Raw genomic sequence first — 72,089 nt, forward strand, 5'->3', positions numbered from 1 at the left:
GCTAATCATCCAGCCTCCTTGGGCTAATGGACTGAAACACTCTGCACTCCTTTTCCCTTTGCCCTGGCTGGGCGCATCGGCAGCCTGACTCCTGCGAGCGGCTGGAAGAGTTCCAGTACCCTGTTAACTAATGAGAGGCAGGTGGGTCACAAAACTGCCGACTTTGGAAACTGCTGTGTGGCCGGGCACCATAGGACACCCTCTATATGATGTTTAGGATGGAAATTTACAAGTTATGCACTTTCGGTAAACATTTTAAAGTTCCCCTGGCAAACCAGGCAGTTTTTTGTTTCCAGTCCGTGCATTGGTAGGGTGCCCATTACCATAGATGAGCAAGCTCAAAGACTGCAGGCTTTCAGAAACACATGGGATGTGTCAAGCTGACCCACTTCTTGAAAGCCAGGCTAGGCCTTTGTGAAATGTCCTGTACTTGTTAGATGTTAGGATGTCAAGAATGTTTAAGTCTCCACTGACGGGATAATTATTGTTATGGTGTTTATAGAGGTGGGAGGGCCCTAAGGGAAGGGAGGCCCAAAAGGAGAATCAGGAAGTGGGATGAGTAAGGCTCCAGGAATTGCACGCAGATGGAGTTCCGTCGTGCTTTTTTCTTTAGCTCACTTGGCTCTTCAGTAAAATAGATGTTTACATATGAGAAACTATTTTTTTCCTCTCTGCATCTCTCACACCTACAAATTCAAATGTTCCACATGCTAATCTTGGTGGCAGAAGCAGATTTTGAGTAGAGTTCAGGAACGTGAAACTGTCAGGTGAAAACACTGAGTTTTAATAATTTTTAGTTATTGTAGCTGATCCCAGTCCTACTGCCAATCTGTAGTTTCCCTTTTTCAAATCTGTTCTGGGGAAACCAGTTAGCATGAAATCCTATATATCTGCTGAGATCTGAAATCCTGAAGATCTGCTGCTCTTGTTAGATAGTAGTATTTTACTGTACAGGACTGATCATTATGTTATGATTTATGGAATATATTAAATATACCAGAAGGCTGTAGGATGTACAGACTGTTGCCTCCTTTTATTTTAAGAGTACAAAAACATGCATCTACGAAGCACATCATCTGACAAAATGTAAAGTATTTTTCTAACTTTGTTCAGTCATAGTAACCTTGGAGAATACTTGCATGACAGAGCAATTAAAATATTTCAAACGAGGTCATGATTTTGCAGGTGATTGTTTTTAAGATTAACTTGCCATTATATATGCTGTCATGATTGCAATGTATATGCTCAGAAGCTTGGAGGAAGAGTAGCTTCCTGTTCCGGTACATACATACTATTATTATGATGATCAGCAGTTATTGTTTGCCAAGCCATGCCTATGCTAACCTCTGTCATCAACAATATTGTTTAATCAGCTTAAAAATGACTGAATCTTATCTACTTGGCAACTTCTTTTAACTTACCTTATGAACTTACCTGTGTGAGGATGCTATAGAGTATGATACGAAAATCTTTACTATATAAAAGCCGCAGTATTGTCACCGATTTGTTACAGCTGCATGGTACTGCCCCCCATGGAAGTGTCTTAATAATAAAGTCAGTTTTCCTTTCTAGGAATCAAAATGCTGAGAAAGACTGAGAGGTTATCTGACCTCCTTTACCCTCCATGGCTGGACTAGCTATCCCATGAGCATTCCTGACAGGCACTTGCTTAAACTCTTCTTAAAACCTCCTGCAACTGACATGCTAACAGGTTTCTTTTGTGTTTTGACTAGTAACAATGTAAGGGAATGCTTGAGTGGTTTGAAAATACATATTTAATTTGGATAGTCTGAAAACTAAATGGAATACAAGCATTTCTGTTGCTTTAAAAAAAATTTCAACAGTCCTTTTTGAAACATAAAATTTAAGTTTTGATCCAGATTTGCATTGCCACAGAAAATGTTCAAAACTCATGAGTCAATGCCCACCCACAAATGAAGCTGGCTTAAAAGCCCATTTTCTTAAAAATAAGACATTTAGAAAGGATGGGTAGGTGGTTGGTTATTTGCCATCTGTTTCTGAGCTTTGAGGAGGCCTTCCTTTCATATTTACAAGCTTTTGCCATACAGAAGAATTAAAAACTTGCTTAAAAAATATAAAAGCTGGGATTCTTACTGCAGTCCCTTGACTTTGACAGCTAAAAAAAGTATTGAAGGATTTGCAATGAAATAGTGAAAATCAGCAACACCTAATTTGACCTCCATGTTACAGCTTCATAGAGGAACAAACAGTAATCTGTATATACAGATCCCCTCATATTTAATATACTTGGTATATTTTGAGAAAGGCTGAGGAGCAGTGTGGAGTGCTGTTGTGGGTTGATCCTGGCTGGACACCAGGTGCCCACCAAAGCCGCTCTATAACTCCCCCCTCAGCTGGACAGGGGAGAGAAAATATAACAAAGGGCTAGTGGGTCGAGATAAGGACAGGGAGAGATCACTCAACCAATTACCATCATGGGCAAAACAGTCTTGACTTGGGGAAAATTAATTTATTACCAATCCAATAACAATATAGTAATGAGAAAGAAATAAAACCAAATCTTAAAACACCTTCCCCCCACCCCTCCCTTCTTCCCGGGCACAACTTCACTCCCAAATTCTCTACCTTCTCCCCCCTCAGTGGCACAGGGTGACAGGGAGTGGGGGTTGGGGCCAGTTCGTCACACCTTGTCTCTGCTGCTCCTTCCTCCTCAGGGGCAGGACTCCTCACACTCTTCCCCTGCTCCAGCGTGGGGTCCCTTCATGAACTTCTCCAACGTGGGTCCTTCCCACCGGCTGCAGTTCTTCACAAACTGCTCCAGCGTGGGTCCCTTCCCCGGGGTGCAGTCCTTCAGGCACAGACTGCTCCAGCGTGGGTCCCCCGCGGGGTCACAAGTCCTGCCAGAAAACCTGCTCCAGCGTGGGCTCCTCTCTCTGTGGGTCCACAGGTCCTGCCAGGAGCCTGCTCCCGCGCGGGCTTCCCTCGGGGTCACAGCCTCCTTCGGGCACCCACCTGCTCCGGCGTGGGGTCCTCCATGGGCTGCAGGTGGAGATCTGCTCCACCGTGGACCTCCCTGGGCTGCAGGGGGACAGCCTGCCTCACCAGGGTCTTCCCCACAGGCTGCAGGGGAATCTCTGCTCCGGCGCCTGGAGCATCTCCTCCCTTCCTTCTTCACTGACCTGGGGGTCTGCAGGGCTTTTTCTCCTACATGTTCTCACTTCTCTCTCCAGCTGCAGTTTCTGTGCCCCAGCAACTTTTTCCCCTTCTTAAATACATCATCCCAGAGGCACTACCACTGTTGCCGATGGGCTCGGCCTTGACCAGCGGTGGGTCCTTCTTGGAGCCGGCTGGCACTGGCTCTATCTGACATAGGGGAAGCTTCTAGCAGCTTCTCACAGAAGCCACCCCTGTAACCCTCCCACTACCAAAACCTTGCAGATCCAACACAAGTGCAAATCTCCATCTCAAAAAGCTCTCCATTGTTCATTGCTAACTTCAGTTCACTTTTCTGTTTCATAAGGTAATGAATATATAATAATGCTTGTTAATAGGCAAATGCTGTCTCTACTCCCAGGCCCTAGTAGGTTAAGTCTCCTGGTAGAGAGGAATTTATTTTTAAACATAAAGATTGCAGGAAACTAACAATTCAGTGTTGTCATGGATTTGTCACACTTGGCTAGTTCTTGGTAATTAAAGGAAGGTTTTGATAAACAAGTAGTTTGCTTAATTTTAATGGTCTGGGGTTAGGAGTTCTAAGATAAACTTGCTTGTTAGAGACTCCTTATTTCTTCTAGTGAATATGTTGTCATTGTGCTAGAGACTCCTTATTTCTTCTAGTGAATATGTTATGTTGTTGACGTGCCAAGCAACTTTGACTAAACTATGTGAATGCAAACACCTCCTTTTATATAGTGTCTTGCAGTTGGCTGCCAGACTTGAGAGCACAGTTCTAGCAACTTGCAAGTTTACAGAAGTGCCATATTAAATTCATACGGCAGGTAGCATTTATCCCCAGCTCCGAACTAACCCTTGCAAATGTGCAGTCTATAGGAGGCCATATGTTGTAGAGAAGGTCATTCTCTCTGACAATAACCAATAGCATGAAGTTGTATTGGAGAATCAGCTCATTAGTGACAGCAATACAAATCACATATGAAAATCCTATCCTTAGCTTAATTAAGTTAGATTTTTCTTGTTTGCTGCACCGATCAGCCTGGATTTTTAGATGAGGGTCCATGCTAAAAAACGTTCACTTGAGACTCTGAAGAACCTGAAAATGCAATTCTAAAAGTTGTTGCCAGACTGTAGAAAGGTACAAACTAGTGCATAGAGATATGTTTTAGTTCTGATTGACATAAGGTTACTGGGCCACATAGGCCTCTTAGCCAGCAAGTGATGCCCTGTGGAAGCATACCAGAAGCCATCAAGCACTACAATTTCTCTCTGCGGAAGGCTTGCACTGGTCATGGAACAGCTGGTAGTGATCTTTACTGGGAACAAGTCTAGTATGCCCAGTAAGAGCATTCTGTGTCAGTACTAGAAGTGGGAATCACTTCACTGACCAATGCATTAGGTATCTCACCTAAGTTCTCACCTTGGTTCAGTCAGCAGTTAATGGAGAAAGAGAGGTACCTAGAGGACATCCCTCCCATTCTAGCACATTTGACAAAAACAGATGAACCGGTTCCTGCTTAATCAAGCATTCTGCGTTCTGGAAGAAGTTACATGTGATCATACAAATCAAGACTATCAGGATGCAAGTGCACTCAGAGGGAAAGAACTGAAGCTGCAAAGCTTAATCCAAATTAATGTGTTTCTTCTTATTATGGGTGCTTGACTTTGAAACCTTTATAATGTCTTACAATATTTTTACAAGCATGAGATATTTACTTTAAACTCACTGTACGGGAAATTTAAATCTATGCCATTTTAGATTATAGTATAATTTGTGGGGGTTTTGTTTGCTTTTAGTGATTTCTTTTAGTACATATTTGGCTTCTAGAGACAGCACATTGTTCAAAGCATGCTTTTCCTCTCCAAAGCCTCTACCTGCAGCATGAATTCCTTTATTTGATGCAATTCAGCACAAGGGTCTTTACCTGGCCCTTGTGGGTCCCGTATGCCCTGTTAGGTGCCACCAAGCAGCCTCCTGACATGCCTGGTCAGCATAAAGCTAAGCTGTGTGTGCAGCCCAACCTTGGCACAGAGGTGGCCCAGCAGGAAGAGCAGCAGCGGGTATGGGCTGGCTCGCTGTCCCACTTCCCTGCCTGAGCTTTGTGTCTGAGCAAGGAGAACGGGAGGTAGCGCTGGCAAAATACTGAAGAGGTGGGACCAGAAGCTGCTGAAGGTGCAGTGCAGCTGATGCGAGACGTGACTCAGTGACACGTCATCGCTGGCTCATAGGAAGAGGTGAGATAGATCTTGGGCGAGATGAAATAAATACACTTGCAAAATTAAACAGTTCATAGGAAAAATAGCCTCTTCACCTCAGTTACTGACATCTCAATTTTCACCAATAATCCAGGAATTGCTGTACATCGTATGAGATGTTAATGCTGGCCCTAATTCTGTTGACTGCCCCTCATCTCTAGGATAAGATTTGACCTTTTGCAGACTTGCTGCTTCTTTGCAGCATTTTCTCTCTACCCTCCAAACCTCGGTCTGTTTTCTGCATTGAACTTTCCTGCTCTGTATCCTTTCATCTCTTTTTATCCAGAAGTAAAAGTTCCTTATGGGCAGAGATTCTTATTTGTCTGTTATAATTTATCCACTGTATGGGAATCATGTAGTTATATAAAGCAGTAATACTATTAATAGCAGAGAAGGCAGCAACTTCTCTATCAAACTTCTAACACAAATTCTCTATCAATTTAAATGGAAGCACGATCCATATTTAAAGTGCCACAGTCTTATGTACAGAAGGAATATTGAATCACAGTGAAAAATGCAGGAAAAGGAAGTCTTATAACCATGTCTACCCATAGAGAATATAAATGCAGCCACACAAACCTTTCAAATGTTCCTTGGTCAGGTGTGCGGTTTACAGCTTGGTATTGGCTCAGGCAGGACTGATATGAACTAGAAGATAAAACCAGCAAACAGCGCTGGGGCAACAGTGCAGGAAAAGTTTAGGACACCCCCCCCCCCCCCCCCGCTGTAACAAGGAACTAATCATTCCTTGTTAATGAACTGCTAGTAACAAATGTGCATGAAAGCAGTAGTTAAATATTGGCCAGCAAGAAGTGCCAAGTGATGGTTATCTGAGCTTATGTTTTCTGGCTCTGGCAACCAAGGGTTCTCTACGTTTCTGAAGAAATGAATGGTAACGATGACATATCCAGCAAGATCTTTTCAAGCGGGGTACTGAAGATGGACATCAACACTGCCTGAAAGACAACTCTTCTTCCTTTTAATATGGGTCCTAAAAGCAAGGGAAGGCAGGAAGAGGAGGAAGGGCTGTATACAACTAGAATTAGCCCTGTATTTTACCAAAACCCTGTATAGTTTCTAAGCCTGTTCAAGAATGACCTTTTACTTTAATTTTTAACTGAGAAGAAAGGACATACTGTACAGGTGTAATATGTAGCCTCCAATGCTTAGTGCAGAACTTAAAAAGCATGGTAGGAAGGGGCCAGGTATCTCCTACCATACTGAATTTAAAGACATTGTCAAATTAACAAGGCCTGAATTGTTATTCTATTTACTTATCATTAACTGATATAACATTCTTTTCCACATCCTGAAGGTCATTACCACAGTATATTTATTTTGGCTCCTCAGTGATGTCGAACATCCAGTACTGTGCCTTTTACAAACACATACATGAAAAAATTCACTAATTCATGCTCCTTCAGTGCTGCCAAGAACACAGCAAAGTGTAACCAAGCTGCATATGGTCTGACTGTGGTAAAATGTCTGCACCCTGCCTACACTACAGGTGTAGCTCTACTGGAAGAAATATCCCAGCTAGGTTTCAAGAGTTGGATAAAATCCTCTTAGGGGAACGTGAGTGCCTGGTAGAAGAGCTGTCCTCAGCTGGCTCCAGTTTGATTCCTCTATCTCATATCCTGTGCCTTAAATGAGAGTTACGTTCATTGTTGTGGTGCACAATTCCGATCTGCTTACATGTTTTCCTCCCACAATTACGAAGGAAAACAGTTTGACCAACAGTGCTTTAGTTACAAAAATCAAGACACATGAGCCAAATTCTTGAATTTGGCATTGCACAATGGTACTCTTAAAATAAACATCAAAATATTAGGCACCGCACAGTTTTGCCTTTGTTTACTAGGGCTCAGATGCTGGACAAAGCATTGACTCTAACACTGCAAAAATCTCTGACTAGCAGCTCCAGAACAGAAGTCCTAGTCCTGGTCCTCCAAGCTCACTTGTGCTAGCAGGATTTTGAACTCCCTTGGATTCTCACTGGTAAATCGAGCTTCATATTGGTGCATAGCATAGCAGGTATCAAAGGCAGGGCCCTGTATCTGGACAGGAATGGAGATGTTCACTACTAAGGGACACGCAATGTTTGAACTATGCAGTGCATGACTGAAAAATAAACATGAGGTAATAAAGAAAAGGCAAGCCAGTAGCAATCTGACTTTCAGGGATTTTTTTGATATATAATTGAACTCCAAATGTGAACTTCAGAGATAAGATACACTGATTACTGTACAAGATTACTACAGTATCATGATTATATATGTTATGGAGTTGAAAGAACCTTTCCCATAGTTGATACTATTTAAGACAATGTATTTAGTACTAATTTAAATTCACTTTTTTAAGAGAAGATCATGCATAAGGGTGAAACAGGAAACATCTTCTAAAACGAATTCATGCATCTCTAGCACAATTACTTGGCTGTTGCGCCTGCATCTCTTCAGCAACTCCTCTATCCGATGACACAAAAGTCACTACAAAACAGATTTAATCTGGCTGTTTCGTGTTTTTTGAAGAGGCAGAGACTACGGAAAACTTTCCTAACTTGACAGACCTTCTGTGTGGAGTTCAGTGAACTCTCAGGCAGGACCGAAAAGCAAGTGTCACAGCGAGGCTTTCCTCTCAAATTCAGGCAGTTCTTCCCTACCACGTCCTGGGGCTGCTACAGTTCAAGCAGCACCCCTGCCTGGCTGGGCCGAGGGTGCACATGGTCACAGGTATAAGAAATGTTGCATTTGTTCCCTCAGAGGCCACCTTAAGAAAACAAAAATCAGAACCAATGGGCAAAGTCTGCACTGATTGTACGTGTTCCAAATAGGTCACAAACATCTAGTTTAAAAGGCTGAGGAAAAGAAACATTCAGTGATTGTCTGTTTTCCCCAGTTCTGTTCTAGGTTAATAAGCACTTTGGCAGGTGCTGCTCTTCAGGTTTTCATCTGTTAAAAAAAAAAAAAAGGAAAACTTCAGTACGTAAGTCTACTACATCAGTGAAATTGTTGCTGTAAACAGGGACTATAAACTCTATAGCACTTCATCTGCAGATCTCCATGTGCTTTCAAAAAGGGTTATTACCCCACTCTTAATGCTGGGAAAACAGTGATGAAGAAGTGCAGTGACTTGTCCAGAAGTCACCCAGCTGGCCACTGTCAAAACCGTGGATAAATCCCAGGACTAATTCTTCATCCCAGAAGCTGCCTCAAAATAAATAATACAGAGAATTGTGCAATGGAGTGTACTCTCAGGAACAGTGGCAGAACATGAGAGGAAAATAGATATAACAAACTGAAATACTGGAACGTAATTAGATTTAAGACAAGAAAATAACCATGGAAGTATGTGTGAGATTAAACATCATGTAGTAAAGAAACTTAGCTTTGGCTAGGCAAAATTTTTGTTCTTAAAACGTGCTACATTTTCTAGATTATGACTCTATGTCTTTTTTTATTTTTTTTTTAATGATCAAGGGTAGCGACAATGACTACAGCCCTGAAAAGATAATTTCCCGAAACACAGCTGCTTCTGGAAGTAGAATATACATTTGCAGACTCTGAACATAACTGATGGTTTTGACTTGTGTGTGCTAGCTAATGAGTTCTGAATCTTGTTTTGTCAAGCTATTCCATGCTCTCACCAATAGAGTGGTCGGGTGGAAGTTAAAGACGGCGGCAAGCATTATGGCGTACAGCCTTCTTGATCTACAGGTGTCTGGGGCATCTGCAATCCAGCTGGACATCCCTAGGCCCTTGTGTTTGGGCACTACAGTGTGTGCATGCTCTTCAGCTCTTTGCTCTGCCTAAGTTGCATAGCTGACCACCCAGTCCCAGTACTAATGGTTGATAGACAGATTTCCCGCAAGCTTATTTTACAGCTCTGGTATTCTGAGTACTCTGAACTTCATTCATCCCTTCAGAAAATCAGTGGAAGCAGTCAATCCTGAAGGAGGCAGCTCCTTCAGCCCTAGGCAGTAGAAGAAATGCACGGATGGAGGTGAAGTAATTGACATCTACTTTCATTTGTCTATGTAATTTTTTTCTTGCTACTCGTCACCATTCTTTTCCATAAGATTCTCTTGCAAACTCCCCTGAGTTTAGGCTACTACACACAACTGCAAATCACAAATAGTCTCTGATATTTATCCTGTTTCTTCTGGTTTTGTTTCAAACAGCCTGCAAGACTTTCTACTTGTCTCTTCAGGCCAGTGATACCTTTAAAATAACCTGATCAGGTGACTGAAATCCCTCAACATGGAATATGTTGCTTAGCTACCTCCAAGCTGAAGGTCAGGCTTAAAAACTACTTTGCCCTGGGTTGCAGCCACCTACCTTTTGGGTTCTGTGTGAACAGATGATTAAGGTTTAATAACACCCGGCCAGCCCTTCACCTTGGAAACACAGCCCAGCAGGAGGTTGTACGCCAAGAGCAGAGTCACTCAAAGCAGAGTTTACGTCACACGCGCACAGGTATGAAGATGCGAATATTGAACGGGCTGGGCTGGATTCCTCAAATCACTGCACGTGTTATCCCAGGGTATGGGGCCAACTCCCTCGCTGACCCTTCCCCGCAGCAGCATCGTCACGAAGCGCAAGTCGTTAAGTCTCCCAGGGCTACGTTCCCCTGCCCTGTGCTGCAGCGGGGAGACCAGTCCTTCTCAGAGGCAGTGGGATGGCTCCGCGGCGAGCCTGAGGGCTGCGAGGTTACCTGGGTGGAAGAGGGCTGGTTGCTGCCCACGTCTTGCCGGGGCAGCAGGCCTCTCCCTTGCAGGAGTGCCAGGGATCCCACTCCAGTGCGCACGTTCCCCGGGACGCCAGATGAATTATGGATGAGTCAGCCAGAATTTTTCCACGAGCTTCCGCTGCTGCACAGCGCTCAGCGCCAACCGAGCTGTGGTTTTTAACCGCTGTCTGGACCTAATGCTTCTAACGTTAAAAAAAAGAATTGCTCTCGGTTTCCTGGCAGAGTGCTCTGTGGCAGGGCACGGGGAATCCCAAAGCTTGCGCGGGGTCAGGCCCCCGCGTCCATAACGTTTTGGTGAATAGCCTAGCATGTGTTAGAAATCATTTGGTCCTTTCTGCCTGCTTTGCTCCTCTGTCCCTCCCACTAGCTGAGTGTATCGACAGAGTCAATTAGAAGAGACAGCAGCAATGCTGAAACTGATTTGAATTTCAACCAGGATCTGCTAGCAACTAGAGCTATGTACAGAGAGCTGAGGGCAGGCAGTTACCCAAGGACCTAATGACTGCCCGGGTATGCTAAAAGTCTTTTTTTCGTTTCAGTCCTTAGCTAGATTCAGATTAATTTCTGTTTAGCAAACGTTGATTTCTTTTGCTCGTCTTTGAGCACATGAAATGTGTGTGGTCTTAATTTGTGATGATCATGCAAAAGAAACAGTCCATTTCTGGAAATATTTGCTATGAGACAAAGCACAAAATCCTTCTACAACAGCATTTGATGAGTCCTCTCAGAAAGACTGTAGCTTTTGTAAACGCTTGCAGTGATAAAGCAGCACTGATGTCAAACTATACAGCATGGGAGACTAGGCATTAATTCAAGCCTTATTATAAATTTCTATTATCTGCATTCAAGTTGCATCTAGATCTCCCAATCAAGACAGGCTTCAGCTGTGCTAAACACTACATCCATAGAAATGACAGTTTGCGCTTTAAAGCACTTAGCATCTAAATAGACAACGTGAAATAAACTGGTGTGAAGTCAAAGAAATGAAAGAAAGATCCCTACCGGCTCTTTACCTAGACACAATCAGTAGGCTACTTGGCCGCATTCAGAGAAGACTGAACTCTATGTTTATCTTCACACAGCCTGAAAATGCATTGATTTTAATGGGAGAGAAGCACAGGAGTGTTTTTTCCCTGAATACATGTGTGACCCCTGAATCCAGCCCTGGGGAGGAATTTGAAGATGAATGACATATTGTTTTTACAGGCTAACATGGCAGAGATGGCACAGGAAGGAATACAGGACAATCACACTTCTAGGAAGGCCATAACCAGCGTCTCCTGGAATTGCCCATAGCAGCAAAAGAGTCCTTGATTTGCACAATCCTCCCTTAAGAGCTATTCAAATGCAGATGTCCCAGTCAGCCCTTTTGAGTTCTCTGAGCGCCCGTAGTTGCATTTGGCCCTATTTACATAGCATATCATCTCAATTATTCACGCACACATTTCATGACACCTTTGCCATAGTAATTAAAAGGGCTCCTGTGGCTGTCAAGCCAAAATATGATGCAAGTACAATACTGTGATGAAGTTAATTGGTCTTTACCTTGAACTACCCTATCCACCTTATTTCTAGCTTTCACCTCCTGCAGAGGGATGTGGTTATGTCTTTGTCCGTAGGATGACAGAGCCCCTTGCAGTTAAGAACCTGCACAGCCTACTGTTCATCATCGGGTTCCTTCTTAGTCTTCTTTTCAATAAAATAAAGAGACTGATCGTAAGTCTCTTACCATAAATCAGCTTTGCTTAGATATCATGTAACTCTTATTACTCCTTTGTGAAACCTAAATTGTCAACAACACTTTTCTCAGGCGTGGGCACCAGAACAAGACACGCTATTCCCTTAATGTTACTGTAATAGCACCTCTTTACTCCTACGGAAGGTATTCTACATCCAGGGATCACATCAGCCTCCTTAGTCACCGCATTGTTCTGGCAGCTCCTGTGCTGCGGGTTGCCCACGTGACCAGGTTTGTCGCTAAATCTTGGAATCCTGTGATTCATTCAAAGCTGTCTGCGCTGCTGCAGCGAGCACGGGCCCTCCTGCAAGCCAGAGAGTAGAAGTCACTTTAAGTCACCTTTCATTTTTTGCTTCTTGACCACATCAGCATAGCACCCACTGAGGCGGCCACAGGCAGTGAGGTGTGAGCAATTTGTCTGCAGACCGCTATTTAAGTATTCCTGTCCTCCTATAAAAAGAAAAAAAAAAACAAACCACGTTTAGTCACGTACAATTAGTCACTGATCAAATTTCTGTATTGGCCTGAAACACGTCCACCTTGCCATGCTGCAAAGGCCCCGTAGCCCAAGGTTTCCTGTGGGACACAAGTGATGGGATAACTTCCTTGAAGAGGAGGAGGCTCCTTTCTTTAGAGATAGGAGTATCTCTCTAAGTAAGCAAACAGAGCTAAAAGGTGGTAATTAAAGAAGAGTTGTCTATTTTCCTTTTAAAATGAACATACAGTGCTGTGTTTAGAAACCCGTGTAACAATGCAAGGTTTCTATATGCACATTTGTTTATCCAGAAGATTTTATTGTACTATTTAAAGTTTAGACAAAAACAAATCAAAGGATTACAGAAGTAGCTGTGTTGTGTGTTACAGGTCTTATAGCACTATGATGTAAGTCAACACAATCGAATGCCTTTAGTTTGACAAATTAGGTTTTAATTACCAGATTTGAAGACAAAATATTTGTTCTCATTTCTCAAATATTCTATCAGGTTTTCTATCTTAGATATATGTTGGATCTAAGTAAAATGACTACGTTCATGCAGGATATAAATACATTGTGAAAGACTAGACCGTGCAATGCTGCCCTGCTTTTAACTTTTCTTGTCTGAGATTACAGAGCCAGGATCCACACAATTAAAAAATAACAGTTAAAAGACAGTAGATTGGCTGTTTAGCCCTGGGAACAGGTTGCTGAAATTCGGATTTAGCTCTGTGCCAACAGATAAAGCATGAAGGAAAAAAGAAAAGGAAGACACACAGAAAAAATGTATCAATGTAAGGTCACTGCAAGGAGTAGAGAGTGCCAAAAGTTTTCTGAGGGAACTTTTGTTCAAAGGATAAAAAAAAAATCTCACTTCATTTACACCATTAAATCAGAACACAAAACATGGATGGCGTAGCTTACATATTTGCATTTTAATAATAGTGCTGGAAACTGAAACATGTCAGTGTCAATACAAAATAGGCATAAATTCATCTCAATTCAGTACATGCTTATCCCTGTCCGGTGGTTCTGGAACCAGAGTCAATATAATCAAGAAAAAAGTAACACATGCTCCGGGTCAATGTGTAGGTGCCCAACTGTGACAATTTGGGGACTGTGTCTGTGTAATTTTTGTTTTCTGATTTAAGGTAAGAAATTGCTGAGTTACCAAATGTCTCGGTGGATGTGGAGCTGAACTGCCAGGCCCGTGTCACACATCTTCCAGAGACGAGAAAGCAGAGAGTTACTAAAACTCAATTGCTCCTATTCAAAAAGGGAGCGCCTTTGGAAAGTCAGATAGCTGGAGGCTGAATCAGGCCTGCTGAGTTTGCATGACGTCCAGGAGCGAGGAACGGAAGAATTTTCTCAGATGTGGGGCACGGACCAGCATTGGGCACGGATTCTTCAATGCGGTGGGGTATGGCGCGATGATGCAGCCAAGCCTGTCCAACAGCTCTCGGACACCAAACGGGGCAGTCCTGCCTCCCCCAGGCTGTGCTCGTGTGATCCTGTGGTGGGATGGCTCACCTAGCTAATCCAGCAAAAATACTCCTCGCCTCCTTCGGCAGAGTTAGTTTTCTGCTGGTTTTGGTCCCTTGAAATCCTCGCTGTGAGACAAGATGAGCTCCGCTGCCATAGGAAGGGAAGCTGCTGGGGTGCACGGCTAGGGAGGGGGTGGAGTGGGATCGCCCCTTTTAGGGGCAAATAATTGTTGAATCAGGCGAGATGAGCTGCTTAATCCCACTGTGGGCCTGACAGGCTGGGGGTGCGCTCGGAGGCACAAAAAGCTAGAGCAGGGGAACAGAAAAGACAATCCTCCTTTCATAGCACGTCAGTTTAGCTGTGCGATCTAACTCACAACAAAAGAAGTTTCCTATGACTTGGAGGAGAGAAGAAGGCTTCACAGACTCTGACCCCAGCCCAAAGAAAGCTCAGAAGACTCAGGCAAGGAAAAACACGTAGACACTGATTATTTTGCGCAGATCTGCATATTCCTTGAGCTGCTGTATATTCCTTGGTCATGCCTAGGGCATGATCAGCGCTAGCACTCCTCAAACGCATGTGCCCAATTGCTTCCACAACCATACATCCACAAAGAGATGCTCTGTACTCAGTAACTCAGTGTTACTTTATGGGAAGGGAGGGACAAAACCCGTGCTTGAGCTAATGGGGAGCGTGGGGTAAAGTGAAGAGCAATTATGTTTTGGGAGATTATAGGAGCCAAGCTGTAAAAGATCTCATTTCCACAGAGGGGTAACAGAGGGGTTTTGTGCAAGAAACCAGGGAGAAAGCCAGGTCTGTGAGCTGCTGAGATTAAACACAGTGGGAGAACACATGGACCCAATACAGCAGGAGCTAAACATCACCACCTACAAGCAGGACTGTGTGATAACTGCAGGGCCTAGCTCCACCTCTTTTTCACCATAATTTTTCCTTGGTGAAATATTCAGAGCCCTTTTGGTCCAGCCTACATCTGTATTTCCTGACTGAAATGAAATATGACCCCCAAAGTCCCCCCACCAACAGTGCCTCATTTACTTTAGGGGGAAAAAAATGATTTGTAGTCACTGACCCTATTTTTCCTGTTACAAAATCATTTATCAGTATGCTAGACTTTGCCTGCTGAGCTAACCCACATTAATAAAGCAAAATGCAAATAATGTGCTTGACTCTGCTGACCCCGACTTTGAAAACTGGTTTTTCTTTCCCTGCTTCTTATCTTTGACAAAAGAGACACAGGCATAAGCTTAGAAGTCAGCAGGTACATCTGCCTGTCTGTCAAGTGACCTGAATCCCACTTTTCATTACACAGACTTTCAGTACAGTGGATACTGAGAATAGGTGATGCTGTAGGAAATGACAGATGAAGCCAATTAGGCTAATTAGATAGTTCCATATTCCTCTACCAAAATCTTTCCCTCCTTTCCCTTCACTCTCTCTCATTATGGTTAATTCTCCCATTCCATCTTGCTGGTTTGTCTGAAAACCAGCTTTGATGCTAAAGGATGCGTGTACATCCATCAGGTTTCAGACAGTGGAAAGAAAAGTCTGTGAAAACATCTTCCCTACCCATGCTGGCAAGCTTTCTCCTAGGACTTCTCCTTTTTACAGTGCAAGACTGCATAGACCCATTCCTAAAGATATTAAGGCTCACACCACTTCTCTTTCACATGCTCTTAACACTCCTCTCTCGTTCCATCTGTCCTTCAGAGTCTCCACTAACTTTCCTATAGCGTGCACTGTTATTCTCAATATTCACAACATTTCCTCATTTCCTCGGCTCATGTCTCACCAAGACTAATACCACAACTCACGTACGGCAAGTACTTCCAAGCCTCTTTTCTACTCTGCCTTGCATTCCTGACTTTCTGCTATCTACTCACATTGCACCACTGAAATTGCTCTCGTGACTTCTGCTTCCTTAAATGATGTTGTCTTTATTTATACCTCCACTGATCCCCGTCTCTTACTTTTGTCATCTCTCTGCCAACTCTATCTTTCCTCTCAACACTTTCTCTCTTTGGCTTTCACAACTCCATCCTCACTTCTCTCTCTTGACAGCTGAGGCTTCCTTTTCCATTCCCATTCACCATGGAAATCTCAGCAGGCTTTCTCTCTTCTGCCTTTCCCTGTGGATCAGTACCCAGTCACGTTGGCAGCATTCTGCGTCAGTGACATGTGCTTTTATCTTGGTCTCTTCATCCATCCAGTTCTACATTTTAGCCACTATGTCTTCCTGGGGGAGTGTCTTTGCCAGTTCGACTTTCACATGGCTGTTGCTGAACTTCTGAGGAGCCCCTTGAAGTGCTACTCCAATCCCCCTACTCTGTTTGTAAGCGTCATCCTTCCTTTTGTCCTACCCTGTTGCTTGGACTTAATCAAAGCCAGTCCTACCCCAAGGCAGCCAGACCATGTTCAAGTTTTGCAACCTTTTCTCTCAAATTCACAGCACTCTTGCATGTTCCCTCCCTTTTCATCTCCCCTATATCCATAAGGGAGATATCCGTAATTGCCCCTTTCCTCCTATTACAAACCAAAAGTCAATACAATTATTCTCGCCCATTTTCTCACCTGTTTAAATCCCTCCCCTGACTCCCTCTTTTACCACCATTCAACTTTCAATTTTCTTGCTCCTTCACAGTCACACCCTCTTCTGATTACTTTTGCTTCTTATCATGCCATGCGTTTCTTCTTCTGCTTTATCAGTGATGCAAACATTAATCCTTGTGAAATTTGTTGACACTCCTTGTTTCATACTTCTTTTCATTCTGCCTGAATAGCTGTAATACAAATCATAAAACTTGGGCAAGTTATCTTCCCCCTCTACCCTGCCCCTTTCAGGTAAACTTGAAGAAACTAGCTAGGAAACTGGAGTCAACTCCTAATTCAGCAGCCTAAAAGAAAGAAAAAATTCCCAACAGTGATTAAAGAACAATTTGAGAAAACTGAAAAAACTTTTTAGGGATTGGGGTTTTTTTTCCCCACTGAGGGATTAAAAAGTACAATGAACAAATCAACAGAAGTTGATGAAAGTCAAGCAATCATGAACATAGAAAAGAATCTATTAACTGCATGGAATGCACTGAAGCAAATATTAAAATATTTTTAAGGACAACATGTGGGACAGAAATTGTGGTTGCACTGCACTGAGAAAGGAAGAAAATGAATGAGACAGACTTACCAGGCTAACAAATTTTTTGTCCAGTCCAGCAATTCCATAGTCTGTTTGAATTTCTGCCTAGCGCTTTCTAATTTAGGGCTTCATCCTCTGAACAGTGCTGTTGTATGTAGCTCTTAATGCCAATCTAAACAAAGTAATTTTGCAAGTTCGGAGCCCTAGAGCCTGACACTCTGTAGATGTAGCTCTGCCAGCTTTACTATAAGCCATAAGAATGCTCATATTTGTGGGGGATAACCAGTCCCATAAAAACTCTAGTAACACTTATGCCTAATACTCAACGCACTGAGTAAGGCTGAATACAAATTTGGATGCACTTGAAGATGAGTTTTCTCTCCTTCAAATTTTTAAATCAATATCCCCTCTGAATTCTGAGCAGAGCAAGTGAGCTGTAAAATGTATCAATACAGAACATATCTGCTGCCAAACACCACCTTGGGCACTGTGCTTTGTGCTAGCGGAGCATGTAGTCTGAATGATGGACATGACAGACAGGAAAGAATAAAACTAACCTACGTAAGGAAAGGGGCACAGCAGAGAAGGCTTGAGTTACAGAAATATAATTATGTAGTTACTCAGTTTAGTCATGCATGGAGCTAGATTGGTTGCTTTATGAGTAAACATGCTTACTTGTCAAATGACTAATCAGCCCATTGTAAACGAGAGCTTCTCTCATGTACGGAGAATAGCAGGACACCTGAAACAAAAGTTATGCATGTGAAGGTTTTTCTAAAACCGGCTAGCAAAATTTCTCTTACCTAGGGGATTTTTCTCATCCTATTTTTACATGGAGAACTATGTATTGCTGCAACTACCTCCATATAATTAAAACACCATGAATTCCCTACTAGGGAGGCTGATAAAAGGCACTTACACCAGCCTATTCCCATTGTATGTTATATCACTGCAACAGGATATGCAATGTACACATTTTCATAGATATGAAATGCTCTACTTGGTGCTCGAAGATAAAACGGGGAAATCAAACACCGCCTCAGTGGGGGCTGACAGCATTGCAATGCCTGCAGGGAGAAGAAAGCCGCGCTCCCTGGAGCGCAGAGATGCCCCTGTACTGGGGGGTCCGGGAGGCCCCAGCTGTGGGGAGGGAACCCCAGCCCAGAGAAAGTGGGGTGGGAGGTGGGGGGGGGTGGACCCTGCTGTCAGCCACTTCCCAGGCTGGACCCCTGCGGGAAAAGCGATCTCTCCAAACATCAGCGGAGAAGCTGAAAAGCCCGGAGGGCGTGCGGGACCTAAGGGAGGTCTCTTGGTTGGAGAACAGGGCTGGTGGCATAGAGGAGGCTAAAAGGAAAAGTTCCCTATAACTCTCCTGGATAGCTGGGGGGGGGCGGGGGGGGGGGGTGGGCGGCAAATCAAGGCACTCCCTAGCAGCTGTACAGCTATTTTGGTCCTTAAAAATAAATCCTAGCCACCCCCTCCCCCTGACATAGGCCAAGACAAAGTGATTCAGTCTCTCTCTACAGGAGTAGATCTCAAAGCAAAACATAATCTCATTAGCACAATAACCTAGGTTACTCATCCACAGTTTCTGCAGGCTCCTTCCAGATCTCCTCCTCTCTCTGGTGTGCCATTTATTTAGTCCCAGAATGCTTTACTCTAAATTAGCACAACTGTCACAGCCATTCAAGAGACTTCATCTCCCCAGAGTTTACATTCCTGGGTTAAAACTGCTGCATGCCAGCCTTTCTCCCCTTGTGAGCAAGGGGAAAGGTTTCAGCTCGTGCCATTCAAAAACCACTTTCTGATTTCTCACTAGGCACACGCCTTGGCGGAAAAACGTAGTTACTTGAACCGCATAGGGAAGGGCTGGGAAGAGTCTGAAACACTGCGCTACATTCGGTCATATGTATTAATTGCTTAATTGAACATATACCAAAAGCAAGTGATTTCAAGCAGTTAAATCTGAACTCAGGACAAGGCCTCTGAAGCCCACTCTATTTTTTACCACCTTGATACTTTCTAATAACAATTCTAGCACAACTGTGAGCATGAGCCAGTTAAAAAAAAAAAAGAGAGAAAGAATTACTTACAAATGATGAGGCAGGAGACAATGTAAACCAGTTTGACTAGGTGCGACTGAGCAAACATTGACAGACTATAGCAAGTTACTGCAAAAATTGTATGAGGCAAATCCCGTCCCCTTTGCCACTGCACTGAGCAAAGTGTTGCTTTTAGTAGGATCCCCTTGACTCAGCCTAGGACTCACGCAGCCACATTATTGGGATGCAGGTCTTGCCAGTGGGTGTACTTTAGCCTTTTAATGACACATTTGAGGTGTTTTTTTTGAAAGTAGATCTGAGCTGCTAGACTGTAAGTGTACCAATGCATTAGGTTTGACCCAGTGTAAAATATCGTAGCAGTTAAGCTGATGACTGGAGTTAATTCATTAGTACATGTGCAACAGAAGCTTTATTTTAGCCTCAGAGCACATAAATGCAAGGTGAACAAAATCAGAAAGTCTTAAAATTAGGCTCCTCTGTTCTTCCACCAGACACACCCAACTAAATTAAACCAACAACGTACCAGGAACAAAAGACTATTTTTCATCTCCTTTTTTGTCCAAGTTACCTTGGAGTACTAATCCATATCATGTACAAAGAGCCTGTAAAAACTTCCTTCTAAAATTATAACAACAGAAGAAATTAGGTCAGCTACTAAGGAGTAGGTTGGATATAATCAAGATAGAGCACCCCTGGGACACAAAAGGTAGTGCTTTTTGCATTTGCATTTCGTCAACTTACACGGCTTATTGCTGTGGGAGGAATTCAAGGCAAATAACACTAAGACAGGATTTGCCAAAACGTTGGAAAACTGTTTGATCATTAATCGCATTTGCTAAGACTGTGATTAGGGTAATTGCTCTGTATTTCTTTTCACAAACCCATTGTCCATGGGGGGATCAGGAAGGACTATCCCCTACCCCCACGAAGTGCAGCACAGCTTAGTTGGCTCTTTGCGCCTTCTTTTTTTTCCCCTGAAGCATCAAATACTTTCCCCTGAAAAGGCACAATACTAGTGGCTGGATACTGAGTAGCCCAGTGGTAGGATCTAATAAAGTAATATCTGTTTCATTGTAATTGTATCTCATTTTCTTTCTAGGTGACTAGTTATTCTTTGGAGTGAATTGTCAAAGTGGTTAGCAGTGGGAAGGTTCAGCTGGCGTTTGGATGGACTTGCATAAAAGCTGAGCTTCTGAAATGCTACCTAGTATTTGAAAACACTTCTTTTCTTCGGCGTGGCTAGCGGCAACAATAGCGCGCAAGGTCTCATTTTGTGTCAGTGGCTGTGTCGTGTATTAATGCTGCCCCCACAGTTTGGCTCTAGCTTCCTTTTTTTTTTATTACACAACTGCATAAAAAGGTTCTTGTCTGAATCTGAAGCAATATTTGAAAACTCTGTTTTAATTACTAGCACATGCATTTCTGTGACACACATCCCTATGGAATCTGGGCATTGCTACTTTAATTTACAGAAAGAAGAGCACAGCTCCTATTCTCTCTCCCTACAGATTAAAAAATCCCTTGGATACTACAGCAATCTTTTGAACAGTGGCTGTAAAAGTTTTCTTGCGGTTTCCCCCCACCCCCCTGCCCCATGCTTATTATTTCAACAAGTACATCTAAAATGTGCTCAGTTTACAAGAAAACAAAAAAATCCTGTTCTTCCTGTCAGTGCTACAGGCTCATCCTATGCTTCAGAAATCCATTGGATTCTTTCCCTCTCAGATCATCGGCTACAAGAGTTCTGTAGGATAAATTTATGCCTCGTTTACATTGCACAACAATACTGTCTTCAGGTTCTGCTCTCAGTGTGTGTGCACAATGTGGAACTGCATCCAGCTTATTTGCTCTCTCTCTGTTATGTTGTTTCTGAAGAGCCAAGAGGATTAAAAAAAGCAGCAAACATTTGATGTTGTTGTTAAGCCCAGTTCATCTGACTTTAAGTAAACAAAGTAATAAATCTATTAAGAAATAAGATGCAACTTTTACAGTTACTGTCCAGGATCGACCCATGCCTTAAGGAAGAAAGAGAAATTGAGGAGTTTTATGCCGGAGGCATTCCTGAGAAAGGTAAGGAGGTATGCAAATAGAAATCTAATCTGGTTCTGACGTATGTGTTCGGGCAGAAAGCTATTGTTAGACAAACATGTTGTTCCTGAGCAGCAGAACTAACGAAGCCTGATTTCCTACGGATTTGCGTCCTTTGTCCCACATCTCTTTCTCCTTCACCACAATAATCCCAGCTCTCCTCATGCCTCCGATGACACTGGCACTACCAAGAGACAACAAACTCTGGGACTAGTCTGGAGCTATAAAAATACTCACTGCTGGCACGTGTGTGCTGACTGGCCAGCTGGCTGGCAAGCAACATACAATGGCTGAGATCCTCTTGCCTTTTCTTCAGTCAAGGCAGTAACCTGACTCTCTGTGCCTTATCCTGCTGCCAGATTTCATGAAATGTTTAAAAAAAATAATTACGTCTAACATTACCACTCTTTCAACTTTAGTCAAAATCTGATTTGCCAGAGGGTTACAAGAATTATTAGGTACAGGACAAACACTGATTGCATAAGCTTTGTTTCCACAGGAAACTAGATTCAGAAGTTCTCTTAAAAAACCAAAAAAACCCAACAGGGCTAATTAGGAAGTTCTCCCACAGTCATTTTCAGCTGCAATAATTTGTGTAAGAAATGGTGACTGACTGGCTATCTCACACTAAAAGTTAATATCTGATTTATTTTTTTAATAAAGAAATGTGTGAAAGCTTCTATTGCTGCTGCTAACACTGAGACGTTTCATATGGCTAAATATTTACAGTCTACTGCACAATCATTATTGCCCTTTTCCAAAGGAAAACATGCTGCCTCCTCTGTGGTCTGCTCTCTGGGCACCTCTCTGTTCCCAGCTTTAGGAGAGCTCCACTGGACTGCATCCGCATGCTGCCTGGACTTCAGACCACATTGAGCAATAAACATCGTCTGCTCAGAGTGCTCCCTCTGGCATATTTGCTTGAATCATGACCTTATGTTTTGGTTTTGTTGTTTATTCCAGTTTCTTCAATACACACTCCCACTGCTGCTTTACCAAGCTGCCAATTAAGAACCTTTTTAAAGGGCCTTATCTACTTCTCCCCAGGAAACCTAAACAAAGAAGTAAATAACTGAGGACGGGCAAGCTGAAAGCTTGCACCTCCCAGATCACTTCATTTCCCCTCCCCACCACACCTTAACATCTCAGTTACGGCAACTCTTCTGTTACCTGAGGGCAGGGTAAGAGCACTTCAGGAACAGAAATGTGTCATTGCACGGAAGGCGAAACACGGCACTGCCAGCAGTGCGGGGCTACAGGATAAAGCGTGAGAAAGGAGAGGCTTGCGGTGCAGCATTGCAACAGCTCAGAACTGGATGATGACCAGCAGTAGGAGTTGGGGAATGGAAAAGGAGCAGAGGTGACCTGTGCCATCAAGATACCAGGAAAGGCTTCCATTTTATCCGTTTCCCCTCAAAATGGCTGCAATTTCCTATCAGTCTCAGTTGGGCGGAGGCCAGCTGTTGAAATACTGCTCCAGATCTCCAGCAAGAGGTGTTGCAGGAGCAGGATGGTGAGGAGCGACAGCCGTACCCTGGGAGGTGCCCAGAGTGGAGGGGAGCAAGGTGCATACGGCTGGGGGGTGACATGAGCCGGCTTTTGCAGTTTGGGGACGAACAGGGAAGGGAAGGTGCAGATCGTCGAGGGAGGCTGAGAAAACTGTAAAGAACCAAATCATGTATGGGCCTAGGACTCTGGCACTCTAAGGAATGGCTTTCATAGCAGTGTGAGAAACTCCTTTGTTCGTACCAGGACTGGGTGTACAGATGTAACTGCGTGCATAAACACTGGGGCTGGGCACAGTGAATGTAAAACTGGGCAGATGTGTCATTCCTTGCCCTCCCTGCACGTGTGCAAACATACATATACACACACACACTTACCCTTTTTCACCTTTGGGCTTCTGGGAGCAGGACGGAAGATGCGTCGAGGTGTAGCAAGGGAGAGAGCAGCCAGGTTAAATACTCTTCCTGGGATTGTTCATCTGCCGAGGACCTAGCAGGAAGGGAGGATAATTGAAGTGCAAATTATCTTTAGCTATAATTAGATGTTCACACATATTAAAAATATCTTTAAAGAAATTTAAAAGATGATTTCAAGATGAAAATAAGGCTTAGTGCACTTCAGAATCTAGATGCTTCCCCTCTCAGACTCATGCTATATTGAGGGGAGTAGCCCATTAGTGCCGTCTTGAGTTTTAAGTAAATTATCTGAGATGCATTGGCAGAAGATTAGAAGACTTAAAAAAACCCAACCCTTTAAAAATCTCATTTTTCATACTCATTGAACACTAGGGCATGACATGTGTTTTTTGATGTACTGAAATTACTGTAAAAAAAACCACTGACATAGTCCTGATGCTTGAACCAATGGATATAATGTTGTAGTTACAACTCTGGTAAAAGTTTCCAGCTAGCCAAAAAAAAAAAAAAAAAAAAAAAAAAAAAAAAAAAAAAAAAAAAAAAAAAAAAAAAAGCATTTCCCTGCAGTGTTTATATAAACCTACAACACAGGTAAGTTCCCTGTGGAGTCCTGTCTTTGCTAACATAAGCACCACACAGTATAATGTGACCACGTTGGTTCATGCTAGTCTTCCAACCAGATTTCTTCTTGCTGCTTCTACTGGACCACTATTCCAAATCCTAAATTCTCTGGTGGTCAGGAACATCTTTATAATTTGCATCCTAAAGGTACTTATAGCAAGTCTGTGTCCCTCACTTTATGCAATTCTTTCCGTTTTCTTGTGTTTGCTACTAACATAGAACCCTTGAGAGCATGCCCAGAGTCAGCTTAGCTTCAGTTTTCATTTGTTAGGCTAAATAAATCATGTTTCTGAACATCCTAGTAGCCCTTCTCCAGAACGCTCACAGTTTGAATTGGTCTTTCTTGAACACTGGCAAACAGAACTCTTTCTGTCTTGCCATGAGGTTACTTCTTAACAGCATTATCTTTGTAGCCTCTTCAAGTTAGATTATGTGGAAGCTGAAGTCAAGACCTATTAGATCTGTTGCATTTCTTTTGCCTACAAAGTCTGTTATACAGTTATTACCAAAGAAAGCTGCCAAATTAGTCTGGCACAGTCTACCCTTGGTAAAACAATATTTTTGTTTCATGCAATTTTCCTTTTACATCTCCAAGTGTTCTTTCCTTTATGTTATTTGAAAAGCCCCTGTACTACTGGAGGTAGCAATCCACAGTAAATTAAATTGAATATACTAGGGAAAGAGCTCAGAGAATCATAATTGTCATACAGATCAAATGTGGCTTCTTAAGTAGGACTAGATGACTAAGATTGATCATGTACCAAAAAGAATGCAATCAAGATTCTGGATACAGCCTATGTCAGTCCACTGCATCAGTGCAAGAAACAAAGTCAGTGCAACACCTAACTGTACTTAGCCATATTTTTCAATCTCTGTTATAAATGCTAGTTACATATTTGATAAGCAGTTTCATCGATCTGTGATGTATGGTAGCAGAGACCACAAATAAAAAAAGGCAACCCGCACACAGGTCTCTCAGGACAAGGTTTAAATAGAGCGAATCTATTATGCTGGCTAGCTAGGGACTCATTACTGAATTCACCATTCTTTGTCTTTGGAAAGGCTAGAATCCATTCTGGGAGAAAAGCCCTTCAGCCCTTGGGATCCCAGCAAAAGATTAGAGTCTCTTTTTATCATTCAACAGTCCTATTTCATCCCCACTGCAGAAAAGATTATGCCAAGGGCCATTGTTTCCTATCCTCAGGCAGGCTGGGATCTCTTCTGAGAGGGCAGAATTTTTAAGCGCTTGCAGCCCTGGTAGGAAGTGCAATGAAAAGTAGGCAAGAACTACCTCTCTGCTCTTAAAGGCTGGATTTCCCTGTATAATTATCCCAGTAGGAGCTGGAATTTGGAGGACTCATCTGAGTGTGGGACAGAGCGAGGCACAAAGGCTGGCGTTCCCCCCCCACCCCAGCCCTGTGCGGAGCAGAAAGCAAGGCAGCTCCTTTCTCCGGCAGCGCCGATATCTTTCTCAGCAACAGAATTGCTGCACTCTCCGTGCGATGATTTGACGCTGACATAATGCTTCCATATAATCTCTGAACATGGGAACTTCGGCACAGACCCCTTAAACCATCCTTGCCTACATCACTGCTGTCCAAAATTGCCTTGTAACTTAGCAACTAACTTGCTACCTGCTATCACTCATAGGCCTTCTTTAACATTACCATTTCTTGAGCTTCTCCCTTTCATTACACGTATGTATTTCAAATATTTTCCCCTTCATTTACAGTGCTTCAAGAAGCAACTCACTTTTCCTGGTTTTGGCCTTTTTTCGCTATCTCTCTACTGTAATTGTGTCTCATGAACATCACTACAGCTCTTATCCTTAGACTTATCACCATATCACCTAGCACACCTGTTACTTCAGTAAGGGTAATTAGCAAGGTACAATTATCCTTTGGCAGTTTGCAAACAGGATGTAAACACAGTACGTTAGAACAACATAGGTGAAAGATCTAAAAACCAACCAGCCCCCACCACACGTTTAAGTTATGATTTTCACACCAAGCCTAATGCAGCTTATATAAGACTTCACATATTTGCAATGAAGTGTTTCATTTCAGGACAACAGAAAGGCACACAAAGTAAACCTCCTTTTTCTGGATTAACACACTGCTACCAACAGTTAAAGGAACAGGCAGCTACACATGCTGCAAAGGCAGTTGTTAAACAGCCGTCTGTCTCTATTGCTGGGTTTTGTCCAAGAGCAAAGGGGAACTGCATGCCTTAACCTTCATTTATGGACCAAAGGAACTGGCTTTGCTTATGTTTTCTTTCACTGTTGCTACAGTCTTATCTATTTGGTATCTTAAATATTTATACAGTACACAGACTTCTAGCACCTCGCAATTTTTCCCCCTGTATTTGTATCTGTTTATACATGATCCTGTGGCTCGTTTTATTCAGAGATATTTGAGTACCTCAGGGTCTTGTGGTTTTGCTGCATGTGGTGATGTACTAACAGTGTACAGAAATATTTAAATTGCTACTTGAAATACAATTTGTACAAAAACTTAAACGAGCATCAATCAGAAGACTGATCACAAAAGCTTCATATAAATAAGCCTTTAACTTCAGTGAACAAGTAAGGGCTTGCAAGAGAGCCTTTGGTCATATTTTAATGCATTAAACACTGTTTCATTAAGAGATACATTAAATCCCTCGTTAACTGGCCCTTCCCTCCTCCAAATCTCTCTACAACCTTAGGGAAGAAAAAAGAAAGCGTGAAAGCAATGTTGAAACTACAAATGGCATATAAAAGAATCCAAAATGTATTTATTAGATGACATATTGAATATTTGAAGTTAGGAACTGCAAAGGAAAATGAGTTAGGAGTGCCCAAGTACAGAACCATGCTTTTTTTTTTTTTTCTGTTAGGTAACAGAAATACCTTTCAAAACACTGGCAGTTATGTAAGTGGAGATGAGGTTTCTATTAAACATTTACCTTTCACAGTGAGCATATTTTTGCTTTGTTAGCCGATGACTACCACTGCTTTCTCTATCAAACAGGATTAGCTTCCTTAGACGTTCCCCCCTGCCCCCCTTAACTGCACTTTATGAATCATCAAATTTATAACTTGTCAGGCTTGGTCTGACACCTTAGGGCAAACCAGGACCCTGCTTCAAACAAGACAAGTTAACAGCTTAGTGGACAATTTGCTGTTAAATTCCCTGAAGTCTTGGATGCATTCTTACCAAATAGCAAAAAGAGAGAGTAGTACCTTAGGACAGCTTTCTTTGAGAGCTGTGGTCATTGGTATCCCCAAATCAGATTACTAAAAATAAAACAATTCACATAGAGGAACATGCTGCAATGCATAGACTGGAAGGTGGCTAGAAGGATAAACCAAAAAATCAACTCACAAGCTTCTAAAAAAAAAAAAAAAAAAAGCTTAGTTTTTAAACAAGGCTCCTTTTTAGAGGAAACAAAAATACTAAGATCTCTGCAAGAATTTTCCTATGGACTTTCGAAAGTATGAGCTTATTTCTCACTTTTTCCTCCTCAACTTCCATAGAATTTCAGCTTCTTCTTAAAAGCCTCCCAGAACCCAGCACTTCTGAATGGTACTGCAATAGAACATGTGAGACAAGGTAAATGACTACATCAAAGAAAAATCCTGAATGAAAACGTAAAACCCATATGCAGCATCCACCCTAGACTTGCTCAGTCTCATCTGTGCATCACCAGTGGTTAATTTTTTAGTATAGGCTCACGCCTGTAGATTTATTTGGTCTTAAAAGCTCAGTGAAGAGTTCAGTAGCTCAGACAAGAAGGCAGTTAGTGCCTTGGTCTCCCTGGTGTCCAAGGAACACAAGGGAACTCTGCATGTAAATCACGAGGCATTAGAATGGACTTCTTTGAAAGCTATGATATAAAAGATTATCAAAATCTCCAGCCGCTATCTGGATCTGGTTGTAGTAAGTAGTCTTTAAAGTGACCTTCTGAAGTGGCCTTTGTTCATTTCTTGCATCACTAGGAGAATGTTGTAAATATATAATGCTTAGTACAGCTGTGCCACAAGAAAATAGATCCTGGGTAATGACAGGAGAACGACCTGGAGTGACACAAATTATTCTGGACAAAATCGTGTTCAAAAGTGACATATTTAATAGCTGCCTATCCAGAGTAACATGCATTGCTGATAGTCCTGCATAAGAGGACTACAGCATTTCTAACAATGGAGAAAGACCAAAGCATGCTGGAGATTAAAGTGTGAACAGCATAAACTCTGAGTTTTCCCTTCATGCTGAGGAACCTGCCCTGCTTCCCTTCCCACCCCCTGCCAAGATAATGATTACTCACCCTATCAGTTCTGAACAAACCCTGGAGCCCTGTATACAAGCTTGATTTGACCAAATTCAATTGCCTGCTATAAGTATGCCATTATTATATTGATGTACCGTACAGTTCTGTTTAAAGTTCTCACAGAGCATGTGCCACTTATCCACAGAGAAAAAAACCAACAACAAAACAAAACAAAGAAACAACACACCACTCTTTTTTTTCCTCACTACATTTTCACTTGTGCAACAAGAAGAGACTATTCATGAGTAGTAGTATTAGTCATGACTCCAATCAAGCTGATACAATTTCAGAATACAATGGGGAACCTAACGAAATTCTGAGAGTTTGATAGGGTGCATATCAGCACAGCAAAGGGAGGTAAGGTATTTGAAATATTACAACACATTGACATGCCTCACTACGGGGATAAACATTGGCCCAAGACTGATGTTTGCTCCAAGACTTTATTACTCATTCCAGTATTTTGTTTTTGATACCAGTTGGGCATCCTCCCAAGAAAACTGGAATCTTCTTTCTTGGAATGGACAGATTTCAAGGGAACACTATGCAAACACTGCTATCTTCCCTCTATGATCTTTGTCTCGTTACAAAGCTGCATATTAAAGATAAGAGGCAATTGCTCTGACGTAGAATTTAAGTGTAAAATAAAGAATCAACACTACTCCTTTAAAGCATTTGGCAATAGGGTAAAAAAAATGTGTTTTAAGCCAAAGGAAGCTTTCCTAACAAAGACACAGCAGGCCCTCTATCTCCAAGAGCGTATGCATTTGTTTCTGATTAAAGCAAACCCCAATATTGCAGGCACATATTTGATTGTAAGTGAACTTTCTATTTAGGGGCTGAAGAAAATTAATTGCTTATAGAGAAAGCTTTACTCTAAAAAAAAAAAATAATCCCCAAAACACAACTAAAAGGCCCCACCCCACAGGAAAAAGCTCTATAAATTCAAGATACATATAACTGAAGGAAAAATAATTAAAACACCATTGTCAAAATAATAAATAATTTCTGAATACAACTTTTCCAAATATATTAAAACAAACGTTTTATTTTACAGTGTACTTATTCCTAGAAAAGAGACTTTACATAGCAGTTTTGTTACATATTGAATTGTCTTGCAGAGTTCTGGTCATTTTAGAAATCATAATAAAGGCAGTTTACTCAATTCCTGAAAATTCAGTGGGAATTGCAAAACTAAGTCTTGCTCACACCTTGCAACCAGTAGTTCAAAGGACTAGTCACAGGAATTTAACTAACTTTGCTGGTGAAAAAAACCCCACAAACCAACCACAAAAACCCTCACCAATTTCCCTGTGCGAGATCTACAGATGGTAGCAAGAGTAAGAAGATAAAAGTCCACTGAAGCAGTATGAGTCAAAATATGTAGAAGGTAAAAGCATGCCTTCTCCAAAGTCAACAGGAATTGTTAATAGCTGCACGGAGCTAGGATTTCACCATTTATGAAGTGGTCAGTTAAGCGAATACTCACAACTAGAATAAGGCTTATTCTAGTAAACCAAAACATTTGTGGTTCCAAAAATTGAAGCAGCTTTCATACCTACTTTAAAAATATGTTTCCATTTGTCAACTCACGGTTTTAAGTACAACTCTGCAACATTCTGGGAACTGCATGATGCAATCAATCAACGCTTCCAATAGAGAAAGGGCTAGCCAGCATGTGATTTAACAGTAATAAAACACTTGAAGCAAACAGTTTTGCTAATACATACCAGCGAAAAGGAGATGGCTCCCTTATGGATTTTTACTGAAAAAAGAGGGAAAGCAAGATAGACAAGCGGTTAAATTCAGTATACTCCCACTAACATATTACAAATAAATACAGCTTTGTAAGAACTCTGGATCTTGATTTGTTCTGCAAAACACAAGAAGCTTTCGGAGGAACTTAGGTTTTCCAGCAAATGGAATGATTCTCAATCTCCTTCCCCAAAAGGAAACAAATCCTTAGAGAACCTCCTGTCTTTGCTGTGTGAACACGGAAGTTCACAAGGAAAACTCCCAACTAGCTTTAGCGTAGGCAGGCTGCTACTCTTACGTGCCCTCAGTAGAGATGGGCTCTTCCTGAAAGCAAATCTGAGCTGGAGCTCAGCTTTAACTGCAGCCTCTACTCTTCCAAACTAACTTAGAGAGAGAGCCTGAGAGATCTAACATTTCTAGATTAATTTTTCTCTTCTATACTTTTTTTTCCTGCCAGGCAGGAAATGAAGATACATTTCTGTATCAAGGCAGAGCTACTGCAGATTTTCACAGCTTAAGTGGTTTTATGGTAAAACAGTCCCATTTATTTTTCACTTGCATTTTTTGAAAGAGCTCTGCATTAAAAATCAAAATACGAAGTCAAAGAACTGAAAAGTATTTCTGTACATTTAGAATTGATACTGATTCAAATAGAGACAATATACAGCACAATACAGAGAGTCTAACAGAAAAAAATTTGGAGACTTGCCAACTTGGGTCCCCCATTTATGAATTTAGCGATCATTTGACATTCAACTGTTGCTTTTCAAGAGATAATTAGTAGCACCTCCTGATGTATTTGCTTCTCCCCTGTACCAAAAGGCTCGTTCTTTGAGTTTAAATCTCTCTTTGAAAGAATTTGTGTTTGGAAATATACAGAGGAATTTTCTACCTTTTTGGAATGGCAATATATACATGTGGCACACATGATGCGGCTGTGTTAGAAAGATGGCTAAACTGATCTTCAAAATCAGAGGGGAAAAAAAAAGAGAAGATTTTGCATCTATGCACACAGGATAGGAGTAACAAGCTTTTACACCACACTTGAAGACTTCATGGGCTAGGAGACAATAATTATGTTCTATTTATAGTGTCCTTTCTCCTGAACAACATATTAACTTTATTCCTTGTTTAGAACACTCACCAAGAAGTGCTGGTTTGCCTGACACTTTGCTAATTCCAGGATAATGCTGCTCTATAATATTTCACTTCCTCCTTCCACCTGCCCTGAAAATAAAATTTATTTACATAGTATCTACTTTTAGCAGGATAGACCCTAAAATTAGTTCTAAATAGTTACTTGAGCAACTATTTATCAGATGCTCAGGCATACAGGCAAAGATATATTGATTACATAAGACATATATAGAATCATCTGTCCTGGGAAGAACCAACACTGAAGTTATTCCAAACATTAAATTATTGCTCATCTAATTTGAGAAAGTGTCAAGTGAAAGTGAAAATCTTGACTATAGATTCATTCAATTTAGAGGGGCTGTTAAGTTAGTCCACAATAATAGTTTTGCTTACATTATTGACTGTTCTTTCCTCTTCACTGTTAGATGGGCTGTTGACATTGCTAATTCTTAGCTTAAAAAAAGTCCTATTAGCAGTGACTTAACTTCAAAGAGATTAAATTCCAATTAAAAAGTTGCATTTATAATGAAAACTCAGCATATTCTATGAAATATTCAAAATTCTTTATTTCCGGCCAATATAGTATTGTTACAGACATTCATCTCTTGCTCCGCACTTGCATATGATTAAAGTTGGCACTCCCAACCACCAAAAAAAGTTAAATGGTTACTACCGTACAGGCACAAAGTAGCCAAACAGCTTTACTTTCCTTAAGCAAAGCTGTGATTGTGCTCTAACAGCATTTATTACCAGTGCATAGATTGTTCTCTCCTCCTAAGACCAAGCAAGAAAGGGAAATTTCCCTTAACTGAAGGAACATAGACGGCAGCTCTGCTACTAAAGCAGTTGTTTCATCAGTGGAAGAATGACAGATATCTGGATGCAATGAACGCCTGCCTTCATTGCTTTCAGTTGCACTTACATGGGCTTGCTCAGAACTGTATTAAACATCCTTGCAGGTCTCCATTACTGCTTTCATTATTATAATCACCATCAAAGTTCCACATTTGAAGAATCAATGGGATTTTTTTTTATTTTTTGAAGTAAAACAACAAAAAACCCAGAAGACTGTCAGTATTGCAGGTCTCTTGCTTCATAACCACCATTTAAAATCTCTTTCCTTGCTAGAAGCATCAATTCCCTTCCATCAGGAAGGCAGCACCAGAGACACTTTGTATCACTTAACTGTAAATTAACACAACTAGTGTATTTTACTGCATTTCAACCTTCCAGTTACAGTGGTAAAGTTAACTATTAGCATATGGAATGAGTATCAGATACTTATATGTACCAAAGACAAGTTAGTCACAGAAACCTCTACAAATATATTACAAAGAAAACTAGCAGCAAACACTGCTGTCATTACACAGTACTCCTTCATGACAGATGACTGATTGGATGGCCATCTGGAAAACAAGCTGATAACTATAATGTTATAAAAATAGAAAAACAAATATTTGATCATAGTAACTGTATGAACAAGTGTTAGAAGGAGGGAAGTAAGCAAGTATGATTCAGTTAACACAAATTCTACTTATACAAGAGTGCCTCCAAGCCACAAAACATGTAGTTTCAGTTTTACATTAATCATCAAAACTTCAGTCTGATACATGCAACTGACTCTGGCAAGCATGTCTGAATAGGCAAGGGAACATAATTCTGTAGATTCTTCTCTATAGCACGCAGCCCCATGCCATTGGTATGAATGCCAGTCTTCACTTACATGATGCATTGTAGCAGCAAGGTGTATTGCAGTTCAGAATGGAGGGAAATGGCAGAAAAGCGCATACCATGCTTTCATCAGAGGTAAGTATCAAAATATGCACTATACGTGTACAGTTTGTTTCTAGGCACATCTTTGGTTACATTCTCAATACAGTCTGCTTTACAAAAAAAATAAATAAACCAGTCAAGACTTGGTTAAAATCCAGGCAAAGATAAAACTTCTTCTTTTTTTTTTTTTTTTTTTTCAGAAAACAAGACAGTAGAAGTCCCTTTAAATTGATGTTTTATTATATCCATAAACGATAAAATCCCAATGCTACAGTAAGGCATGTAAATACTGAACCTGAAAGAAAATAAAAATGGGGAGGAAAACAGAGACATTAAATCATTAGCTCTTGGAACACTTCTTCAGACAGCTGTGTATGCATCTTACTACAATACTAAAAGTGTAACCACCACCCCTTCTCCATGTAAGAAAATAAGTTTTTTGATTTACATAAACAATGTCAAGGTGGAGGGGCACAAAAATGACAAATAAGAAGGAAGGAAAAAGAATGCAGGAAAACCAGGCTGGAAAACTATCAAAAGGCCAAAAGAAATCCTTAGGTGCTTACCACTCCAAAAAAGATCAATATGGCAAGTTACAGTTGTAAAGTGAGGAAATGAATAACAGGATTATTAAATCACAGTCAAGTATTCAAACAAATAAATGAAAGCTATCTTTAACAAGGCTTACCAGTTTGCAATTTTTAAAATTCCTATTTAAATGAAATCAACTTTTGGTTTACTAGATATACACAAAAAAGTTTTTTGCCACTGTTTGCAACAGGAGAACATCAAACACAATGCAAATTATTTTTAATTTTTTTTTTTCCATGCAGAGTTCAACATATTTTTGCAGAGTTCAACACAGGGATGGTGGGGAAAAGAATTTCCTCTCATTTTAATAAAGTGGCTTTCATTTTCCAGTAATGGTTCTCTCTAACAGATATGCCTGAAGTACAGTACTATGAATAGATGTAAGTGATTGTACTTGTGACAAAATCCATTGTAAAAGAATAATCAGAAAATCTGTATCATAAGAATAATTTTCTACTGCAAACCTGCTCATTTAATAGCACTGCACACTCAGTAGCAAAGTGTCAAAATATTAAAGTTACCTAGGGCAATAATGTTGGCGCACACACACATATACAGTATTTTTCTAATGCACGTGCCTGAAAAATGAAAGTTTAAAGAATATGTGGCACTGAGCAGTCAGAAAAGCTGAAATGTTCCATTTTGCATACAGATCTCCATTGGACAGATGAAGAAATCCTATAAGTGCATGCAGCAGGCTGCTTTTGTAAATTAAGTCAGGCACAGAAGAACTTTTTGACCCTTGTTAACAGGCAGTCTTTTAAATTTCTCATACACATTATTATTACAGTATAAAGCAGGGGAAAACCCAAAAAGTCAGAGAGCCACGGCCCATGCAAAATAAAGTTGCAGATCACAGGAAACTTTGTCTGGGTTAAGTATACAAATAAGGCTGCTAATCTTGACTGAGACTATTTCAAGTATTTTTTTTTTAATCGGGGCCTTTATGAACACAGCCAATTGAGAGTTTGCCAAACATTTAACAATGTTTAACAGTTTCACCATGAGAGACAACCATCAGATTGCTTACCTGCTAAGTACTTAATATTATCAAGTTTGTGCGATTCGAGCATTGTTTTCAGGTCTGCAACTTCTGTGTCTATTTTTCGGTCTGTTTGGGTCAAAGCTCGATCTTGTTGTGCATGCTAAAAAGCAAAGCAACAAAATGATGCAATTTGAACAGTTTCTAGTTTATTTAGTAATTTTACCCATCCCTTCAAGCTGTATTTTTGGTTCTTCCTTAAATGTATGTTAATTGGCATACAAAGAGAACAAGCTCCTTCCTAGCTGATTATATCCAAGGAATTGAATAATTTGGTGAACTCGGGAAATTTAAATGATTACATGTTCCTTAACACGTAATCTAGAAAGTGGCAGAACTGGATGCCTCCTTATCTCAATCTAGCAGCCTAAATATCAACATCAATCTGTTGTTTGGCCCACTGATATTAAAGTCACTACTCAATTATAAGAGCTATTGAGAGGTCTAAGAGCCTTTTGTGACAAAAACATACCGGAGCATAAAGATTTATGGATCATTAGAGAAAGTGAGAATTGGTCTTCTGATGTAAAAAAAGAGCACGTCTTCACCTTGTAATGAATTCTACCACAAAACCAGCTACAGACAAATTCAGAATCTGATTATGACAGAAGACACGACTTCTGTAAAAAAATGGGACAGAATTATTACTCAGAAAAGACTGAAAGATCAAACTTGTAAACTGAGAACAGCTGCTGAGTTGCTGATACTGTCAAATCAGCACTACTGAAACATTGTGAATCAGTTAATGATTTACTGCTAGACACCTTCCCAGGAATAATTCCCTATACTACAGAAAGGAAACAAAGGAAGAGGAAGTGCTTGGTAAAAACCTCCTCTAAAATGAAGCCAAATCAGTCTAGCAGTGTGTTTCAGTCTCACTGAACACAGGGGAAAAAAATTAATTTCACGAACTAACATTAAGAGTAGAATTCCATCTAGAGAAAATACTGCATGCATGAAGTTTCAAATCAAAGTGACCACTGGACAGTTTACATATACATGCAGAGGGTCTAATAATATACATGAAAGCCTTCTTATTCTGTAGACACTTCAGTTACTTGTACCAATATGAAAATACACAGGGAAACAATGAAGTACAATGACATTTTGTACATTAAAGTGCCTAAAGACATGAACAACTCTAAAAAGAATACCGGGTCTATAACACAAGTACAAAAAGATTTGCTGTGTAATAATCAGCTACCAAGTTCTTACCAATTCCACTATTTCTGTCCTCATTTCAAGTAGTTTTCTTTCATTAAGGGAGTACTAGAGGGAGGGGAAAAAAAAAAAGATAAACATGATATTGTCATTAAACTTTTCCCCCCACACTTAAAAGCATACTCCTTTGTTTCCAAATTCTGTAGAACACTGAATCTGGACAAGATTATTGTCTGACAACATTTGGAAGACAGTGTTGTAGGTAACTGCTGTCCTGTGCAAAAGCACAATTTAGACAGGTGTTCATCCACACCTCTGAACTGTTAAGTGTAACAAGTCCATCAGACACTCATCTTCTGCAAAAACTGTATATATTAATAAGCAGCTGGAAGAAAGGTTGGCAGATTTGCATTTCTAAACAGTAACTCTGGAACAGTTAACTAATCCATTGAGCATACAAGCACAATTAAGACTGAACCATCTACTTTCTTCAGAAAGGGGAGTACAATTTTTAAACATCATATCAAACTCAGCTACCAAAGAAATGTTTAGCCAGCACTGCATGCACTCACCATTTGTATTGTTCTGACCATCATTTCATGACATATTTGTTAAATATAGGTCCTTTGTATCTCACATTAAGCCATTCATTTGTGGAACATCAGAAGCTGTGGCTTATTTTTAAATTATAGCTATTTGGGTTCAAGGAAAGTTAAATCCAAATTGAAGAGGCATACCTTTAAGGCAGGTCACCCTTATGACTCATGAACAGGCACGATTTACCTTGACATTGATAATGGTTCCTGTCCCACTACTGGGGCAATTAAATTATTCATGGACAGCTGCTAAACTACCAGTCTATAGTGCAGAGTATTAAGGTCATCAGGCACCCATCTCAGAATCCTCAGTTACACAGCAATAACCTCATCTGTTGACATTCCCATGTGGAAAGTCGCTTTATTTTTCCTCCACTCTGGAAGCTTATTCCACTTTAATATTAAACTCAGATTAATCTACATAAATGCCTCAGCATTGAAAAATGCTCCTTACAGATCTAGAGCTCTATTTGGACTTTTGACTGATCTAAAGATGAAGTTAAGAGATAGCAGTCTGCTACAAATGTAGAAAATGACATAAAAGAGACAAGCAACAGCATGTCTGCAATTAATGAAACAGTCACTGGATTCTGCAAAATGAAGAGAAAGATAAACAGAAATTCAGACATTTTATATAAATATATGGTTTTGAAAGTGGTAAGATGGCAGAATATTTATAAAAGAACCTAATTAAAATTAAGTTTGAGGTGAAATTTCACATAAGAATAGGACCTCACATTAATAAACTGATCATCACTACCAAAACCCATGACATTTAAAATATACAATATTATGGGTTGAAATAGCTCGCCTGTTTTACTTTAAATAGATTCTGTTAGCCAAATACACATTTTCTGACCAATTTATATTCTACAGGCTTCTTTCTTGATGTTTGTGTTTGCTGAAGTTTTGCTCTGTGGCTAGAACTTTAGGTCAGACCCAAGAATTTTAAACTTGGGTTTAAGACAGTGAAATATACCCTTTTACTGCAAGGCATCACCACACATCTGTAATAACACCAGTGCATAAAAAAAGTTGGAAAGACAAGGTTAAACTTCCCCCCTGAAATTCAACAGGGAGATTTCCCCTTAAGTCCATGTTTTTCACAGTGCAGAGAAAGTTCAGTTCTCAGATGCACCTTGATATTTTTAACAGCAAGCTTAGAGGCACTGTGATGCATGAACACATGAATATATATGGAATTTTGTACTGTACTTCAAGTTTTTAAATCACATCTGTATCACTGCACATATAAATCACAGCATAAACAGATGTGCATTAAATAATTTAGGACTCTCCAAGAAATGTAAAGTGGAATGAACTAATTAAAAGATAAAGCATTTAGAGTTTGAAATATTAAAGACTGCCCACATTGGTGTTGACAAATTAAGAAATTGTCCTTCAGTTCTTATTCCAAGCAAAACTGAAAGACAAAAACATTTTACTTAGTGCTTCAAGTTAAATCAATTTAAACTTAGGACATTTCTCTTCTGAATAGTAACTTACTAAGAATGGACAGTAACCTTCAATTATCCCGAGTTTTACTCTCAGAAAGCTAGATATTGAGTCCTAAATCACATTACAATTGAAGTAAATATGATAATGATGATCTGCCTACTACAGAAAATACTGGATTACGTCTCTCCCCTAACTCAGCATATATGCTAGAACCTGCTCCCCATTCATCTGCCTTTTTCCTTTTCTGTTCATGCATGGCAGTGCTGGCAATTGAAGGGGGGGCGGGGGGGAAGCAGAAGAGCAGTTTTCACAGAAAGAATGACATTATAGTTGCACAACAGACTACAAAGTTGATGAACTTTCTTAAGAGAAAGTTGACATGCACAGTTTGCTTTTCCTGGGAGGCAGTCAAAATAATGTAGTGTTCTGCACAACAGAGAGTCCAGGTTCCAGGATCCTACATAAATACACAAAAAACCACTAGTGCCTAATTTATCACTGGTGAAGTGGTTTTAAATAGGTTTTGTAAGCCTGAAGCTTTGCAAAGCTTATCATCTACACAGATAATACATTTCATATGATGTTTTTTTAAAAGATTAGCATGAAGTATCAACCTTTAAACAAGAATTCTACCTGCTCAAGTTGTACTTTATTCAAGCATCTACCATGGGATAACAGACTGTTAGTCATTATACTAAATCACTGACACAGCTGTTACCTAAACTAAGCATGTGAAAAACTTCAAGGAGCACACACAGAAGATGTATGATATCTACTTGAACACTACTTCTTATTGCCTAAATTGGAGATAAATACTACATCTTCATTATACACCTGTGAAAAAGGACTGAATAAGGAATAATAGGAAAATGTCATTAAAAGACCTTTCAGTTTAGAAGATGCAATTTCTCTGAGGTCCTAAAAGCTATTAAAAAAATATCTATGGGAACAGAATTCTATTTAGAGTGCTACATATAATGCAAGAACTTGTTAATCTTCTAATTCTTCATCTACGTTATTCTAATTTAAGATCACATCAATTCAGTCCTACCAGATATTTCAAATGTTCAAAACAATCTGAACCAGTATCAGTTACAATTAAAAAAAATAAATTACAAGTATTTTCACAATAGGTGTTTCCTGACAAACTACCTATGCTATAAATTCTCTAGCTATAGGGAAATGAAGCATCTTCAGTGATGATAAATTTAATGAAATGTGTAAACTTAATTAAGTGTGAAAATAGAGAAAGAGATATACTAATAACATAGAAAACCTCTAGGCAGCTAGTCAGCATATTTAGATTAAATATCTAATATATTTAAGTTTAATGTGTTAATCCTGATATTAAAACAATATCAAAGTAGATAAACAGAAAAACCAAATATGAATGATACTATAGATTAGTATGAAAATGCTCTTTGGGTAAGATGCTTTTACCCAAATTTGGAGATTTCTCAGTGTTGAAGTGTTTCTAGAAGAAAGTAACCAAAACTTACCAATTCCTTTACTCTGCTCTTCTCTAGGTTTAGGTTTAATTTGTTATCTGCACGAACTTTGGTAATTTCATCCTAATGGGAAAAAAAATTGATAAAGCAGCAAGCAAGACTTTATTTAATCATAAGCAGAAAGAATTAGACAAATATGTTGTGCCTTTCTTTACATATTTCAGGAATTAAGCTTTTCTCCAATTAATGTACATAATTTTCAAAAGTATAAGTATTCCTATTCTTCCCCTGGGAAATACTCATGTTCTATAGTACGAATTGGATTTCAGAATTAAAAACTGACAATGACTTTTAAAACCAGAACACTGAGAACTGCACTTAATTGAGAGCACATCCTTTTTTAAGTGCCGGGAATGTTTCATAATTCGTAACTCTGATTTCTAGAAATCCATGCCTAGGTACACCTATAAGTTGGACTTCCTCCACGGAGCAACCCTGATGCTCAAAACAACTTTAAAAGCAGTTTCTAACCTTCCAATATAAAAGAAAATATGTTTCTAAAGACTACATCTAGGGCCTTCAGAAAAAGCTAGAGAGTCAGGAAATGTTTATTATATTTTTAAACATCTAACTTTTAAAAACTACCCTAAGTTGTACACTTGCATTTTACTTCATCAAAAGCTGTAAGTGATTCCTGCTTTTCTCAGTGACAGCTGCCATTTTAATGCAACCTCCTGGCAGGAATTCCAGCCAGCTGATAGTTTGTCATGCGGCAAACTGCTGATCAGATGAATGTGTGGGAGAAGCAAAAGATTGCTGATGTTCTGGGATATTCTACTATTAAAACCAAATAAGCATCTCTCAAGTAGGCCAATGTCAACTAGTCAAGAGTTCATTAAATTAGTATGAACAATAATGAGACTCAATTTCTATGTCTGAATTTTTGACCTTTAACTGGTTTATAATTAGATGTCATTATAATGTGATATATTACAGTTTAATCAATCAAAAATTAGAAATAAATTTTTCTTAAACTTTTACAGCATTGTGTCTTTTTGTCTTTTAGAGGAACAAGTATGAGCAAACATAAAATAACTTGCCCTTGTGAGAATTACATTTAAAAGTAAAATTTAAAGACATCTAGCTTTTAAGAAAATATGACTCAGATCCTTGATGCTCTACCAGTGGATTACACTATCTTATTTATATGCAACTAAAACCATAAAATAAGTTACAATTCAAAAATTAAATGATGAATGTATTTTAAAATGGTATTCTGAAAACCCAGATGCATTAAGCACTTCATAACATAGTATGAAACATGCAGGATTAGCCTTGAGAAATTTATGTTCTCCTTTTGGAGATGACAGTGCAAAAAGAAATCAAAGATAATAGGAACGAAACAGCAAGGAGGCACTAGGCTGGATTTGACCACATTGTCAGCTAGCTCAACAAGTCCAATAGTCTGACAGTTCCTAGGGAACAAAAAGTGCTCCATCCTTCCAGCTAAGACGGACATCTCAGCAGGAAACAGCAGTTCTCAAGTCAGATGTCCATACTCACTAAAAACAGTTAACGTTTCCCAGTTTCCAATCTTAATCACTATTGCAAGAATATTTGTTTCTGGGTAAAGGCTGCTTACAACTATACACCTATTGAAATAATAGATTTTAAGACAATCTTTTTTTTTGATAGTAAAAGGGCGTTTGGAGCACTGTTCAAGACAGGCAAACCATAAAGAACAGAAACACAGCACTGATGCTTAAACCTGGTAAGAGTAAGAATCAGTATGATAATTAACAGAGTAAGTCTTCTACAGAGTCTGTTTTCTTGCAATGGTCATTTGCTCCCAAACATAATGGTCCCAAACTTAGCAGCCTAAAGAAGCCATTTAAATGCTATTTAAATTCTTGACAGCTAACAGATAAGTCTTCAGAGAAAAAAACAACACCCCCTCCCCCCGCCCCCCAAACTCAAGCCAATTAGCAAGTGCTGTAATTTTCAAAGTATGTTGCATCTTTACATGCAACAGGCAGGCCTAAATGCAGAACTTCACTCAGCCTTAACCACAACATGGCAGCCACTTTCTGAATCTGAACTAAGGACATGTAAGTAAAAAAAAATAAAAAAATCTGCAGTTAAATTTTTCTTCACCTCTTGTACCATTCACAGTTCTCTGTCATCATAAATGAAGCATGCATGAAATTGTCTGTGCTGCAGCCCACAGTGTACCGTCAATTGCAATCACAACAATGAAGCACAGCTTTTAAAATAAAATCTTGAAAGCAAATTTTTTTTTTTTTTTTAAAGCAAACTAGACAGGTGTTAATTCTTAATTATATTGGTATGGTATCTTACCATGACTTGCTTCTTTATCTGCTGGAGTTCAAGTTTTATTTTCTGGGAGAGTAGAAAAAAATTGTACACTTTATTACTGTATATAAACCCACATAATCTAGAAATACTAATGAATTTGCATGATCAGTAGCAATGACTATAATCCATGTGAAGAGGAAGGCAGGCTGAGCATGGTTTAACTCTATGTCCTCAGCACATGTAGAGACATATGCATGTGTATACGCATGCATGTTTACTCAGTACTGTGCATTTCCAAACAACAGCACAAGACAGAAGCTAGCAGTGTCCCACAGCAGTAAAGGCAGCCAAATGCATAGGATGGTATTAACAAGAGTAAACCCAGCAGGCCAAAGGAAGTGATTATTTCCCCATATTCAGCACTTGTGAGCCTGTACTGGAAGTGCTGTGTCCAGCTTTAGGCTCCCTGGTAAAAGACAGATGTTGACATGCAAGTCCGCTGGAGAGCCATGAAGATGATGGGGGGCTGGAGCACACTGTGTTGCGGGTAGGGGAGAAGAGGAAAGAGAGAGATGGGTTTGTTCAGCTTTAAGAAAAGATGACTAAATGGCAATCATACTGCAGCCTACAACTACCTAATGTTCCCTAGAGGTCCTTTCTAATCCAAATTATTTTATTACTTTATCTCTTTCAAAAGACACATGAAACAGGTACAGCTGTAGCATCTTTTATTAACTCTCTCTGGAGACCATCCAGTCCTATCCCCTGCTCAAAGCAGGGACGACTAGAGCATGTTGCTTAGGGCTGCATCCAGTTGGGTTTTGAATATCTCCAGGATAGGGATTCCACAGCCTCTCTGGGTATCCTGTTCCAGTGTTCTACCACCCTTAGAGTAAAAAGGGTTTTCTTAGATTTAAATAGCATTTCCCACATTTTGATCTGTACCAATTACCTATTGTTCTGTCACCAGACAACACTGGAAAGAACCTGTCCATCTTCTTTACACCCCCCATTCAAATATTTGAACACATTGATGAGATTCCTTCTGAGCCTTCACTTCTCCAGGCTAAACAGTCCCAGCTCTCGCAGTCTTTCCTCATGTGTCAGATGCTCCATGATGATCAGTCAGATGATCCTTACTGATCTTTCTGGCTGTTTGTTGGACTTTGTCCAGCATGTCCATATCTCCCTTGTGCTGGAGAGCCCAGAACTGGACACAGCACTCCAGATGAAGTCTCACCAGTGCCAGGCAGAGGGGAAGGATCACCTCCCTTGACCCAGTGGCAGCCCTCCAAACACAGCCCAGGAGGTTGTTAGTGGTCCTTGCCCCAAGGGCTCATTGCTGGCTCATGGTCAACCTGGTATCCATCATGACCCTCAGGGCCTCTTCTGCAAAGCTGCTTTCCAGCTGGTCAGGCCCAGCCTGTCCTGGTGCCTGGGGCTATTCCTCCCCAAGTGCAGGACTTGGCATTTCCATTTGTTCAACTTCATGAGATTCCTGTCATCCTATTTCCCCAGCCTGTTGACGTCCCTCTGAATGGCAGCACAACTGCCTGGTGTACCAGTCACTGCTCCCAGCTTTGTACCATCTGCAGACTTGCTGAGGGTGTACTCTGCCCCATCAACAAGGTCATTAATGAAGGTGTTAAAGCATACTTGTCCCACAGGCAACCCCTTGGGTTCAAGATGCTTTTTTTACATCCTTAGAAAAAATAAGCTAGTGCTAGAATAGCACTTTCCAAGATAGTGATTCTTACCTCATTTTCTGAACGAAGTGCTGAAAATTCACTTTTTTCCAAAATAATCATGTCCTTTTTCACACCACCAATATGGGACATTACTTGCTGAAGCGCAATTTCCTTTAAAAGAGGGAAGAAAAACCTCAGAACATATCATAACTATAATGCTTTCTCTCATCTGTGCCTACAGATATGATAGTCTATTTTTGTACCCTGAAATTTTTAATTCAGCAATTTCAGACTGATTATCTGACTTTCAGAAAGCAAGATAAATTAAGTGACAGTGACAAAATAAGCAAGTTAAGCTCAAACATTGGTAATGTTTGGCAAAATCAGCAGTGCTAACACAGATCAGAAGAATTCAATTAATAGTTTATTCCAAGTCTTCAAATTCTTAAGCTAGCAAAGGCATTAGGGAGAGAAGAGGTGTCTCTGAGCTAAATGAGGAAAGCTGGCTTTCAGACCCAAATTCCTCAATGCAACCGTACTCTTTTGTAATAACCTCCTTTTTTTACCTCCCCCTGCAGGGGGGCTCACTCTGCTTCACTACTCAGAATCATGCACTGTACTTAGTTTTAATTGCTCTTCTCAGTCTGTTATACTGAGCTGACAGAAGACAAACAAGAATCCTCTGCAACTTTCAAGGATGGAAAAGTCTGTAGACATTGTTCTAGATCCTACACTATCCACACATGCAAAGAGGGACTGCCTTCTCTTCTCTGAAGATCTCCCTCTAATAAGTAGTCCCTTACTTTTGATTCTGGACTAAGAACTCTACAAATCTGACACAGCACTCTTAACTTCACTTTTGTCAGGAAATACTATTCTAACTTGCAGTGTTATATTTCTAAGTGGCATCTGGAGATGCCTCACCAGGTTACCTGACCACAAGTCTAAAAAAATGTGTCCGTGTACTGGACACATTACTAAAAGTCTACAGAAAGAGTACTGCCATGGAAACCTCTCCTCTTACTCCCTGTTGTCTCCAGCTTGCTTTTGTTCTCTTCCCTCTTCAGGAACTCAGAAAACAGTACAGAATCTTCCATACTCTCTCTTCCTCATCTCTATACATACACACTTATTTCTTTTTCCCTAAGGTTTTATCTAACCAGTGTAATACTTTATCTTTTACATATCCAACTATGGCCTAATGGTAATAGCTACGTCCACAATGTTCCAAATCGTCTTCCAATTCTTCATTCTCTTTTTGCATAAGCCCTTGTGCATTCAAAGACTACAAGGAAGTACAGGTTTATCATGTTGCCTGGAGTTCATGGCATACAGGCTTCCTGAGCTGCTTCTATCTTAACATGCTGTACAAACCTGCACATTTGAATCTTAATGGCAGAAAGTCACCTGAGGGTCTCACAAAGCATCTACCATCACTAGCAGCATTTAATTCAGAACAAAACAAAGGAAAATGTGTTTACTTTCATTCAAAAAAGCTGAGCATAGAAGCAGGTTTGGATTGCTTATTGTAGACTGCTTACTGTAAAATACAATCAACCATGGGAGAAACAGTCCCTTTAACATTGCATTCCCTGATTGACTGTGGAACAAACTCAGCACAGGAGGCGGCAGCACTCCCACGCCCGCTTTGCCTGGACTCTAAAAGCTAGGAAGGATGGGCTGAAACCTCCCTAGATGGAAGGTCGTGCAAAATCCAGGTATCCCACTTCTTAATGAGATGCCCTACTGCCCAGACTACTATCCTATAAAGACAGCAGCTGCTGTTTTCTCATGTTTTAAGGCAGCACCCTAGTTACTACAAAATAAGTTAAAGCTTGCATTCAGAAGGTGACCTGGGGCTGTGAACCCCAGCCTCACAGAGCAGCCCCAGAGGTCGTACTTCAGCTATGCTGCTTGTCAGCATTGGTCTGTTTGACCAGCTTACGTGTCAGAATTCCAGCATACCAGATACTGCGAATCCCATTCAAAGATGCTTAAGTTCCACATGTAGTGAATCATGCCTTACTCTGAATTTCAGTTTCATTCTGGAGCCAGATGCCCAAGAGCTCAATGTGGCAATATTCAACACTGTCATGTCCAATTCCTTACATGGATCTACCTTTGTATGACCTGACAAAGGGCCCCCAAAAAATCATGGCCAGTATCAGAAAAAGTCTTGCCTCCAGACCCAATTATTCATTAAAACAATCATTCCCTCACAAGTCAAAGCTAACAATTCAGTTCAGTTGTACACAATTTCCTGATAGCCAGGAAGGATCTCTGTAGATACTCAGCATTATCAGTCTATTTCCAAGCAAGTTTTCACCTCCTGCCACCACGATGTATATGCTGGGTAGGTTTAGAGGATACCATGAACAAGGAGATAGATTTCAATATCAGCATCCAAACTATACATGTACCTATATCTTATCAGTGTATACAACTACACCAATCAAGCCCTAAAAAAGAAAATTCAGCTCAATTCTAATACAATATAAATGTCACTGTGACACAAAGGTAAATAAAAAGGTACCACATAATGGGGTGGGAAATAACTGAGGGAATCTGCACTTCCTTGTTACAAGTGTACAAAAGAATATATGTAGGAGCTGTGACTATTCAAATCCATGCACTGAATACCTCCTATGTCTAAAAGCCTCCTCAGTAATTCTACTTCATGCTACAATAAAGTTGAAACTAAAAAAGCTACCTGTGGTTTGCATACCAACTCACAGTACCTAAATCTCAATGTCCACCACAACACTTTGGTAAATATTTGATAAACTCAAGACAAAATTCACTAGCCAATAGATACAAAGGATGTTTCTTCTTCACCTTCAAACTTTTAAAATGCAGTCTCTAACAGTAATAAATAGCAACACATATTTCATTAGCAGGCATACCAGGTTTTGATTTACTCTAACCCCACCATTGTCTCTGATCTAACCTGCTGTACTTTGGTGACCATGTCCTTGTAAATCATATCCAGGTTGGTGTTCATAATTTTCACTAATGCAGATACAATGACCTCCGACTGCTGAGTAGTGAAACCTAAGCAAAACAAAATGCAACAACATTCAGAGACACCTAAATCTGGATGGTTTACAGAAACGCCACTTGTTAATACTCAGCACCAAGTTAAAACAAACGTCAGTTATGGAAGATAATAAAACATACTCCTCTTGATTCAGCACTAACAAAAGAACACAATCAGTACATCCAAGTTCCCCCACCCCAGAATTATGTCTGTGAGATAGTATAGCTGCTTCTGTAGTACAGCATTATTACAGTATCAGCAGGATAAACAGCGGAAATTTTCTAGAAGTATTATGGAATGTCATTTCTCACGTGGTTATTTCTATGAGCAAAAATTCTGACCCTGAAAAGCAGATGCTTACTTTCAGTATACTATAAATCTTCAGTACCACTGAAGATGTGCAAAACTCAACAACTGAAAACAGTGCTAACTGCTCTGATTTTAGGCCGATCAGGCTCTAAGTCTCTATTAGAAACCTTTTAAACCGAATATATTGGGAACTATTGTAAAACATCATCCCTAGAGACACTCTCAACTCTTCCACTTTCAAAATGTAAAAGTGTCATGAACGAGATTTAATCATTATGAAAAGAAACACTTACAAAAGCATGATTGTTTCAAACTAAGCGTTAGAAAGCACTTACAGGGTCTGAGACCAAGTTGCTTTCAATAGCTGAGCTGATGTAATATTTTGCCATCACCAAAACGAAGAGATATCCCTCTCCCCCCCGCCGCATTTTACATAGTAGGCCATAATCAATCCTATTATAACACTGTTGCACATTCAAGGTGCTATATACTAAATATGTAGGAATCCAATCAATATGTTTTAAACCACTACCTTGAAAACTCTGTTTTTTACTCTCAATTCTTAAAATTTGATTTCTCTTTAGCATTTTGAATTATGAGTAGGAAAATAAACTATTCCAATCAAACCTATAAGCTCAATGTTTCCTTTTGGAAGCAGAAAAAACCTACACGTTCTTACCCAGTATATATAAAAAAAATAAAATCCATGAAACTGAAGCTGTAACATCACATGTCAAGAAGTAACAAACTTTGTAAACTAAAAAACCACCCATGAAATGACATTAAAAATAGCTACCCATTTCTAGCAAATTACCATTTTCTTCCAAGAGGCATACCAGCGCATGAGTGTCAAAAAAAAGCTTCCTATTTCCCAATAAGGAAACATTCCCTTTGCTTTGTAAGGATGATGATGCAGAGATGCTTACATCTGAAAAAAAAAAAAAAAAAAAGATTAAAAAAACACAAGTTATTTTTAAGAAAGAATATTTAATCAACATGTTTGCTTTCCAGGAGTTTCCTTGCTACCCAAATATTTTTCATTTATGACAAACCATTAGACAGTGCGTTGAGATTATCGCAGCTTGCTTGAAACTGAAAAGGTATCTGACTAGCAAGCGCTATGCATAAAAGCTCGAAAGTAAAAGGCAACGCTACTGCTGCATTTGTGAGATGCTCTCCAAGGATATAATGTCCAAGAAAAGTCCCGCCAACTGTCAGGCTCTTAAAATTGGTCCTTTACCATTATCAGCATAATCGGTGGAAGCTGTGAGCACTTCAAAGCTTTGAGGACTACATCCACAGACTCTGTTAAAGAAGCAAACCTTCACTGGTTGCCCTTTACAGAAAAGGTAACCGCTCACAATTTGCCCTTGACTCTTTTTACAGAAAATATTTTCAGCGCTAAATCTAAGTCAGTGTAGCTTCCACACAGACACTCGCATAAACGAGCCGACGGAGAGAACGCAAGACGCAACATGAGGTAAACTGTCGGGAGGCAGAACTCCCTGTCCCCAAAAGCGTTATATTTTAAAACACCCGGGCAGAAAATACCTCAAGATCAACACGGGCTAACCGCTGTGGGCAGTCACCCCTGCGGACGGCCCCGCACCCCTCGCAGGCCCCTATCTCCCCCCGGGGGGCCCCCCCCACGCCGCTGGACTCCCGGGGTCGCGTCAGGGGAGGGGAGGACAGGACCCTCTCCCGCCCCAGCTCTCACCCCGCTCCCCGCGGCGCCGCCTCTCCCTGCCGGTCCCGCCGCCGCGCCCGCCCCACCCGGCGCTGCCGTTAACGGCCGTAACGGCCGCCCCGGAGGCCGGCGGCGCGGCCGGGCGCTGCCAGTCGCCGAGGCAACGGCGCGAGGGGGAGGGGGGCGCGCGGCCGTCACGTGAGGCGGCGGCGGCAGCGGGCGGGAAGGCGCCGTCCGCACCGCGCGGCCGCCGCCGCAGCAGCAGCAGCAGCGCCCGCCTCCCGCCGCTCACAGCCGTGGCCGCGGCCGCCTGGCCCCTGGCCATGGCCGCGCCACCCGGTGCCGACGACGGAAGAGGTGGGAAGGAGGGAAACCGCCGCCGCTGCTGCTGCCGCCGCCGCCGCTACTGGAACGCCATGGCTTGAGCACGCGCCGCCCCGGCATCTCACTTCCGCCTCCGGCACGTGGCAGAAGAGGCGGGTTCGCGCCGCGATTGATTTTATGGCTCAGGGGGCGGCCGCCGAGAGAAGAGCGGCGCGGGCGGGCCGGCTGCGTGGGTGGTGCTTCCGTCCGGTCCGGCGGAGGCGGAGAGTCCCCCGGTGCCCTCCCGGGGGCACCGGTACCGAAACCGGCATCCCCCCTCCATGGGCCTCGGCCCTGAGGTGCCGGGAGTCAGCCGTTAGTGGCCCAGGCTCTACCAGGCGTCGCGGAGCGGCACCGCTATTTCCGTCCTTCCTTTAAGTGAAAAAAGGGAGAATTTGGGGAGGGAGGTTTGGGCTGGTGCTGCAGGACGGGCACGGCCCGGTACCTCCTGTCCGACCCCCGAGCCCTTGCTGAAGCACGTCGTTCGTTCTTCGTTCTGGGCGAAGATGGACGTTTAGTAGAGAAAAGTGCATTTCAGACAAACCCCATCATTCTGGGACGAGGCTGAGATTTTGGGTTTCAAAGTAATGAACCAAGTAATTTGCACAATTAGGCAACTCGATGGAGCCAAGAGTCTGGAGCCTTAATCACTGAGCAATTGCCGTGACCACTAGAGTGGGTAAAGTCTGCTGTGCCTTCAGTTTTGCTGAAAAGATGGGTGTACTTCTTCCTTACGTGCCGTTGTTGAAACAAAGGTACTTAATATTTGAAGGGAACTAATACGAGGAGAAATCAGTTCGACCCGCTGCCATTTTCTCCAGGCAGCACTTCCTTCAGAGCGACTCTATTTTTTCTGTTGCGTACACCTTCACCAAAAGCATGCGGCACCTTTTCTTCTTACCAGAATCAATAATTACAGTAAATCAGTATGACGATGGAATCACTCAGGTGTATCTATATAAATGCAAAAGGAGATGAACCACCGTGGCACATCGCAGGGCTTGTCACAGCAGCTGGGACAATGCAGGTACACAAGGCCAGCATCTGTAGCAGCAGTTCCCTCCAGCTGCTGTGGTGATAAAGCAGAATGGTAGAAGCCATCGCTGTTATTACAAAATAAACTATAAATGTTCCTTCAGTATATCAGAAAGATATTACTATACTTGCAGACTAAGCCTACATGAATAGCTGTTTCCCAAACCACTTGTACGAGTTCGAGGACATCGGTGGGCTCACCCGCACTGCCGTGTTTGTTTTCATTGCAAGTAAAAGCAGAAACTTGCCTAATGTGCATTGCTTCTGCTTGGCTGTTGTATGCACATTGCCTGGCATCAGCACGGCAGTAATTCCTGACATTTGTGAGTCTGCAGGCAGTTCTCTTTTCACCTACGGATGATTCAGAAATTGGTGCAGTGTATTTTCTTTCACATTCTTTCTCCAACAATCCCTTTAAAACCCCTGTGCTTGCGACGGCAATTGAAAGGCAAAACCGTGACTACTGAAGTATCTCCTTTTAGATCATCTGCCGGTTTCCATTTTGCAGTTGATTTCTGCACTTGGATACGGTGGCAGATAACGTATGCAAGAAGCGCTGGGATAGATGGAGGCTGCGACTGCACCTGGAGTCAGCCCATTCAGGGTCAAATGCACCCGCACGTGCTGGCTGTCGCGCAGTGCCCGTTTTCATCTTCTCTAAGGGCAGCAAAGTCAGTACTGCTAGCTGGCTACAGAGATCTGGTGTAACTGACTTTCTGTCCTTGTGTCAGATGTCAACTCGTTCATTTTTCCCCCCTTTCCAGTGTCATCTTCCAGATCCCCCGTTTCAACCTTCTCCGTGTTTAAGACTGTTCTATACTAACCAGCAGGTAGATTCACTGAGCTCTGGAGGCAGCTTCAGTAGGCTGCAGCAGCTTCAGAGCTATCCATTTTGCTAACTGGGCGTCAGGGACTAATTCCTGCACGAAGAGGCATAAGCAGCGTAGTCACAAGCCAGGAGAGGACAGGACGAACAACTTTCTGCTATCTCATGATTCTAACTTGCTTAATGCTTGGCTTTCATCTATGCGTTGCCCCATGGAAGTCATTAGGTCCTACTTAGAGACTATAAATGAAACGCGCTGAAGGTTACAGGGTTAGTATCCTGAAAACTTTATCCCTGCAGGCACACAGTGTTCACTGATCTATGGAGTTATAGCCCCCTTGGTTGTCACAGTGAAATCTGCAGAGAAGGATTAAGAGGTGGTGGATGACCTTAAAAACTGGGGTGACAGAAATGGCGAAGTAATGCAAAGTGCAAAATAGGGACTAATAACAATATCTGCTGTACTTTTAGGTCAAAACTGAAGGGGAGGGTAAAATGAGCTCTGAGGTATCGTTGACCCACCAATGTGCGATGGCTGCAAGGACAGCAAGTGTAACCCTGAGTAGGGTGTATCAAGTAGGGTATTTTCAGTGGTTCACATGGAAAGTTTCATTCACTCTTGAGTATAATGTCATTTCAAACACAAACTACAGTTCTGGTCACTGCAATACAGGAAAGATGAATTCATATTCAAACTGGCAACCTAGTGTCAACAGGATAATCAAGGGGAGTGCAGAGTCTTTTCTGCTGCAGGTGATTAAAAAGAGATTGGCTTCTTGTCGTGATTTAACCCCAGCCAGCCGCTAAGCACCACGCAGCCGCTCACTCACTTCCCCTCCACCCAGTGGGATGGGGGAGAAAATTGGGGAAAAAAAGTAAAACTCATGGGTTGAGATAAGAACAGTTTAAGAGAACAGAAGAGAAGAGGATAATAATGATAATAATAACAATAATAAAATGACAATAATAATAATAAAAGAATTGGAACATACAAAACAAGTGATGCACAATGCAATTGCTCACCACTCGCTGACCGATGCCCAGTTAGGTCCCGAGCAGCAATTCCCCCCACCCCAGGCCTACTGCCTCCCAGTTTATATACTGGACATGACATCACATGGTATGGAATACCCCTTTGGCCAGTTGGGGTCAGCTGCCCTGGCTGTGTCCCCTCCCAACTTCTTGTGCCCCTCCAGCCTTCTTGCTGGCTGGGCATGAGAAACTGAAAAATCCTTACCTTAGTCTAAACACCACTCAGCAACGACTGAAAACATCAGTGTGTTATCAACATTCTTCTCATACTGAACCCAAAATATAACACTATAGCAGCTACTAAAAAGAAAATTAACTCTATCCCAGCTGAAACTAAGACACTGCTTTAGCTTAGCAAAACAAAGCTTGTTTTGGTATCTTTTTTCTATCTGTAAACAAAATAGGAGTGTAAAAATAGGCAGAGAAAGAAAAAAGAACCACTGTTTATGCAAGAGAATATTACTGATAAAGAAACTTTTAGTATAAAGTGGCCATAAATAAACGTAGACTGAAAATTAAAAGGTTTTTACTCAACAGAACGGTCCCCGTGAAAAGCTTCCCAACAGGAATCAGGAGGGATCAAAAAATGAAATCAGTTTTTAGATGGATCTGGTTGGCTTGTGAAAGGGGCTTTACGATGTAGTTACCTATAACAGCAAGGGACTGGTTCCTGTGCCCTTGCATTAATTTTCCACTATGGCGGTTTTTTACTTTCCCCCTAAAGCATCTGCGACTAGCCACTGTCAGAGAAAGACTAATGGGCTAAAACGACCACAGGTGCAATCCAAAATAGCATTGAATAGTCCTGTTACTTACTTCAAATGTTTTAACGCAGTGACTGTATAGAGTTGAGGGGGATTAACAGCTGTCAGGGGTGATGAATACCCCAAACTGCTCTCAATTCTAAATGGGAAAAGCTAAAAACCTCCCAGGCTGGAAAAGAATGAGAGTCACCAGTGTATGAATGCTTTCCCACTTTGAAGGGATTAAAAAAAAAAAAGGCTATAACAGCATCCAAATGAATATGCAAATGATAAGGTGCATTTGGAGTAATTTCAGTGCTGTTATATCAGGGATAAGTGTGCCCCAGTGGTTTTAAAGAGAAGGCAGCACCCAGCGTGCTCAAGATGGAAAATAAAGCAATGTCATTGTTTTCCTTGTCTACGGCAGATTTAAGTGTTCAAAATCTTCTCCCATTCTTTTCAGGTGGATGCGCAGGTGAAGTCCTTCCTCTGTTATTTTGTCTTCTTTTTAGTGGAGAAATCATGGATGACTGTGTCATTGCTTCCATTATTTTTTTTATGTATGAGAACAGGTATATTGTTTGTAACGAAGACACAATCACTGAGGAATAAAGCCAAAATGATCCTACCCATAGATGGCAGTAACTGCTAATAGTGCTGGCTGTCAGTGCCACTCTAATTCAAAGTCTCAGGACCCAGGCAAGGTTTAAACCAATTGACCTGATCCCCTAAGTTGCTAAATAGCCATTTCAGGGATCTTAAAATGGGGTCATGCACCAAACTCCTTGCAGAAACCACCAGCAGAATGTGTCTCCCTGGAACCTGGTTCAATTGCAAGAAATAACTCTACTGTGATTTCTTGAAGGAAGGAGGTATAATATTTATTCAAGTGCTATGGTTGACAGCAATAAGAAATGGCATTTATATTAGAATATTAAATCTTGCTTTGTTCTCATCAGGCATGTTTTACCTGTAGAATGAACAGATAAATGCCATCTGTGTTTAAAGCTATCAAAACTGACTGCCTTACAATGGAGAACAATTTAGACCAATATACCTTCCTGCCAACCTAAGAATTACCTTATATACAAAATATCGATGTATTCACCACCTCTGATGTAGTAAAGGCAGGAGGAATCATTCTCGTGGCACGGAAGGGCAGCAGCAGCTACTCCTGATTGCCGTATGCAGGAAGACAGAAGTAAGGGAGAAGATTTTTCTCTTTATCTTTACACATAGGGAATCATTTAAGTTGCAAATAAGAATTTCATGTCCCCACAACCCTGGTCTTACATCTTTCCTAAAGAAGTCCTGCAATGGGACTGTCAGGCAGGACTTGCCTTGCTGCTTTTTAATTGCTTCTTGGAGATCTGGCTTTTACTGACGTAATATTCAGAACAAAACATAATTTCCAAGCAAGTGAATAGGGAAGGAGTAGTTTGGAGTTTTGGGGTCATCCCTACAGGAAGGAAAGAAGCTAAGGATGATTGTGCATTGGCTTTTTAACTTTCTGGAAATGCATTTATTATTTACATTTTTTCCCAGATATCTCAGGCAGGGCAGTGCAAATATACAAGACAAAGTCACCAGCCTACGTGTGCTTTTTAAGAAGGATGTAATACGTTGTGAAGAGAATTAGGATCAGGAGCAGTGTGATGGTATGTGCGACGATGCATAAGCAGTCTGGGTGTGTTGCCAGCAGTTTTAAAGTTTTACCACTGTCATACAAGGGACAGTAATACTGTAGTGGCCTCTGGCGTAGCAGGCATTGTATGGAGCTCAGAAGGTGTGGGTTTGGGGGAAGATTTCAAGGAGGAGGCAGAGTAGAGGTTTTCTGGTGTAGTCCAGGGGTGTCTTCCAGGCATAAATGTGCAAAAGAAAGATTACAAGAGTCAGTAGGCAAAAATGTCCATGGAGGGACAGGCACGAACCTAAGCGGTGAAAGGAGGACAGAAGGGATGAGCATGAAGGTTTAAAAAGCGGAGCGAGACCACATTGTGAATATACGAGAGAGACAGAGCTGAAGCTCTGCAGACTCTGTGTGATGCAGCTGGGAGAGGGATGGGGAAGGACACTAAAGGGGGCTGGAGGCATCAGAAAAAGGGTCAGGGGACTGGTGATAGCAGTGACGTTTTGACATGGGCTGAGGGGGTAAAACGGGTGTCAGGAAAGCTTTGGGTTGTCACGTAAAGAAAGGGAGAGGCTGATGTAGGGAAGGGAAATCGTGGTGAAAAGTGGACAGCCGTTACTTGCTGTTCATTATCCTGTGAGACAGTTAAGCAGTGAATCAATTATGATACCAAGCAATTGTGTAGATAATGAGTTAAGCAATGAAGCAGTTATACAGCAAATCATTTCTGGTATTAAATAAAAATGGAGAGAATCAACAGCAATATGAATCAATTATGCAGAGAACTATTACCAAAGTCAGTCAGTTAAGTAGAGAAACAGTTATACAGCAAGAAAATTAATAAATTAATTATGACATGGGACCATTATGTTGAGAATTAATTATGCGGAGTCTTCCTTTGTGATAAGGGGCATGTCTGAGGGAGCTTCATGCACAGGAAAAAAAAAATCCAAAACAAACCCATAAAAATAGATGGAGAACTAATGAAGATACAAGCCCTGCACCAGTTCTCAGTCACTTTGTCTGTGATATCCTCTCCCGTGTCTCTTCGGGCTAGACTCACCTGTGTTGCAATAGATGCTGAAGCCCTTGCAGAAGCAGAGGAGAGGAAGCCTGTTTCTCCACCGTGCATTCCTTCACTGGGGACATGGAGGTGAGGCAAAAGAAGTTCAGAGATAACTTTGTGGTTCTGACAAGTGGGATGTAGAAGGAGCCCATGGTCTTCGGCCATCTAACCTTCACAGAGAAGCTCAGGGCTCTTCATGGCCCCAGGATTACTCAGGGTTGAACTTCTTGGCATGCTTTGTACCTAAGAGCCTGAAAGCTGGATCCTCCTCTGCATTGCATCTGTTTCCACCTCTGCAAAATAGGTGTCAACCATCAGCAAAGAAATGTTTCCATTTTGTCAGCTCTCTCTGCTGTTATAGCTGGACAAAAAACAGCCAGCCTTTTGGACACGGCACTCTGATGGTGTCAAATGTAAGCATTCTGCTTCAAGAGAGGGCTGCTTTACTTTAAACAGATAAAAATGCAAGACAGATCACAAGGTGGTGGAAAACAAATTTCCAGGTCTTCATTCCTGTGGTAACAATGAAGTATACTGATTTATACAGTGGACACAGTATGCTGAATCATTTTTTTGTTTCAGTGTTTTTCACGCTCAGAAAAAAAAACCCTAAACAAAAACCCTGCAAGAGAGAAAGGAATCTCTAACATCCTTGAGAGAACAACACATTTTACTAGCTAAGTGCTCAAATCCCTTACGTGGACAACACTTCCGTCTAATTCTGTGATAGATTGGCTTGACTGCTGGTTCCAATCCAGAATAAATGCTGAACTAGATGTCTTCCAGCTGTTACCTGTTCCAAGTCTGGACACTAGTTGGATTCTTGAGATGGCTGGCAAAATATCACTCCTGCTCCCATTCCCCTGCCCTGCCAAGGTTAAGGTTGCTGTTTCCCACAACAGCTCAGAAGAGCAGTTGTGAAGAGGTCTGTCTTACCTCAACAAAACCGAAAGCCTCCCCTTTGGCTGATGCTGCAGTGCAACACAAAACAAGTCAAGATGTATGTTCAAATGCAGAAATTATTGTCTTATCCAACAAGGTTTTGATGTCATATTTGTTGGTTAGAGAGGCAAACAGTGATATGGTATGTTCTTAAGTTAGAGTGTTTGGGTTACTAGAATTGTTTTTGGGTAGCAATGAAGTGCAAGGTTTAGATGTAATAATAATATAAACATGGTAGTAACTATTCATATCTTTTTAGCAAAAGTAATTGTGAAACTAGTAACAGCAATTTCTTAATACATTAGCCAATATTGTTAAAAAGCTTAGAACAGAAATATGTGGAATAGAAAAATGTGACTTAAAAGTAAGTTTAAAGGAAAATGGGATTTCCTGGGGCAGAAACAGGTTGATGTGGTTGGACACCATGCCACCTTATTTCTGTTCAGCCATGGTAAAAATGCTGTAAACTATTATTCTCATCTGACAATAGAGAATGTTAACTTCAGGTCTTGGTAGCTGCTCATATCTGTGGCTTTCTGTCATAATTCCAGTGTAGCACATCAGAATCAAACCTAACACATGCAATCAGTATTAATTGCACCAGGTGATCACTCAGGCAATGTAACAGGATCCTTATGTTGAGGTTCAGGGTGCTGAAGTTAGCACTGCTTTTATGAGGACCCAGCCATGCAATTGGGAATTATGCAGATATATCATATACATAAGCATGTAAACATTTCTATATGGAAAATATCCAGAAATTATAAAGGCAAGAGATACAATTTCAGCTGCATTAGTCTGCAGCTTGTATTTTTTATTTTGGAGGACTTTTCTGGGGCAAAGCTGCCAGTCATAACTAAACATTTCCTCTTTTTTTTCCCTCTGAGATCTAGAAACAATATTATTCAGACATTCACACAGGCAATTCATGGTCGTCATTGCACATACATAGATCATTTTCATCGGGTTCATCAGGTCTCTAGGTTTTCTTAAAGGTTCCTGCAGCCTTTTAAGTCATGTTTCTTTCTTTTTTTTTTTTCCAGTTGCCTTCCAACTGAAGGAGAAAGCAGTCGCCCTAGCTAAGACATGCTTTGAGAGGGCGTGCTCGGTGACTGGGTCGCACGTCGGTCTCCCTCAGATGGGCACGCTTGGGAGAAAGAGGTTGAGAGAGGTTCTCCTCTCTCAGCTAAGGCAGAGGGACATTTGGCCCCATTGGGAGGGTCGGGATCTCCTGACCTCCAGCCTTGCCGAGTGCCAGGTCCTGCCTGAACTTGCAGAGGCCCAATTAGTTTCGGACCCTCCTTTTTCTTCTCTCTTAATGACCGCCAACAGTCTAGACCTCAACACTTGAGATTTCTTCATGAGATAGGGAGAAAGATTTTTCAGTGCATGCTGACTTCATTATTCTGCACAAAACTCGCATTTCCGTTTCAGCCAGAAACTCAGTTTTGGGGAGTACGGCAAACCTGTGGCATGCTCCATGCAAAATAGCTCAAACTGGCTGTTTGCTCTCAAAACAGGCCTTCAACACCATTAATTTGTTTCTTTCACTGCTGCTTCTTTCCAGACATCTCCCTCCCTGAATTACCTTCTATTAGATCTTTGGACTCTGTTTGGCTGGGTTTAATCTCATGTTATTGGTTTAATACAATATTAATATTAAACCTCCTTTATTTCTTATCCCCCCCCAATGTTTTGAGATGCTTAAAACTGAAAGTAATGTATATACCTCAAGACAAGGATGCAAAAGCTCTAAATGTCTGCCATCGGAGTCTGAGTTGTGGGGACATCTGACACTGTACATAACACTGTGTGGCAAATGAGTGATTTAGATCACTTAAAGAATCACTGTCAAAGGTATTAGCAAAAAGTGATTTTAATGTAAAAGTTTGACTTAGCAAAGTTCGATGGCAAGGTTCACTCTATTACTTACTACGTGAAAGAAACATACAAAGGAAAATTGAGTTAGAATTGATTTAGAATGATTTACACAGAGACCAGAGATGCAAAAGGGTGAGGGAGACCCTCCTGTTGAGTCACGAGGTTCAGAGTGGACTCCCTTGCTTTCTAAACTCCTGATGGAGCTTAGGTGCAGCTGAGTCCAAACTTAGTCTCAGACTTGGGCAATGGTTTATATCTAATGGAATTAATACAAAGGGTAAGAAAGATCTCCCATTGAGTCATGAGGTTCAGAATGGACCCCCTTGCTTTCTAAACTCCTTCTCAGAGAGGAGTCTAGGTGCAGCTGGATCCAGACTTAGTCCCAGACTTGGTCAATGGTTTATGTCTACTGGAGTTAATATAAAGGGTAAGAAAAACCTCCTGTTGACTTACTATGCCAATTTGTTGCAGAGTGAGTGATTATGGATCCTACATAACTTTGAGGTAGCAGCAATTTAAGATTTATTAACACTATTACAGTAAATCACAAGATTAGGTTATATGATTTTTAACAATACCTAATCATCAGCCAATTATCAGACTGACTTAATAAAATTTATTATAATCAACACTACAAAGTTTCCTAAATTGAATCACACACACATGCAGGTACAGAGGTTAACCTATGATTAAGATTTTTCTCTCTGCCAATTGTAGCAAATTATTGGTACCAAATGGTCTCTGAAACTTCGTGAAATCTAATTGTAGTGAATTACTCACTATTCTCCTTGGTCAGCATCTGTCAGCAGATGATCTATGACCCCCTCTTCTTTGTTGGCATCTATCAGCGGATGATCTTGGAAATCCTTGCGAAATCTACCCTGAGAGGCATCCCAGCTCAGGGCGAGATACTGGGTCGCAGTCTCACTTAAGATCACTATTTAGAGGGTCGCAAGATGATTCACTTCGGTCAGTATATTTCCGTTCCGGGCACAATTCTTGTCAGGTAATTCTGGCACCTCCCAGGGTGGGCCACGATCCAGGCAGCAGGAGTTCCAGGTACACTTAGGGAGTGCCTCATCGTCCTAACTCACTGTACCGTAGCCAGGACAAGTACGTACCAGATTATCCCAACTCACTGCACTTATAGCCAAAACAAGAACACAACAGTGGCTGCTCCTGACATCGCAACGTGGCCCAGGGGGTCTGCACCACTCTGGCAACACCAATCAGTGTTCAAAGACTTGTAAGGCTGTAGTGAGAGGGAGCAAAATTTGCCAACGTGAATTGGAAGAAAAACTCATGTTACAATCTTGTTTACAGAAATGTAGGTAAGGGAGGATAATCAACCGTGTTTCCTTTCCCATAACTCCTGTGTGTTTTTTTTTCCTCTTGGCATCAACCAATATCTTTGACTGTAGTTGCAGTTTAGGGAATTGCTTACCTTAGCTTAACTCTTAGCTTCCTAGCAGCCTCCAGTAGTTGCAGATGTCTTAACTAGAGGCTGGCTCTGGACCCAAGGCTCTGCAGTTGTCTAGGAATGACCAATGACTCGACAAACTCTGAAAAACTCTGATGAGGTCCATGGTGTCCTTTCCGAAATGCCAGTTACCTGTGAGGAAGTCCCGCGGACCTAAAGAAGGCTCAGAGAAGACAGTCCTTCCAAGGGGTGGTGCATAGGCAAGACAGACACAGGCATAAGCTACTTTAAAAAATCCTAGATGTTATCAAATGCTTTGTTTTTTCTAATCATCACTTAAATAGGAGACCTGGTCTCCTGGGAGGTGACATAAGTGCCAGAAACCGACTGAGCATCTGGGCTGAGACTGGTTGCTTGCAGAGCACTGTAGACTCATCTAAAAATAGGGGACTTTCACCTCTACAGCTGACATGAAGAGTGATCCCTGCTGGGGTGCACTTGGAGTGACTCACAGGGGGACTGAGATACAATTAACTTTATAACCATAAAAATGACATAAAAGCAAAGCTCATTTAATTGGAAAAGCATTAACATGTCAACATCACCTAGAGCTTTCCAAAAATAAATATTGTGAAGCCAAAAGACCTGGAAGAAAGCATCCTTAAATTGTGATAGATAACTGCTTAACTATTCAGAAAGAGAAAGGAAATTACCAACTAACAGCTAACCTCCACGGAGTTTATGTCTGGCCTTCAGGCTCTGGAACTCTTCAAGTTCTCACAGTCTGAAAGAGCTCGTATCTGTTGACTCTATGTGTTCAGTATAAAGACCCTCATGTTTCCCTGAACACGACTGTGATGGGGGCAGAGTCTCACTGGTGTAGAAATGTGATTCCAGCTTTTCATTTGCCAAGTGTATTTTTAACTACTTATTTTGAGTGGCTGCTCTGCACTTTGGTTTAGTGTTATTTTTATAAAGATAATTTGTAGCTGTGTAAAAGGTGCTGAGGGTGCACTTCCAGAACCCTTTTGTACATATGCAAAAATAATGAATAAATAAATAAATGCTCCTTTCACATGACCTCATTAAGAGCAAAGCCAAATTCCTGCAAGAGAAAGCCAGCTGAGCAGAATTTTCCAAGTGCCTTTATTATGACATTATTTCTATTCCCATTGCATCTCTGGGTCCTAGTCACAGACCGGGACATTACGCTGCTAAGTACTACACAAAAATAAAAAGGATGTCTTTGCTCCAAGGGGCTTTTATAACAGCAGTGGTCGGAACGGAGCAGTGTCTGCCAGTAGGACCCAGGAGCCTTTTTCCGAGCGTGGAAGTGTGTATCAGCACTTTCTTTTTACACAGGCTCAAGGACAGATGGGATCGGTGCAATGACATCTGAAGTTCCATTTCAGTTACTGTGTATAAACTCATAAATGCTTCAGAAAAACCAAGCTGTACACTTGCTGTACTTTGAAGAGGTAAGTTAAAAACCAAATGCTAATCAGCCAACTATGCAGAGATGAAGCAGGGACAGTCAGCTCAGGTTTTCAAGTCAGCATTGCTGAGGGATTTTGCTTATGTAAACACTTGCGATCATGTTTTCTATGTCTACAACCATCTGAAATTTTGCACAGCTGCAGACCGAACATCTGCATAAATCTGAATGAAAGATTTAGAAAACAAATAAGAAGATTATGTAGCAAAACTGTGTCTTTGTCGCAGCATTTCGGAGCTCAGACACAAAAAATCAGACACATTATATGAAACTAAAACCACAAAATTGTGTTTTCAATACATATCATCCATCTGGATGGTAACTTTTATCACCTATATCTTCAGGTTTGAGCTGAAGGTGACACACTGCTGGGAGCAAGAAAATCGTTATGGATTGTTAGGCTAGTATTGAAGACACTGCATAGTTCCAGTAAATGGACTATATGGACACATTTGTGGAGGTAAAGGCGAATGGACTCATTTCTCAAATCTCATAGTGGTGGTGATGCAGACGAGCAGTATTGCTGGAGCCCCAAGGTTTCGCTAGCCCAAAAGTGACAGCTGTGCTTTCGTTAAGAGAAAAGGATTTAGCTCATGGATCCCCGTGGCAAGTGACACCTCTCAAATTTGCAGGAGTGCAGGAGAATTCAGGGTGCTACACGTTGGACCTTTATTCGTGCATCCATGCCCTAGCCATGTCTGCACCTCAGGTCTTTTGTGATATCCTCCCAGGCTGTGATTGTGCCACGTGCCTTTCCTCCTGTATGCAACATGAAGTTAGAGAAATGCATGTGACCTGAAGCTGCAAAGGAGGAAAACAAGCACATTTCTTCTGTATCAAAAGGAAAAAAAAAAAAATCTCTATAAGGTGATTTTACATATTGATTATCCCTTGGCGAGACACTTACGTTGTTAAAATGTCAAAATCACACCCATCATTGGCTGTCACAGCTGCCTAGGTGGGACATACCTGCTGGAAAATAACCTCCCTCCCTCCTCGTGCCCTGCTTTCCTTACCTCCCGTGAGTTTGGGGGAATCACATTAAGAGAGGAGCAGAGACATAAGTCTCGGAGCTGGGAGGCTGGAGAGCAGGGAAGGACTAGAAAGGGAGTTGCAGCTTTAAATTGCTGCCTCTTTTTGCTACTAGCACCTAAAGTCCTAAGTGGTATCAGGCCCCATTTCCAGAAAGCACAACTAAATGCAAAGAGAGTTTCCACAAAACCTCAATTTTTACCCAGCTGGGAAAAATGGAAATGTTTTTGGGTTGACCAGAATCAAAACTTTTTTTGTTCAACAGAATTGAAGCATTTCATTCTAGATCAGAGCAAGAGCAGTCTGGGCTGTTAATACTGATGTTCTGCATCGGCCAGTTTATCTCTAGGTCAGGATCTTTGCCTAGATTGAACCCCGGTACTGTTCCATAATTTGCCTGTGGATTACACCAGCCCTGACAAGTTCATTAGCTGGAGCATGTGCGGAGGGAAGGGGATGAGGGGAATGAGGCCCTCGGGCAGAAGAGCAGTTCAGGTGGGCACTGTTTCATTTGGGGAGTGTTGAATCTTTTCAGTGAAATTAAAATGCAGCTGAAATTGTTTTTTGAATGCTAGAAGTGCAGCTTGGGAGTAACTGGCGGGTTAAAACTGCAGATGAAAAGCTGTGGGCATTTGCAGCAATCAAGCAGTTTGGAGTCTCTCAGAGAATGAACACAAACCCCCACATTTTAAATACAGTGGAAATACCAGGCAAATACATCTCTGTCGCTTTTTCCTGGCACTTTCTTTCATCAACCAGCTAGTAATACTAGTGTTCGGACCCTACATAGACTTTTTTCCCAAGGATATTTCTTTAAAAAGAGGACATGTTTAAAAATATGGTTGAAATTAATGACTCACGAGCAAGTATCAGCAAGCCCCTATTTCAGGGTGTCAATTAGACGGCTACTTTTGTACTGCTGGGGTGGTTGACAATATGCAGTTGAAATCACTGCTGGCCTCCTCTGCTTCTTCCTCCATTAGCTTCTATTGTCTTTAACGTAAGCCTCGGTAATTCTTCCACTGATTTGAATAAATAATAATTACAGTTCAGTAATCCTTGTTATAGCATAGCCTAATTAGTCTCTGTAGCTGACTGAAGCTTTTTAATCATGAAGATAGAAATGAATTAAATATACGATAAACAAAAAACCCCCACGAAACAGCTTTCCCTCCAACATCGTAAAAATGCTTCTCAAGGAACTATCAGAAAAAGGTTTACTATTTTAAAGAAGTGTTTTAACTTCTTTTCCTGGGCACCTGCCAATTCTTAATTTGTTGACATTTTTATTTTGCTCTCTTGGTTCTCAACTGGAAGATGGACCGTGTCTTGAAACGTAGATAACATTTTTATCCTTAAGTAATCTTCTCCTAGGAATGATGCTGCATGCATAAAACATCTTACATACAATAGACCAAACTAAGCTCTTGTACAAGTCTGTTAATGACAGTGGAGTTACACTAAGAATGAATTTGGCCCAGTGAAGTATTCTGGAGAATAATGCGAAGCCTATCAGATTACGTACAAGAAAATAGAATACCAGAGCTGCACAGTTAGACAATTTAATTCTATTTTCATTTTGGCTTGAAAGCTTCTTGGTTGCTAGTTTCTATTCTGCATAGGTTTTTATACCACAGTCATCACTGCACTATCCAAGTACCTTCGAATAATGCATTAAATAGTGTGACTAACATCTGGTACATGTTTATTTTCTCATCTTCTCCAATGCACTAGGAAGTTCTGTTTACAATGAATAATTATCAGGAGGAAAAGGTATTTGTCCATTAAGACTATTAAAAAAAAGGAGCAGCATTTTTTACCCAGAGAATCAAATACTTAGGGGGAAACCACGATTCTTTTCTACACTTCAGAAATACAGCTTTAGACTTATAATGTTTAAAAAGTACTTTCTGCAGATGTCTCAGAAAGAACATTTTGCAACACAAATACATTCATAATGCCTTTCTCTACCCAGAATTGTTTCAAGGCAAAATCTTGTGAGAAGAAGCTGAGTTGTCAAGTCAGTAGGAGTCAAAGTGGCTCAGCAGCTTGTGGAAGATGCTTGGCCATTTCCGAGACTGGCAAGTTGAGAGCAGAGCAGGAGGGGAGAGTTTACGTCTTGGCTCGTGAGCTGCTCAAGGGCCAGCTGGAGTGTGAACGCTGCCCCTCTTCATCCAGAATGGGAAGGTATTGAGGAAACCATTCACACAATGAAATCGGAAATAAAGGAGAACTTGGGATTTGAGCAATCCCCCTTAGGAATGAGTAGTGTATGTTTTTCAAGACACAAAAAGAAATCTTAAAAAAAGAAAAAAAAACACGAAGAAGCAATCAAAGAGAGCAGAAGTACCATGTTGCATTAAGTGGCTTAAAGCCATGTGTGCATCCAAGCCTCAGAGTCAGTTCTTTTGGTACATCTAACAGATAAATCATGCCATTGTTTGATCATCTACATTTGAATTTAATACTTCAAATGTAGATGAATCCTAGCAAGCACAGGAGTTACTCCCTAATTTGAATTCAATTGAGTAGCATCTGTGCAGAGAAGCTAATTGCACAGATTTTTCTGTGGTCTTTATATGAAACATTCCCTCTCTTCCATTTGAGAAATGAGGCTTTTGTTAGCTCTGCAGATAACCACGGTTCAGATTCATGCCTATCAGTAGCATCTTATTTGTGGTTTTTTTTCGTCAGGTGTTTATGTGAGTTTGATTCCGTCTTCTTTCGCAGGGCTGCGAGATAACGCCCCCAGTTTCTCCTAAGTCATTTCCTTGGGTAAGAGTGTTTCTGTTCCAGCTCTTTCATCACGCACCGCCTCTCCCTGCAGAGTTCAGGTGCTCCTGTGAGTCCCGTCTTCGTTACTGCAAAAATTTCTGTGGGCTTTGGGTTCTCTGCGATATGATTTATTTCAGTAAGATTTTTAAAAGACAGTAATTTAAACAGAAACAAAGGTAGAAGAACTGAGAATCTGAAATGCAGGATGAAGTTACCTCCAAACTAATCCATCTTGGAAGAGTGTCTGGGAATGGTTCAAACCATTCCGATGACCTGTCTTCTTGGAGGGTGCATTGATACAAGTTTTTTCATCTGGTAGTTTGCACTGAATAATTAATGGCCCTGACAACCTGTGTGTGCATTTTCCTAGCAAGCAGAATCGGTCTAGCTCCTGAGAAGGTGGTCGGCGGGTGAGGAATACTGGCATCACAAAGAAACTGAAGCTGGTGAAATAAAATGAAGTTAGCGGCAGCAGTGGCTTTCTCCCCAGTGCTGAAGAGAAACTGTAGCCTCCTCTCAGTTACACTGCTGCAACTCCAAAGAGGCCACAGAGCACAGAAACTTGCCTAATGACTGAAATCTTGCAGTCAGTACTTTCAAATGACATACGCATGTACTTCAGATAAGCTGTGATTTATTTCAATACTATCTGTACCTTTGAATCCTGTATTTTGTCGTTGAACCAATCCACATGATCAGTGTTCATAAATGTTTGTGATAACTGCTATAAATATTGCATTAAAACAAGACCAGAATCTGCTGTTGGTAACATCAATCTCCTCCTTTTCACTCCTGAGGGAGCTGCAAACACAGAACACCCAGCTCAAACTGCCTTTCTTATTTGCTTTTAGCTTGGTGAGTTTTTCCTGTTTATTATTCTCTCATTTGTGTTAGAAAGAAAAATACATTCTTCTCCTTGCTCTAAGAATTTGTGTTCTAGATGGAAAGAGCCACCATTGCATCTTGCATTGGTTTTATCCTGGGAGTTTGCTGGTGAAAGAACCAGACCAAATTCTTAAAAATAAACTGAATTCAGAAGTATTGAGCTAAAGGCAGGAGCATTTCAAGAAACAATTACAACCCATTTGGAAAAAGCAAAGACATAAAAATGAAGTATAGCAGACAGACTAAACTGGTTTTTATCCCTTGTGCTCCAGCCCCTGCTTTTTGTTCTGTGACTCTTCAGTGAGGTAAAAGAAAGTTTTTATCCAAAATATCCCTATCATTTTGGCACTCTAATAACCTGCAATCTACAGGCTTTCAGGACTTGGAGAGGTTAGGTAACCGCCTTTTGTTCAGCTCCTCATTCTCTATCATTTTCATTCTAAGCACCTAAGACAGAATGTCACAGAAATCTATGGTTTGATTTCTATTTGAGCTGAATTAGACAATGCTAAGTGCTGTAAACTTGTCTATTACTATCTTTAAAGTTCTCTGTAATGAGCAGCAGTATATCAATGATTTACACCTCTTCTGTTACCATCATCCACGTTAATAAGGGACTCCAAGATCATCTCCATCTCTTGTCAAAAGCATTTTGTTTTTACAGGTTCCATATAAAATTTGATGATGAATTGTAAAAGGCAAACAAACTGTGGCCAGGTGGATAGATTTATCTTATCATAATATTATGACACTTTACTCAATCATTTTATTGCTTGAACTGTAAAGATTGTACTATGCCGCTGCAGAAACACAGCAGAAAGCTGTAAGAATGCATTATGGCAGTTAGCACCTGTGGAAGGTAAAGAGGCTTTGTATTGCTGCTGTAGTCTTAAGGGGAAAAAAAGGGATGATCTTAAAAATCCCCCGAAGACTAATTAAGAAGCATTCTATTTGCACATTAGTGTATTGTGCTAAATTTACTTGCTAATTTTGATGTCAACAGCGACTAGTACTAATTAAAAGCTTATGCAACATTAGAGAGTTTAGTAAAATAAAAATAAAAAATGAGTTTAAAGAGTTAGACTATGCCAAACTGTAATTACTAGTTCAAGATCACACAAGACTGTAATTAACAGTTCAGTGTTAAAAACACTATCAAAAAGCAACAGAGGACACATTTACAATATGTACAAACATCATTGATACCAAGGTTTTAATATCATGTGTTTTTTCCCTTCTACTAGCGGTTCAAATGCCTTAGATAAACTAGACGCCAGTAGGGAAATCTGGCCAGATTAATGTTATCTACTGTGTCCCAGTTCAAGATGGGTCTTAAGCTGCTGCTTAAATTCAACTCTCTCTCAAAATAAATTTCCTAAACATATGCTTGACAGTAGCATGTGCTAAGACCACATTTCTTACAGCAGCATACACACGAATATGTTCCTGACTTAGAGCCAGAATGATATAATCCTCATTTTAAATGCTTCCAATCATGGCAAATAAGAATTTAGAGTCACCTCACTAACAGGAATGTAATAATGTAAACCACAATTCTCTCCAAACCAGATCCAATAAAAGGAAGACAATTCTTATTCACGTGTGGTCAGGCCCTATGGGGACGTTACGATGAAGATTCAGGGCTGATCTGGTATCTACAAGATTTTGATTTTCCTGCCTTTTATGGAACTTTTAATTAATTGTGTTTTAAAAAGATGGCAAGGGATACCAGTCTTAACAAAGGGGCACTGTGCTTATATAAGCTGGACAATAAATTTGAAATGAGAGAGGAGCTCATCAAAGCAAAGACAGCTGGAGGCCAACTACAGGCTTATCTAATGTAGTAGACTGTGCAAAACCCAAATTCAAACAAATATTCCAGAGGGAAATGCTGACCCTGTGGGATTCTTCCCATCAAGGGCAATATTCATTTCCAACCCCTTTCTAGATCCCGCTGTGGGTTTTCAATACTGCTGACCAATGCACACTGCTATTTTGCCTGAGAGAAGTGGCAGGGCTTGGGGACATAGTAAAGTAATTGAGAAAGATAAAAGCAGTGCTCAGCAAGGAGAAACTGCACCCCTGCTGCTGGAGGACTCACCCATGAAGACTCACAGGACCCAAGTCTGTCTCCATCTCTTTTCCATTTCTCTTTGGAGTTTCAGGGTCAGCTGGCCAGACAGCACGGGCTGAAGCGCTGGCAGCAGAGGGAAAAGAGTAATTCACTGTACATGTGGATCTCCGTTATCAGTAAGGTCCAGCTCTTGCGCGGGATCGAGTCACGGAAGAGGGATACCCAAGGCAGATGCCACGAGACTGGGCAGCGAGAAGCTTTCAGAGAGGATTGCGCCGCTGCAGCGCAGCCTTCACCGATTGACTGCCTCAGCTCCTACGGTACGAGTCACTGATCCTAAACCGCATCATTCTGCATCGCAGCATTTGTATGTGTGCATGGCTGCATCGTGCTGTAGCTTTCGTACTCACCGTTTTTCGGTCGCTGCTGGCTCGGAGGCTGTCCCAGTGACCTGGCTTCAGCCCATCATACCCGTGTCGTCTCCGCTGAGCTGCAGCTGCCCGACGCAGGCGGGGAGGCAGCCGTCGGTGCGCGGGAAACCTCCTCAGGTTGCGATGGGTCTGTGCTAATACAGCGGGTCCCCTCAGCAATCTACATTTTACTTCCCTGCTACTTTCTGCTGCCTTCCCTAAAATACTATCCCAAGTGTTGGATTTCCAGATTTACCAGTCGTGCACCCCATGGTTTATGCTAACTGGACGTTTACCCAAGACCAGTTCGTTGAGGTCCCTTTTCCAGCACCATGGAGGTTTCCCAGAGCAAGACTGACTGGGGTGGGAGGCAGACCCTCCCTCCCATCTCCTTCTGGGATCTAACAAGCTGCTCCGGGAAAGCACCTTCCCATCCACCGCCTTCTCCCTTCACCCCTTGCTGCTGCAGCTGCAAGATGCCTTTCTTTGACTTGGTTATATTTAACATCATCATAATCTTATATGTTATGTTTATGTTTTAAGAGCGCGCTGGTGGGTTTTCATTTTTACCCGTTAGACGTAGCAGGCATCCGACACATTCATTCCCCACCCAGAGAAAAGAAATGAGAAAAACCCATCAGCGACTTCAGTAACATCAGGCACTTAAACGTACTACTGGAAGGCACGACTTGGTGTGGTGCTGTGCCGGAGCACCGGGGGAGCGTACAGCTTTCCACACCCGAGGCAGCCCTATGCCCCGCACTGGTCCGGGGAGCATTTCTCTATTTGGGACTCCTGCAGTGATGGGGACCAGAGTGGTTTTGGTACCAATACCTGCACTCTTGTTATGCTAGTTTTAATTTTTGTTCTCTCCATGTTAGCCTGCAGTGTTCCCTGAAAGACTTCACGCTATAACAGAACTCAGATCACTGGTCCTGCTCGTATCTCTGCTCATTGAATATGAGGAACCATCTCTGGTTTGCAATTAAGGTGCTGTAGTGGGACTAACAGCAGGAGCTTCTGGCATGCTGAACTACTGAACCTTTTGTCAGCTTGGGGAATTCAAAGGCGAAGTCATACAGCAAAGCAACTGGAAGAAAAAATACTCATGAAAGTCTCTTTCAACAGCCATATGTTAAAAGGACTATGTAAAGTTGAAAGAAAAAGTTACACACCTGAAGTATTTTTAACTTACTGTTTGGTACATACAGTAGATAAATTGTTAACTCAAAAGGATTTTAAATATAATAACAACACTGCTTTGATCTGCAGTTTTTCCTTTTCTCTGTTCCTTCTGGTATTTGATGGTGGAAATAGAGGATTTAATTGAGACTTGCCTGCAGATAAGGTATCTATCAATTTTTTTGCACAAGCACTTCACTAGTTGGGATGCCCATACTGGGGGCAGGGGGAAACATTCATTGTCCCTTGTAAAGACTGACCTGTATTCCCCATGCAAAAAATAGTATATCCATGGATCCAGAATAGTTTCACTTGCATCAGGAACTTAAAAGAGGAAAATATATTGCTATCCTTATGAATACACTTTTTTCAAACCAGCTGCATCTGCCCTCACTGTGTCCTTTAATGTTTGAGACTCTGCATGGTGGCTTTAAATGACTTTTAAAATGTCATTTTCACATTCTTGTTTGTTTTGACTGATTTCTTAAAACAATATAAAGTACTCGCCAGAAACAATCTTTCTCTGTCAGACACAGGCACCAAAGTAAACATCCCTTGATTTGTGTTTGGCAGAAGTTGAAGAAAACCCTTGTCAATAGGAAATTTCTTTTACTGCCGAAACAATTGGTTATTAAATAAATCTTAGGTGATTTTTCAGGAGCATGCAACTCCCACAGTGTATTTTTTCTAGTAGATTTTTCCATTTATACTTTTACCTTCACCTTGGCTTTTTCCTTTACCATAAAGAACATGGAATTTTTCAATATTTCAGAGACAAAACTGTGGAGGGAGCACTGGGTAGCCCTGCATCCACTTTCAATAAGTACATCCTGAATGCCGGGTTGGTTAATGCAAATATTGAATCTAGACCTGGACCAGGATATTACTCTGTGTAACCCTGCTCAGCACCCATTCTGATCCCCATTTGGTTAGTCATCCTTTGAGGATCTTAGGAGTAAATATCCAGCTTTGCCACCTTTTACTGGTTTCCCACATTTGTCTTTTTTGTTTATGATATTATATATTTTTTTTTCATATGAGGTAGTACCAAAACCTGTACTAATATCCCAGACGTAGGACATCTGCTGTTTCTCCCTTAATGACAAGGCCCATTACCTTGCTGTAGAAGGAAATTAGCTTGCCAGGATTTGCTCTTGATAAAGCTGCTCCCTTGCTCCTTGAGACCTTCAAGCATACAGGTGACTTGATCAGGGGAACCACAGGGAGCTGCAGAGAGCTGACCAGTCAATAATTCCCTGTCCTACCCACTCCACCTTTAGAAAAATAAGCATACACACCTGGCTTTTTTTTTCTCCTTCTTGGTACTTCTCCCATCCTTCCTGAATTTTTTAAGAGAGCCACTGATAGGTCTGAGACAGCTTTAGCAGGATCTTTAGCCTAGGAAAAACTCATCTGACATGCCTGGCTAGAAAGTCTCCAAGCTAACCAATGACCGGCTCACTTTTTCTTGCCCCATTTTACCTGTCACCGGTATTAATTTTATGAGCCATTTGCTCACAGTCAACCTTTCCTTAAGGAAGACTGATGCAAAAAGAGCCTTTCCAGAAGACTTTCCGGTTCAAGACAGGTCTTGAGTTTACATTAGCCTCCACCTTCCAGTTTCACGTTCCACCACGCAGCCTTCCCTGCTCATTACACACCAGTGTCCCCTCCGGGGACCCCCATCCCACCCCCACTGCCCTTTGCTTCCCTGCAGACGCTGCCTTACTCTTCCCGAGTAGTGAAGCGCTGGAGCAACAACAGCCACGTTACCCTGTCTGCTCTATCCTGGTTTGGAAACCACCACTGCCCAGCACGCGAGGAGGTTTGAGAGAGTTTGCCGTGTCGTCTGGAGGTGAGCTTACAGGGAAGAGTAGCGCTTGTGGTACCGGCTGCTGGGACAGCCAGCCCCAGAGATGGCATGGGACACATACCTTACCCTTCTTACTTGACAATGTCCAGAAACCTGGGGACTCCAAATGTGTCAAAATTGCAGTTATTTTTTTTCTCTGAGAATAATCATTCACATTTCAGATAAATTTGCCCCAATCCTATGCATCCTTAAACAAATTTAAAATCTTTGCACAAATGTTTAGGCATTGCAAGTATTTAGGCCACACTGAAGATACACCACCCCAACTTTTTTAACCGATTGCCATCCACAACACTGTTCCCTCTGTCATCACTCCAATGAGGAGGCTCTTCGAAGAGTTATCAATTTAAAGAAATAAACAAGCAACAAGCTACTTTCAGGCAACACCGACCTCTGCGACAGCGCTCTGCAAGCAGGGAAAGGCAAAGTCTAATTTAATTGTGTCAAGTATTCGGTCTGAATTAGTCAACCAGGTCTCAGCATTGTATTTCGTCTAGTGACCTGGGGGTTGTGCCTTGTGGAGGACAGAAGGAAATACACAAAAGCAATACGAGAAGTCGAATGGAAGGAGCAGAACGCGGCTGCAAGATTTCCTTAAGGAGCCAGCAGCAAGGCAGAGGGAGCCGGGGAGGACGGGGAAGGCGAGCTGTGGTGGCAGGGAGGGATGGGGGAGCTGGGGATGCCGATGCCCGAACACAACTGCCCTACAGCTTTAATAGCCCTGCGGCACGGCAGAAGATAAAGCTGCAGCGGGCAATGCGGCTTATTAAGGATAGAGCTGTCATCGAGCCCAACCTCGTGACTACGACAGCAGCAGACAGCGCGGCACCGGGGGACAGCCCTTCGTGCAACACCGGGTAAACGCGTGCAGTGCTATGCTGGGATTTAAATGCTCCGTTCCTCTTCACGTTAATAGGAACGCAGGGCTTCTTCCCTTGCTGCTGTGTAAAAAGCGCACCCCATGATACCCACCAGGCTCTTCCTCCCACTTCCCTCTCTGAAGCCAGCTCAGATTGCTCTGTAGGATTTCCCGGAGGTGCCTGGCACCAAACGGTTCGGCTGTATCTCCTCGGTCAAGGAGACAGCCACGATTTACATTTCAGACAAGCAGGCGCAGCTGGCAGGTAGCACCTTTCAAGAAGCATCTCTAAATGTCATCATCGTTCAAGGCCGGGGAGACGCAGCCGTCCCGGTCCTCCCCAGCCGGTTGCTGTAGGGATGCACAACCAGGCAATGCTGAGGTTCGTTTCCCTGCTCCTGCCGGAGGCTCAGTCCCAGGTCAAAACACCAATGCCTCTAGCAAAAGTAACCACCGAACAATTTGCCTCTTGAATAATGCGCCAATGGGAAGAGAAACAGGTTTGCGTCCCTTTGGGATGTGTAAGCAGTTCCTGGTATTTTCTGTATTTGCA

At 41.5% G+C, this 72,089-nt stretch overlaps 1 protein-coding gene across 4 annotated transcripts; it reads right to left on the reverse strand.

Annotated features, from left to right (window-relative positions):
• Window positions 1–11,277: 11,277 nt before the first annotated feature.
• Window positions 11,278–48,442, reverse strand: MCUR1 (mitochondrial calcium uniporter regulator 1). Of its 4 annotated transcripts, XR_012653726.1 has the most exons (11): window positions 48,044–48,442; window positions 47,141–47,254; window positions 45,928–46,031; window positions 43,050–43,151; window positions 41,335–41,376; window positions 39,028–39,099; window positions 35,529–35,582; window positions 34,302–34,416; window positions 29,746–29,780; window positions 23,045–23,156; window positions 11,278–12,349 (listed from the first exon to the last, which is right to left on the reverse strand). XR_012653726.1 is itself a non-coding variant. In XM_075052212.1 (10 exons), exons 1-10 carry the CDS (start codon window positions 48,336–48,338, stop codon window positions 27,229–27,231), a joined length of 981 nt encoding a protein of 326 aa, XP_074908313.1. In that variant the 5' UTR covers window positions 48,339–48,442; the 3' UTR covers window positions 26,795–27,228. The 4 variants fall into 4 exon arrangements, 3 of the variants coding, with proteins under 3 accessions (XP_074908313.1, XP_074908312.1, XP_074908314.1); XM_075052212.1 differs by lacking the exons at window positions 11,278–12,349; window positions 23,045–23,156 and adding an exon at window positions 26,795–27,276; XM_075052211.1 differs by lacking the exons at window positions 11,278–12,349; window positions 23,045–23,156 and having other exon boundaries at window positions 29,620–29,780.
• Window positions 48,443–72,089: the final 23,647 nt, after the last annotated feature.

This window comes from Buteo buteo, chromosome 20, assembly GCF_964188355.1.
Source record: "Buteo buteo chromosome 20, bButBut1.hap1.1, whole genome shotgun sequence".
Classification (NCBI taxonomy): Eukaryota; Metazoa; Chordata; class Aves; order Accipitriformes; family Accipitridae; genus Buteo; species Buteo buteo.

Bases quoted from the DNA above. Each gene is read 5' to 3' on its own strand.
- MCUR1 (XM_075052211.1), bottom strand. From the start codon at position 48,338: ATGGCCAGGGGCCAGGCGGCCGCGGCCACGGCTGTGAGCGGCGGGAGG. The intron at 47,255-48,043 runs GTGAGAGCTGGG...TTTTTTTTTCAG, and splicing joins GCGGCGCCGCGGGGAGCGGG to ATGTAAGCATCTCTGCATCA. The intron at 34,417-35,528 runs GTAAGAACTTGG...TTTGCTTTTTAG, and splicing joins GGACAGAAATAGTGGAATTG to CATGCACAACAAGATCGAGC.